At 38.9% G+C, this 72089-nt stretch overlaps 2 protein-coding genes and 2 pseudogenes across 2 annotated transcripts; 2 read left to right on the top strand and 2 right to left on the bottom strand.

Moving 5' to 3' along the window:
• Positions 1 to 1747: 1747 nt before the first annotated feature.
• On the bottom strand, positions 1748 to 2687 carry LOC129674947 (olfactory receptor 4C15-like; annotated as a pseudogene).
• An 11781-nt stretch (positions 2688 to 14468) lies between these two features.
• On the bottom strand, positions 14469 to 15398 carry LOC129674945 (olfactory receptor 4C12-like). The gene has a single exon (XM_055605017.1). It carries the CDS (start codon positions 15396 to 15398, stop codon positions 14469 to 14471), a length of 930 nt encoding a protein of 309 aa, XP_055460992.1.
• Positions 15399 to 52964: 37566 nt separating this feature from the next.
• LOC129674944 (AP-5 complex subunit zeta-1-like) lies at positions 52965 to 60091 on the top strand (annotated as a pseudogene).
• Positions 60092 to 60934: 843 nt separating this feature from the next.
• LOC129674946 (olfactory receptor 4A15-like) lies at positions 60935 to 61873 on the top strand. Its single transcript, XM_055605018.1, is given in 1 exon segment — positions 60935 to 61873. A coding segment is annotated over 1 exon segment (939 nt).
• The last annotated feature ends 10216 nt before the right edge of the window (positions 61874 to 72089 follow it).

The raw sequence follows: 72089 nt of genomic DNA, 5'->3' as shown, positions 1-72089 counted from the left end.
ATGAATAAACTGTAATTAATATAAAAAATAAAAATTTAATTTAAAAAGTAAATTAACTGAAACATAATAGTAGAAAAGATGTAAACAATGATGATAGCTAAACAAGAAAAACCAAAGCCAAGCGATATAGAAACAGCAGTGATGAAGTCCTATGACTACTCTACTGTCTGCATCTCCTAAGTCCTGATGGGTTTTCCAATCATTGGGATCAATGTGACATCAGCACTTCTTTTTAAATTAAGTTTTTTCTAGCTTTTCTTTTTTGTTATTTTTTTCCTGCAACTTATTTTTATCATACTCATTGTTTTTTTTTCTTAATTCTTCCCAGATTCTCCCCACCTCCCTACCCAATCAATGTCCTGTTCTTCCGTCTATCTTTCTCTCTCAAGGAAAAAAAAGGAAAATCAATAAGATAAAATTACCAAAACAAATTGAAATTATATAAAAAATATATCTGGAGTCCCGTTTTATGTCGATTAACTTCTGAGTATGAGATTTCCCTTTCATTTGGTCTACATGCTTAGTGTTACTCCATTAAAGAAAACTGATTTACCCTTTCCCAGAAGCTAACAATTGCAAATAGCTTCTTGGCTAGGGGTGGGACTTTGTGCCCACTTTCCCTGCTCTGTGCTGGGATTTATATTGTGGTGATTCTGTGTATGCTCTCTATAATCTGAGTTCATATATGTATCTGCCCTCTTGTGTCTGGAAATTTGTGTTTCCATAAATTCATCCATTAGTTCTAGTTAAGATCTGTCTCCTTGTCCAGATAGATATCTGAACCTTGAGGGGACAGGTGTGCTCCAAAGCATGTTACAGTCTGTACTTTGTCTAGTTGTGAGTGTTTCTGTTAATTACCATTTACTGTAAGAAAAGCTTTCCTGTTCAGGGTTAATTGAGACACTGATCTTTGATTCATTAAGAATCAGTTTATTGCTATGAACATGTAGGCCGATAATGGCATTTGTTTTTCTATATATCCCATGAATTATCTGGCCTCAGGTTACATGTATTGGTCCCATCTCTTGAAGTGAGCATGAATGGTCAGGTTGGTTAATTCTGAGGGGTTTCTAGAATTCTTCTGGGTTATTTTTCATTGGAGATACACATTGGTAAACACTAATGGGCACTTTTCACCTTCTTTCTCAGGGATGACTAGCATAAAGTTACAGTCAACCCAAGAAGAAAACATATACAGAAAGGAATGGACCAACCAAGTATTAACTCTCAAGATATCAAGAAGTGATTCAAAATCTATAGCAAATTGCAAAGGGCTCCAGGGAAATAATGGAGTCACAACAGACATGGACGAACAGTACTTAGGAGAACATTTTTCTTCTGTCTATCCCAACCTATGGCTGTTACTGAAGTCATCATCATAAATTGATGTTTCTTCTGCTTTATATAGGTTGAACAAAATTTTATACAAATGTCTATGACATTTTGAATTTCAGAATTTTTGGAAGCATGAATGGCCACTATTTCAACTGATAGTTTTAATTAGCTTTCTTTAGTTAATATATTCTAAGTATGGAATAATTTTTTAAATTTACACATATATTTTTTCCAATTCAGAGAACTTGCCTAATATAAAAGGGAAAACAACATTCTCTAAACCCAAAACTAATGCCAGTTCTAGAGACTTGCATTAGCTTATTATAGGTAATTAACACACTGTAGTAGTTGTCTGCAATAATTTTTAATTTTTTTACTCTTTATATTAATTTTGGTGAACTGTAACATACATTTACTTTTCTTTGGAAACTGTTATCAGTTGGTTCCACATTTTATATATGGCATTTTTCATATCCTTATTCCTAAAAGTGTAAATCATAGGATTAAGCAAAGGGGATAGCATGGTGTAAAATATTGCTACAATTTTGTCAAAGGAGAAGGCAGTAGGAGGCCTTGCATATATAAATATGCATGGGACAAAGAACAGGACACAACAGCAATGTGGGACCCACAAGTAGACAGAGCTTTCCATCACCCTTCAGAACTGTGGGATCTCAGAGAGACTAAGATAAAACAGTAGGAGACAAGCAACAAAAAAAAGATTATGATGCAGATCAATCCACTGTTGGCAACCACCAAAAGGCCAAAAAATGTGAGTATCAGTGCAAGCAAGCTCCAGTAATGGGAATAAGTCACACATGAAGTGATCAATGACATTGGGTCCACAAAAGGGCAGCTGCAAAGTGAAGATAATTTGTACAGTAGAATGTAAAAATTCTCCTGCCCAGGCTACCCCAACCAGAGTGCCACAGAGCCTCCGAGTCATGATGGAAGAATAGTGTAAGGGCTTACAAATGGGCACATAGTGGTCATAGGCCATGGCTGTCAGAACAATCATCTCAGCCCCACCAAAGAAGTGTTCAGCAAAAAAGTTGTATCATGCAGCCTTCAAAGGAGATAGTTTTTCTCTCATAGAGTGAATCCACCATCATCTTGGGTGTCATGGCAGAGGAGAAGCTTGCATCCAATAAAGCCAGGAAAGCCAGGAAGAAGTTCATGGGGGAGCCCTGCAGTGTAGGGCTACAGGCAATGGTCACCACAATCATCATGTTGTTCCAAATAGTTGCAATGTAAACAAGTAAACATATGATAAATATTAGCTTTTGAACATTTGGATTCTGTGAAAGTCCCAGGAAGACAAATTCAGTTATACAACTCTGATTTTGCATGTTTTCCAAGAAAAAGGTGGGTGCCCAGTAGAGAGTGTGTAATTTGTCAGTGGTGATAAACATTTGCTTCAGTCCAGTTTATAGTTTTGTAGTCACCAGTAATTTATTAAGGCTATTTCCAAAATTGTTTTCAGTGCTTTAATTTCATTGAGAATACAAAAAAAAAAAAAAAAAAAAAAAGAAAAAATTTCAGAGTGATAGTCAAAGATCAGTCAAACTGAGGCAGGGAAAACTTATGCAATATTTAAAACCAAGGGCTCTCTATACATGAAAAAGGAAACTGCTACATGTTGTGAAGAAGAATTGTCCAGATAAAATGTGTATGCTCGGCTCCTAAAATTATGATGCTATATCTGGCTTGAAATTCCAATGATATTTCCTATGGTAATTGTGCCATTATCAAACTTAGTTATTAAGTTAGTAAAATGCATTACCCAGTTTTTTCCATGCTTTTCAACTTGAACACACAGAAGAAAAGAATGGGCTATTTTTACACATATTACTGACATGTATCAGTCAAGAAGCACATATTAGTGAATACATGTACATGCTCATCCCTGTAAACAGCAGATACTATTCAAAATATTTAGAAATAACTCTAGCTTATTAATTCCATTTGCAGTTTCAGAAATTATCTAACTATGAAGAAAAACAACAAATATGTAAGTTGTACATTAGTTTTTCTCCTCAGATCTCAGATTCCTTTCTCCTAGTTGTCTATACTATAAGTTCCAAAACTACTTATGAAATATCACCAAGGAACAGGAGGACTAAACAAACTAAATGATCACGAATCAGCCACTAGCTATTAACCTTAGAAGAAAGTATGCCAATGGATGACTTATGGTCTGAATAGGGCTGCAGCAGGAAAAAAATGGAGTAAAATGTCAGAAATTTGGCTCCTGACTCTTGTAGACCTGCTCAATACAAGAGTGTCTATTTATTCTGTAGTTTGGAGCAGATGACTTAAGTTTCTAAAAACTCCCAAAACCTCATCTGATATTTCTGTGTACGAACATGATAAGAATATAGCTCAATGCAGCCACTTTTGATGAGAACTGATAGACTAAGATCAGAAAGAAGGAGAGGAGGACCTCCCCTATCAGTGGACTTGGGGAGTGGCATGCATGCAGAAAGGGGAGGGAGGGTGGGATCGGCAGGGGAGGAGGGAGGGGCTTATGGGGGATACAAAATGAATAAAGTGTAATTAATAAAAAAAGAATATAGCTCAATTGTTTCTTTTAAATTTCATTTTATTTATATATTTATTTATTACAATCTATTCACTTTGTATCCCTAATGTAGCCCCCTTACTCATCTCCTCCCATTCCCACCCACCCTCCCTCTTCTTTCCCTATGTTTTTTTCCTAGTCCCCTTCTATCTAGCCCTACCTTATCAGGATTCATGGCTGCACCATCTTCCTCTGTGGCATGGCAAGGCTGCACCTGCCAGGGAGAGATGATCAAAGAGCCAGCCACTGAGTTCATGTTTGAGTGAGGTAACCCAGAAGCAGAAAGACACATATGATATATACTCACTTATAATTGGATATTAGCCATATAATATAGGATAAACATACTAAAAGCTATAGTCCTAAAGAAGCTAAACAACAAGGAGGACCTAGGGAAGATGCTTAATCCTCACTCAGAAGTGCAAACAGGATAGACATTAAAAGTAGGAAGTGACAAGGAACAGAATAGGAACCTTCCACAGAGGATCTAGAAAAGATGCTACCCACCAGCATATCGAAGGAGATGCTGAGACCCATAGCCAAACTTTGAGCAGAGTGCTGGAATCATTATGGAAGAAGAGGGAGATAGAAAGACCTGGAGGGTATCCATTCCTTTGTTGAGGGACATCTGGTTTGTTTCCAGGTTCTGGCTATTACTATGAATATGGTTGAACAAATGTCTTTGTTGTGTACTTGAGCAAGCAGATCATGAGACTCATAACCAAACTTTGGGCAGAGTGCAGAGAGTCATATGAAAGAAGGAGCAGTTAGTAAGACCTGGAGAAGACAGAAGCTCCACGAGGACCAAATATATCTGGGCACAGGGGTCTTTTCTGAGACTGATTCTCCAGCTAAGTACCATACATGGTTATAACCTAGAACCCCTGCTTGGACGTAGCCCATGGCAGGTCAGTGTCCAAGTTGGTTTCCTAGAAAGGGGAACAGGGATTGTTTCTGACATGAACTCAGTGGCTGGCTCTTTGACCTCTCCACCCTTCGTGGGAGGAGCAGCCTAGCTAAGATACAGAAGACATTACAGCCAGTTCTGATGAGACCTGATAAGCTAGGGTCAGATGGAAGGGAAGGAGGAACTCACCTATCAGTGGATTTAGGGAGGGGCAGGGAAAAGATGAGAGAGGGAAGGTGGGATTGGGAGGGAAAGAAAGAGGGAACTACAGCTGGAATGCAAAGTAAATAGACTGTAATTAATATAAAAAACTAAAAAGTTAATTTAAAAAAAAAAGAAAGACCTGGAGGGAACAAGAACTCCATAAAGAGAACAACAGACTCAAAATACCTGGGGCAGTGGGGGCCTGCAGAGGCTGATACTCCAACTAAGGGCCATGCATTGAGAGGACCTAGACCCCCTGTTCAAAGGAAGACTATTATCTACAGTTTCCAAGTAGGTACCCTAGTAAGGGGCACAGAGGCTCAATTGTCTCTTAAGGGAATTAGAAAACATTATAGCATGAATTCATTCGGGATATCAGGAGAAGACAGTGTTGGGTAGTGAGAACATGCGCCACAATCAGAAGGATGACATTCCATTTCTAATTCCAGTTGTGCTAACAGTAATTAAAACTTAGCAGTCTTTGTATATGTTGAAAAAGATTAACAAAAGGATTTGGCCAATCACAGTAATAAAATACATATATTCTAAAATGTATTACACATTTATTTTTGAGATGTAACTTAATTACGACATTTCTCCCTTGCCTTTTCCTTCTAGACCCTCCTTAATACCACTTCTTACTATCTTTCAAATTCATTGACTCTATGATCATTCATTGTTATTTCATTCATATATATGAATATATATTCCTTATATAAATGTATACATACACATATATACATCTATACATGCATATGTCTGTGTATATATATATATATTTATATATATGTGTGTGTGTATGTATACATAACCTTTTCAGTCTGGGTAATTTTACATCTATATGTTTTCAGGGCTGAGAATTTAGTATTGGCTAATCAATTTTTATTGGATAACCAATTTGTATGTTCTTCCCTGGGGAAGACTATTTCTTCTACTCTTAACATTCTTTACTTTTCTGTAGTTCTTGTGTAGGGTTGAGACCTGGTAGACTTTTTCTTGTACACTTTGGCATGTCTATCATGTCATCTTCAGATTTAGGTAAATATGTTGAGAGACCTTATGGATGGAAATCAAAAAGTAGTAGGAAACACAACTCACAGCAAATGCTCTGATCCTCTGACTCTTACACTCCATTCACCCACTCTTCAGAAATGTTTCCTGAGCTCTAGGTGTGTGTTTTATAGATGAATTCATCTAGACTGGGCTCCACAGCTCTGCATTTTGATGATTTTGGGTTTCTGTAGTGGACTCTGTCTATTGTAAAGAAGAATTTTCTTGATAAGTGGCGAAGACCTCTTTACTAACCAAAGTAATCGCTAACAAAAATCTGAACATCTGCCCTTCACTGATATACAAATTTATGACACTGCTCTCAGACCTTTTGTTCCAAATAGCTTCATTGTATCAAAAAAAATCAAATCAACTGGGACAATGAGAGGAATACAAAACTTAAAAACTCATCACCTAGCCCCTTAACAAGTTTACTAAATTTAAACTTATTCTAAATAAAAGTTAATTTTAATAAATGTTTAGTTTCTACAATCAAATATCTAGCATTGCCAGCCTGTGCCATGCAGCAACCATCGTCAATGAACAAACTAAAGCACTTCATACCCTCTGACATAAAATAGAGACAGTAACACAGATCAAGCTCAGACCTGTAAAAGTCCACTAGGCAGTTATTGTAACCACATTATACAACAAATGTATGAATGATGATAGAAAATATAGATGTTAGCATTATCTTAAGCATCAAATACATAAAGAAGTATTTTATTAGCATAATAATATGTTCTTTAAAATTATCCTGAAAGGCAAAGAGGATGGACATCAGAAGAAAAAGAAAATAGGAAAAAACCTTGGAACCTGCTACAGAGGGCCTCTGAAAGCCAGAAGAAAACAGGAAACAACTTTGAAACCTGCCACAGAGGGCCTCTGAAAGCTTCTGCAGTATAGACTGTCAAAGCAGATGCTGAGCCTGATGGTCAACTGATGGGCAGAGTGAATGGAATGCTATGTAAGAAGTGGGAAATAGTAAGAGCTGGAGGGGACAGGAACTCCACAAGGAGAGCAACAGAACAAGATAATTTGAACACAGGGAACTTCCCAGAGACTCATACTCCAACAAAAAACTATTCGTGGAGATGACCTGGAACCCCTGCACAGGTGTAGCCCATGGCAGTTCAGTGTCCAAGTGGGTTACATAGTAATGGGAAGAGGGACTGCCTCTGACATAATCTGATTGGCCTGCTCGTTGATCACTTCCCCCTGAGGGGGGAGCAGCCTTACCAGGCCACAGTAGAGGACAATGCAGCCACTTTTGATGAGAACTGATAGACTAAGATCAGAAAGAAGAGGAGCACCTCCCCTATCAGTGGACTTGGGGAGTGGCATGCATGCAGAAAGGGGAGGAAGGGTGGGATCCGGAGGGGAGGAGGGAAGGGCTCATGGGGGGATACAAAATGAATAAAGTGTAATTAATAAAAAATTTAAAAAAAATTATGTGAATTTCAATTATAATTATTAAAATTTCAAAAAAAGTGGTTCATCATTTAGTTATTTTAAAAAGTATATTAGTAGATAATTCTGAAAGTTAAAATATGTTTAGAACCTTAATACTAATAAACTCAGCCATAAAAACTTATTATAAATATGAAATTAGGTAGGAAAATGATATAATAGAAGATGATACATTACAGATATTAGTGAGAGAGCTGCTTTATTTTAGCCATTTACTCATAGAAAGATGTTCAGATAAATGAAACATTTATTCCTCACTCATCTAGGTAAAAAAAATTCTTTTATATGACTATCTAGGAAACATATCCTCTTCAAATTTCAGTAACTTCTCTCAGCTTTTACAAATGCTCTGATGACTGCCCCAAATGCTTTTCATACTTTTACTATTTCTGAAACAGATGAGGGTGACATTTCTGTGTTTCCGCTGCTGCTCATTCAGGAGGATGCCTGATGCCTCTCCTGCTGTCTTGCTAAGTCATCTGTTTTAAGGGAGACACTAACCCTGACTAACACTAACACAATGCAGGGCTTCAGATGTTCAATGAATGTTTGTGAACATTCTAAGGCAGGAACGTAGCATTATTCACAAACATCAAACACAGTTAGGGAAAGTAAGTTAACATTTAACGTGCAATACTCCTCTCTGCGATGCATCACTTTCTCACCTTAATGTCCATTCTTGTGAAATTGCTTGGTGTGTGGTTGTGAAAATGGTAAAAATCCATGCTGTTCACTAGTAGATATAAAGAGAACAGAATTTCATAGTTCTTCATCAGGGTTCTGTAAACATTCTCTGAAAATTCATGTTTTATTCTTGAAAATGAGGAAGGGTTAAAGAGTGAAATATGTTTTAAAATATTTCTGTTGGGGAGGTAAAATAAAATATGTGATTGTAAAATTTTAACTTCTTTGTATTTAATTTATAAATAATATTTAATTATAGTGTTAATGTAATTAAACCTGTAAGAATGGCTGCTTTGCTCCCCATTTCATAATTCTGACTGCTTATAAGTGGCTTCAGTTTTTATTGGATTTTTTTTTATGTATTAAGCCCTTTCCTACAGGTTTCATATGTGTTGTTTTACCTGTTTTTCTCATCATTGATTATCAAGCAGTCACAGTTTAAACACTACACCCTAATTATAAATCTCCTTTGAAAATGAAACAAATGAATTACAAATTTCACTTGTGCCAATCAATTTCTTAACAATTCTAATGACGATATCCACCTGTTTTATATGAAGTAGGTCTACTCAGAGTCTGGTCAAACACGAAGGCTTTTTTTCATCTTGGAAAAAGAGGAAGAGCATCTTTAGCAAACTACTGCCCTTCACGTGCTGTGTACAGCATGATATAATGGAGAAACAAAAGAAGCATGTTTTCTTTTTGATGCACAACTCAATTTTAAAGAGTTTTTCATGGGATTTGAGAACATGTAGCCCCACTCACCCCTGGACTTGGAAACTTTCCATCATCATGATTTTCCAAGACATAATTTAGAATGGTTTTACTTCTTCACTTCCTTACACATTTCTATGTCCCCAAAGAAATAAAGATGTCTTTTTCTTTTCCTTTCTTTGAATTTGAAGATGCTACCAAATAGAAGAACTGAGTTATAAGGCTAGGTTATGTCCATCCAAAAGAAACACAACCTTCTTGGAGATTTGAATGCTTATCAGAAAATGTATACTTACATATGGAAATATTTACCATCTGGCCAAAATGTTATATTTTAATCCCATAAACTGATTTTGGAGGTTTCATTGACTTTAACACTAAATGTAAAATTTTGGTGGTTAATTTTCCTTCTTTCACATAGAGTGAGTACAGCTACTCAGTGTCGTTTTAGAGTAACATAGTGCTAAGTCTAGATCATAAAAGAAAACTTGTGCTTAGCTTACTGGAATCTTTCAGAAAAGACTATACAAGAAAAACAACCGGTTTGCTCATTTTTTTTTCTTTTGGTCATTTTTATTTTTATAATTTTTATCTATTTTTTAATTAATCACATGTTATTTACTTTGTATCCCAGCCATAGCCCCCTCCCTCATTCCCTCATAATCCCACCCTCGTTCCCTCATATCCTTCCTGCGTCTTTCCAAGTCCACTGATAGGGGAAGACCTCCTCCCCTTCCATCTGACCCTAGCTGATCAGGTATCTTTAAGACTGACTGCAATGCCCTCCTCTGTGGCCAGGCAAGGCTGCTCCTTTCTTGCGAAGGGGGAGGGGAGTCAAAGAGTCAGCCATTGAGTTCATGTCAGAAATAGTCCTTGAGAACCCACTTGGATACTGAGCTATCATGGGCTATATCCAAGCAAGGGTTCTAGGTTATATCCATACATGGTCCTTGGTTGGAGAATTAGTCTCATAAAAGACCCCTGTGCCCTGTTATATTTGGTCATTGTGGAGCTCCTTTCCTCTGCAGATCATATTAACTCCCTCTTCTTTCATATAATTCCCTGAACTCTGCCCAAGGTTTGGTTATGAGACTCAGCATCTGCTTTGATACACTATTAGGTAGACTTTTTCAGAGGCCCGCTGCAATAGGTTCCTGTCCTGTTACTTGTTTTCTCCTACTTCCAATGTCCGTCCCATTTGTCTTTCTAAGTGAGGAGTGATCATCTTATCCCAGGTCCTCTTTATTGTTTATCTTTTTAGGTGTACATATTTTAGTATGTTTAGCCTATCTTCCAGGTCTAGTACCCACTAGTGAGTATATATTGCGTGTCTTTCTGCTCTGGGGATACCTCACTCAGGATGATCTTTTGCATTTGCCTGCATTTGCCACCATTTGCCTGCAAATTTCATGATTTTCTTGTTTTTAATTACTGAGTAGTATTCCATTGTGTAAAAAGCACCACAATTTCTGTATCCATTCCACATGCTGAAAAGGATTGGAGAAAAAGGAACCCACCCTCCATTCCTGGTGGGAATGTAAACTTGTACAACCACTTTGCAACTCAATCTGGCACTTTCTCAGTCAATTAGAAATAGTGCTTCCTCAAGATCCAGCTATATCATTCCTAGGCATATATCCAAAAGAAGCTCAAGTACACAACAAGGACAGTTGCTCAACCATGTTTGTAGCAGCTTTATTCATAATAGCCAGAACCTGGAAACAACCCAGATGTCCATCAACGGAGGTTTGTTCATTTTTAAGAATTTTATTTTACCAGTGATGCACAGAAACATTATTACTTCAATAACCTAGAGGATTAAACTTATACTTTAATTTCACTGACATTAATAAACCATGCTAAAAATTAATTCCGTGAATATTAGAAAATATTTACAGCGTTTTCATTTCATTTTTTCTCTACTCCAGTTGAAGACAAATCACTATGTGAGGAAAAATCAAAATAGTCAACTATTAATAAATGTTAATATTTGATGTCAAATGAAATAAGTATATTTATAAGGAGTGTAGAAATTAAAATTTGAAGTTAACATTTAGGTGGATAACTGTGATTTTTAAAATTTTCATTACCAATCCATACTTTATTGACATATTGAAATAGTTTTCAGATAAAATGAGTTTTAATTATGAACCGTGTTACTATAATAGCACATCACAGCAGATAGTATTCACAGTACTTCAAATCAGTCATTTTCATACTAATTATTGAATTTTATTATCATGATGATTAAAATTATAAAATTCTGGAATTATGTTGAGTTGTAAAATTCACTTCAGCCATTTATATTAAATCTACAGAACAAAAGAAGGCATTGGTATTACCATACTACAATATGGAAAACTGAATCGGGTTATTAGAATATCATCTGTCAAGACAAAATAAAGGCAGAATATCCTGAATCCTGGGCCATTGCCCTTACGTTCAAGTATTTGTCATTGGTAGTGAATGTGTCATGGTAAATTTATGCCAAAAGTAGGCAAAAGAGTTAGAGACAGCCCCTCCCCATTAGAAGTCCCACAAAAAGACAAAGCCACACAACTATAACGTATATGTAATGGTCCTAGGTCAGACTCATGCAGATTCCTGATTGTTGGTTCTATTCCTGTGAGCAGGTTATGCTCCCATGTTAGTTGATTCTGTGGGGATTTTTGTGGTATCCTTGTCCCTTCTGACACTTGAATCCTTCTTCCCCTTCTTTTTCAGGATTTACTGAGCTCTGTCTAATGTCTGACAGTGGGTCTTTGCATCTGTTTCCATGAATCACTGAATGAAGCCTCTCTGATCATCATTATGCTAAGTTTCTATCTACAGGTATAGCAAAAGTGTTAGGAATCTCTTCATTTACTTTGGTTGGTTCCAGATTCTGGCTATTATGAATAAAGCTGCTACAAACTCTTTTATTTATGTTCTTATTTTTTTTCTCCCTACTCCACTCCAATCTCTTTCAATACACCAACACCAGGTAGGAGAGTGTTAGTGGGAGTTGGAGTGCAGTTCTTTCTTAGCTGCTTCCTGCTGGTTAAGGTCATTATGTTCCTTGGAGTTAGTCCAATCCTTGCTTCAGGAAATCTCCAACTTCTTGCCTCACAAAAGTAATAAGGAACAGGAAGGGGGAAGCAGGAACACTATTGTTCTTTCTGTTCCCCCACTCTCTAGGCTCTGACCTTTATTCTCTTTACAGAGTATTCAGATTCAAACTATCTGCAGCTGCCAAAGAGCTCCTCTCAGAGCCATCATGAGGCAAATAGTCTTGTGCTGTGGACCATCTGAATCAGTCCCATATCTCACACCTGGTACCAAAACAAAAACGTGTTTATATACACAAACCTACTGTACAAGGTTTCTACATTGCCCCAAATGCCCCCATCTCTAGTCAGTACTCTCTCACTCTATCAACCACTCCTCCCTGCTTCCTTCTCTTTCTATCCCCACTGGCCCCAGTCTGTCCACAATACCCATTCTATTTTCCCTTCTCAGGGAGATCCATATATCCCCACTGCTCAAGTTGGTTGATAGCAGCTTTATTCATAATAGCCAGAATCTGCAAAAAATCTTACTGTCCCTCAACCAAAGAATGCATAAAGAACTGTGGTACATTTGTAGAAAGGAAAATTACTCAGCTGTTAAAAACAAAAATATCATAAAGTTTTCAGGGAAATAGATGGAAATAGAAAAGATAGTGCTGAGTGAGTTAACCCAAACTCAGATAAATATGGTATGTACTCACTTATAAGTGGATATTCACTATCAAGCAAAGAACAAGCATGCTACAATCCACAGACCCACAGAGACTAAGTTTAAATTAGTTTTTTAGTATTAATTACAGTTTATTTACTTTGTATCCTAGCTATAGCCCCTTCCTCATTCCCTCCCAATCCCACCCACACTCCTTTATATCCTCCCATGCCCCTCTACAAGTCTCCTGATAGGGGAGGTCCTCCTCCCCCTCCATCTGACCCTAGCCTATCAGGTCTCATTAGGACTGGCTGCATTGTCTTCCTCTGTGGCCTGGTAATGCTACTCTCCTCTCAGGGGAAGGTGATCAATAGCCATCCACTGAGTTCATATCAGAGACAGTCCTTGTTCCCCTTTCTAGGGAACCCGCTTGGATACTGAGCTACCATGGGGTACATCTGTGCAGAGGTTCTAGGTTATCTCTTTACATGGTCCTTGAAATTGGTTTTAAATTGAATTCAGATATATTACATGTATTTTGATATATTTAAATACATCTTCTAAAATTAAAAATATTATTTTCTTGAGAAAATATGTTAAATATGAGTGATGTGTGGCAAGGTAAAGAAACAAAATGGTAACAAAATGGAGATATCATCACTAAACTTAATTTGATTAGATGTGAATATTTTACTCTCATCTAGTTATTTGAGAGAACTGAAACAAGTTTGAAGGAAGCTTTGACATTACCTAAAGAATTATATGAATGTGTATCTTACTGAGTTTCATCTGTTAAAACCCACATAAAGATGAAGCTGTCCATTGTGTATATATGTGTAGGGGGCCTAGATTCAGTCCATATATGGTCTTTGGTTGGTGTTTCAGTCTTCATAAGCCTTCCTGGGTCCAAGTTAGTTGGCTCTTTTGGTCTCCTTGTGGAGACTTTGTTCCTTCCAGGTCCTTCTATCCTTCCTCCCACTCTTTTACAAGGCTCCCTGAACTGTGCCCAATTTTTGGATGTGAGTCTCAACATCTGTTTAGATCCACTGCTGGGTGGAGTCTCTCAAAGAACAGCTATGCTAGGCTGCTGTATGCAAGCATAGCAGAATATAGTTAATAGTGTTGGGGTTGGTTCTCTCCCATGGTGTGGCCAGACCTTGGTTGCTCATTCCCTCAATCTCTGCATTATCTTTATCCCTGTATATCATGTAGACAGGGTAAATATTTTTGGGATGAAGTTTTTGTAGGTGGATTGGTGTTGCCCTCCCTCTACTTGGAGTCCTTCCTGATTAGAGAGTGGTCTCTTAGTCTCCATGTTCCACTCTAGTAGAGGTCTCCACTAGAGTCACCTCAAAATCCTCCCAGAAGCCTATGTTGTCATAGGTCTCCAGCCTGTCTCAGAGCTGCTCCAGGCCACAGTTTCTCTTTTCTCTGCATGTCCTCCATCCTCCTTCCCCCCTCTGTCATTCTCCCCACATCGGATCCCCACCCTCATTTGCCTCAGCACTCCACTTATCCTGTTTCTTCTAGTTAAGCACATCTGTTTTTTTTCTATTTCTCTTTGTCAGTGAGATTTGTGAATCCTCCCTTAGGCCCTCTTTGTTACTTAGCTTCTTTGGTTACCTTTTCTAGTTCCATCCATTTGCCTGCAATTTTCATGATTTTCTTGTTTTTAATAGCTGAATAATATTCCATTGTGTAAATGTACCAAGGTTTCTTTATCTGTTCATCAGTTGACTGATATATGGCTGTTTCTAGTTTCTGGCTATTCACCAAGAGGTAATATTGTGAGGAAATACAAAAATAAACTATTGATATTACAATAATTTATTGTCCAATATTGAATTCTTTTCTAAGTAACATTCTAATGGCATTTTTAACCTCCACATTCCTTACAGTATAGATAATTGGATTTAACATGGGAGTGACAAGGGTGTAAAACACTGCTATGGCTTTATCCATATGAAAAGTGGTTACTGGTCGCATATATGTATAAATACAGGGCACAAAGAACAAGACAACAACTGTAATATGAGAGCTACAGGTAGAAAGGGCCTTTTTTCTCCCTGCAGAGCTATGTGTCCTCAAAGAGAGCAAAATGATCACATAGGACATCAGCAGAATTGTGAACGTGATCACAGGGATTACACCACCATTGGCAGCAACTAGGAGACCAAGAAGGAAAGTGTCAGCACAGGCCAGTTGTAACAAAGGGAAAATGTCACAACAGAAATGGTCCATGACATTAGGGCCACAGAAAGGGATCCAGAGAGTAACAAGTATCTGTCCAAAAGAGTGGATAAAACCCATTATCCAACACATTCCCACTAGGAGACAGCAATTGCGGTGGTTCATCCTTGTCACATAGTGTAGAGGTCTACAGATGGCCACAAAGCGGTCATAGGCCATGACCACAAGGAGAACAATCTCTGAAGCTCCTAAGAAATGTTCAACAAAAAGTTGTATCATGCAGCCATTGAATGAGATGGTTTTTGTCTCTGATAGCAAATCTGCCAGCATCTTAGGGATGATAGAAGATGAATAGGATGCATCTATAAGAGATAAGAAAGCCAAGAAGAAGTACATTGGGGAGTTCAAAGTCTCGCTACAGACTATGGTCCCCACAATGAGCAGGTTTCCAGTGACAGTGAGGATGTAGGTGATGAGCAACGTCAAAAGCAGAACTCTCTGCAGCTGAAGGTTCTGTGTTAGTCCCATGAGGATGAATTCAGTCACATTCATTCTGTTTTCTTTCATTTGAAGGCTGGTGAGAAGTGCCAAGTTAGAATAGAAAAGAACTTTATTAGAAAAGTTGATGAGAAACTTATTTTCTTGGTTTTAGATAAGAAAAGGTCATTTTAATAATAAAAACTATTATGTTTCATGGTATTCAGAAGAAACAGGCTATCTCATCTCTTTTATAAAAAGCAATTAAAATAAATTTCAATATCTTATTGATGTTGCAATCTTCTGACACATGATCAGTAGTTTTTTTAAAAATATCGCACAAGTCACATGTTTTTCCTGTGTTCACCATGGGTTTTTCTGTCACTATACTGAGGATTTATTTTTATTTGAACTCAAACAGAAACATAATATGGTATTAAAAAAACATTAGATGAAACTGTCAATTTCAGACCTATCTAAAGTTAAATACTATAAGCCTAGCTATCAATGTCCTTAAAACTAATTTCAAATAAATCAGTGCAGCCATGGAACATAAATATATCAGTGTGTGTAAGTGCCAGTGTCTGTCTGCCTCTCTGTGTGTTTGTGAGTGTGTGTGTATTTGTGTGTGGTGTGTATTACGCAAGCAGAATATAGTTTTAAGATGTGCTTATCAACAGGATTTGTTTAAGAATTCACTTAAAAGGTTCTAATAAAATATTCATCATTTATTATGTGCATGTCACTCCATAACATAAAGATAAAGTCTACTTTCATATCTCATAGCAAGTGAACATGATGAGTCAAAAATAGAATTACATAGACTATTACAATGCAGCACCTGATGTGAAAATAACATAGCAAATACTTCTTTATGGAGTCTTAGGAAAACATTAGCTTCCTGTCAGGAAATAAAAGAAGTCTTCACTGAGTTGAAATACATATCTAAATCAAAGGTGAGTAAGGAAAAAGCTAAGAATACATGGACTACAAAGCTCCAGACAAATATCAGCAGGAGAAATCCCCACAGAAAGTACAGAGCTTGTATCAGTAACCAAAGGCACTTGAGTGAACAACACGAGTTCGTTGTGGCTCTTGAACGTTTTAAGAGCATATCCAAGATTGTGATTTTATTTTAGATGATGGGTTAGGCCTCTAGAACATTTTTCAAAGAAAAAAGATGTGATCTGACTTGGGTTTTGTTCTATTTAGATGGCTCTAAGCACTCTATGAAGAATAAGTTATAGAAGAATGAGGGAAGAAACAAGAAACTAGTTAGAGTGTGTAGGTCATGAGGCCGTGATGCTATTGACAGAGTGGTACAAGTAGAAATGTTTGTTTAGCATAATATATAAGAAAAAAGAATATAATAAAAAGTGCTCCAATGTTTTTTATTCATATCATCTCTACCAGGAAAGGATCCATTGCTATGTAGTGAGAAAAATCTCATGTGTACAGACCTCAGCTAAGACATGTAGCATTTTCTCAAGGGCATATCAGGAGATAGGCTCAATAGCCTTATATCAACAGTGAGTTGTATACTATTATTCTCATTTAATAAGTAAAATAAATGTGCTTTAGAAAATGTAAAGAATTTTAAATCTGTTTAATGTCACAAAAAAGACTATAATTGTAGTTTTACCCTGAAATGTAAATAAAATGGAATTGATCTCTTAGGCTCTTAAATATACTTTGTAAACTGAAGATACCTGATTTAGTAGCTGTGAAGATGCAAGGGAAAGATGCTCTCATGATCACATAGTTACATATGTGAAAAAGATGCCAGCATCAAGTACTTAATTTATATCAACATTTTAAGAATAACATGTCTGAGCAGGGGCTCTAGGTTGCATCCATACGTGGTCTTTGTTTGGAAAAATAGTCTCATAAGAGACCTCTGTGCCCAGATATATTTGGTCCTTGTGGAACTCCTGTCTTCTCTGGGTCGTATTAACTCCCCCCACCACCACCACCCTCCCTTCTTATTTTTATCCCATGCATTCTGCCAGAGGTTTGGTTATGAGTCTCAGCATCTGCTTTGATACACTGCTAGATAGAGTCTTTCAGAGGCCCTCTGTGGTAGGCTCCTGTCCTGTTACTTGTTTGCTTCTACATCCCATGTCCATCCCATTTGTCTTTCTAAGTGAGGATTGATCATTGTACCCTGGGTCCTCTTTCTTGTTTGTCTTCTTTAGGTGGATAGATTTCAGTATATTTATCCTATAGAGCCCCTGCTCAGATGTAGCCCTTGGTAGCTCAGTATCCAAATGCGTACCCTAATAATGGGAACAGGGACTGTTTTTGACATGAACTCGATGGTGGGCTCTTTGACACCAAACCCCACCCCAGGGAGGAGCAGCCTTGCTAGGCCACAGAGGAGGACTTTGCAGCCAGTCCTGAAGACACCTGATAAACCAGTATCAGATGTAAGGGGAGGAGGTTCTCCCTTATCAGTGGACTTGGAAAGAGGCAGGGAGATGAGGGTGGGAAGGTGGGATTGGGAGGGAAAGAGGGAGTGGGATACAGCAGGGATACAAAGTTAACAAACTGTAACTAATATAAAAAAATAAAAATTAAAAAAAAAGAATAACATGTCATCACTTACGAAAATGATGACATTGTTTGTCACACATAATTACATTTTTAACACAATTTCAAATACAAATTTCTAGCAGAAATAATGTGTATTTATAAGAGTTTTTACTCTGCTACTCTTCTCTTTAAAATTATATTTGTTCTACTTTATTGCTCAGCAGAGTTTCTCCTCCAAACCCACAGAGAAAATCTCTACTTGTTTGTTCTATCTTTCCTCCTCTAATTCCTCCAGGCTGTTTTTACATTAGAGACAGTCTGAGTAGGAAATAGTATTGTAACTGCCCAGTCTTGAAGGATTTACCTTAAGTTTTCCATTGTGTTGAAATATGAATCACTTACTAAGGTATTGGCTTTTGTCAAGAAAGAAAGTCCAATTTGGCTCCTCTCACACATAATTCTGAAAGCTGCAGCTTTGACCAATCATCATGTTTTCACTCACCTCTCACACAGCTACATGCATAGAACCACCTGAGCACTTTTCCAACAGACAGCCCTCCCTATAAGAAACAAATTCTATATATGTCAAAAAGGGATGGAGACCATAAGAAACACCTAATAGTACAAACACCAAGTCATCAAACCCACTTTTGAGAAAGTCATCCCTTTCTGCCTTCAGGAATTAAAAATCAAAATCTTTTAGTTTACAGACATAAGCTCATTGCTATGTTATTAAACATATTTGAAGAAAAATTTAATTATGTAGATTTTACATAGAAAATTTGTGAAAATGAATATACTAAAGAAACATGGCTAAGTTATCACCCCTCTTTAATATTGTTAATATATTAGTCCCACTGAAAAAAGACATTTTTGAAGAAATCACAATGCCTTTCTGAATGCCCCATTATAACTTTCTCATCTTTTGTGTGGTTGCAAAAATGCATGTTCTTGGAAATTTAAGAGCTAAAGAAATTTAGCACACTTACCTTTATAACCAATGCCAATAATTTTGTAAATTATAAAATCAGGCTTGAAACTTAGGCAAGTAAACATAAGTTAATGTTTCCTTTTTACCAATAAGAAAAATCCATCCTGGAGTCATTCAGCCTTGCCCTCCAGCACATTTACTGAAGAGCAGATCTCAAGACATAAATTCAAATCTCTTTAGTCTACATCTTGTTCTTAAATTGACTCCACAGAACCTTCTAAATATCAACTCACCTAAACAGTGTTAACCTTTCTTAGTACCACCGTTCAAATAAGCTCTTAAGGACAATGTTTCTGAATCTGAATCGTGGAGTTGGAAGAAACAGAAAAAGAATATTATTTCAGGAGCACTTGGGAATTTGAAATATGTTACCTTCTCAGACTCCTCTGAGAACATTTCACTACTATTATCAGGAGAATTAAGCACAAGCTTATTTATTTTGTTAAATCAATTAACAACATACTACTGGTCCTCTTCCACTTCTCATGTGCCCTAAATATACTATTTAAGAAAAATGTACACTGATTCATGATTTAAGCTACTTTCACATTAATTATACAATAAGCCATATTTGTAGCATTTACAGCTTTATTAAGGTTTATTTCACTTACTCAGGATTGTGTAAAGTAAGTTAGAGTTGTAATCCAATTTATTCTCTTTCATTGGTATTATGCAATCTGTATATTTTTGTTTCTTTTAAATTAATTAATATATTTATTTACTTTACATCCCAACTACAGCCTTTCCTTTTTTCTCTCCTCCCAGTTTCTCCCTCTCACCTCTCCTTCCTTTCTCCTTAGAAAAAGGGAGGGCTCCCATTAATATCAACTTGCCTTGGTATATCAAGTTGCAGTAAGACTAGGGCATCTCCTCCCACGGAGGCTAGAAAAGGCAGCTTAGCTAGGTGAAAGGGATCCAAAGGCAGGCAATGGAGTCAAAGGCAGCCCCTGGTCCTGATGTTAGGAGTCCCACATGAAGACCAGGCTTTACAACTGCTACATATGTGCAGAGAGCTTAGGTCCACTCCATCCATTCTCTCTGGTTGGCGATTTAGACTTTGTGAGTCCCTATGGGCCCAGGCTAGTTGATTCTTTAGGAATTTTTGTGGTGTCTTTGACCTCTCTGCTTCCTTCAATCCTTCCTCCCCCTCTTCCATAGGATTCTTCAAGTGCCATCTAATGTTTGGCTATGGGTCTCTGCATCTGTTTCCTTATTTGCTGGGTGAAGGCTCTGAGATGGCAGTTATGCTAGTTTCCTGTCTGCAAGTATAACAGAGTATTATAAACAATGTCAGGACTGATCTTTCTCTCATGGTGGGTCTCAAACTAAGCCACACATTGGTTGACCAGTCCCTCAGTTTCTGTGCCATCTTTACCCATGCATAAATATTGTATGCAGGACAATTTGTGGGTCAAAGGTTTTGTGCTTGGTTAATGTCCCAGTCCTTCCGTTGGAAGTCTGTCCTGGTTGCAGAAGATGGCTGTGTTAGGTTCCTTAAACCCCTTTGCTGGATTCTTAGCCTGGGTCACTCTCAGATTCTTGGGAGTTTCCATTGCCCTAGGTTGCTAGTTCTCCCCAGAGATGCTCCCCTCCTGTGATTCTAGTTGTCTCAGTACTCTCCTTCCATCTTCACCCCACTTGAACCCTCCTGTTCCCATCCCACCCCTTCCTTACCCAGTCTCATTGCTCCATCCATCTCACTATGAATATTCTATTTTTCCTTCTCAGTGATATTCAAGTGTCCCTCCTTAAAACTTCCTTGTTACTTAGCTTCTTTGGGTCTGTGGATTGTAGTATGGTTATCCTGTACTTCATGTCTAATATCACTTACAAGTGAGTACATACCATGCATGGTATTTATTAAGGGGGTTGGGTTACCTCACTCAGGATTGTTTTTTCTAGTTTCATCCATTTGACTACAGATTTCATAATGTCATTGTTTTTAATATTCCATTTTGTAAATGTGGCACATTTTCTTTATCTATTCTTTGGTTTAGGGACATCTAGGTTGTTTCAAGTTTCTGTGGCATGGTGGAGCATCCTTTTTAGTGGGGAAGGAGAGTGGTTAGATTTTGTTTACTTTTTCTGTCTTAATTTTTATTTATTCATATTACATCCCATTCATAGCCCCCCTCCTTTCTTTCCTTCCAGTCCCACCCTCCCTCCCTGTGTGCCCTGTACCTTCTCCCTTACTCCTCAGAGGTGAGCCCCCCTACCCACCCACACCAATATGTCAAGTTACATCAGGGCTGAGTACACCTTCCCCTGAAGCCTGGCAAGGCAGCCCTGCAGGGGAAAGTGATCAATAAGCAGGCAACAGAGTCAAACCCTATTCCCCTTACTAGGGTACCCATATGAGGACTGAGTTGCCCATTGGCTGCATCTGTGTAGGTTGCCTTAGTCCAGTTCATTCATGGTCCTTGGTTGGAGCTTCAGTCTCCACAGATCCTCTTGGGCCATGGTTTGTCTTGTAGAGCTCCTAACCTCTCTGGAATCTGCTATATTTCCTCTCTCTCTCTTCCATAAGGCTCACAGGGCTGCACCCAATGATTGGTTGTTGTGTTATACATCTGTTTCCATCATCCCCTGGGTGGAGCAACTCAGAGGAAAGATATGCTAGGCTCATATATGTAAACATAGCACAGTATCATTAATGATGTCAGGAATTCGATGTCACCCATAGGATGAGAAAGCCTCTGGATGGACCCATCATTTATTGGACATTCCTTCTCTTTTTTTGTCCCTGAACATCTTGTAGGAAATGTTGGTTTAAAGGTTTTGTGGGTGGGTTGGTACTCTCCTCCCTTCACTAGGAGTCATGAGTAGTTAGAGAGTGGCCTCTTCAGTCTCCATGACTCCTATTACTAGTAGTCTCAGCAAGAGTCATAGGAACTTAACCTGTTGTAGGTCTCCAGCTTGTCATGGAGAAGTCTTCACCCAAGGTTTCTCTTCTCCCTGCAAGCTGTCTGTCTTCACACCCCTCTCTCCCCAGGTCTGATATTGACCCTAATTTCTCTCCATGCTCCCTCTTTTATCTTGTTCCCTCTCTTCAACCACTTCCACTGTCTATTCTTTCTCTCCTTCTAAGTGGGAGTTAAGCACCCTACCTTGAGCCCTCATTACTTATCTTCTTTGGATATATAAGTTGAAATCTGATTGTCCTGTATGTATGGCTAGAATCCACTTTTAAATGAGTACATGCCATGTGTTTCTTTCTGGGTCTGGGTTACCTTACTTGGGATGATATTTTCTGGTTCCATCCATTTGTATGCAAATTTCATGATTTTCTTGTTTTTTTTTTTTTTTCACCAAACCTATTTAGGGTTCTTTTTAAATTTTTATTAATTACACTTTAGTCACTTTGTATCCCCCCTGTAGCTCCCTCCCTCTTCCTCTCCCAATCCCTCCCCCTTCTCCACGCATGCCCCTCTCCAAGTCCACTGAGTTCATGTCAGAGACAGTGGGTTACTAGGGAACCCACTTGAACACTGAGCTGCCATGGGCTACATCTGTGCAGGAGTTCTAGGTTATCTCCATGCATGGTCCTTGGGTGGAGTATCAGTCTCAGAAAAGACCCCTGTGCCCAGATTTTTTTGTTCTGTTGCTCTCCTTGTGGAACTCCTGTCCTCTTGAGGTTTTACTATTTCCCACTTCTTTCATAAGATTCCCTGCACTCTACCCAAAGGTTAGCCATAAGTTTCAGCATCTGCTTTGATACCCTGCAGGGAAGAGCCTTTCAGAGGTCCTCTGTGGCAGGCTCTTGACTTGTTCCCTTTTTTTTCCTTTTTCTGATGTCCATCCTTTTTGCCTTTCTGAGTGGGGACTGAGTATTTTAGCCAGAGTCCTCCTTCTTGATTAGTTTCTTTAGGTGTACAGATTTTAGTAGGTTTATCCTATGTTATAAGTCTAATATCCACTTATAAGTGAGTATATACCATGTGTGTCTTTCTGATTCTGGGATAGCTCACTCAGGATGATCTTTTCCAGTTCCCACTGTTTACCAGCAAATTTCATGATTTTCTTGTTTTCTTTATTGCTGAGTAATTAATATTCCATTATGTAGATGGACACTTGCTCAGCTATGTTCATAATACCTTTATTAGTAATAGTCATAAAAAACCTAGATATCCCTCAACTGAAGAATAAATACAAAAATTGTGCTACATTTATGCAATGGAATACTACTCAGCTCTTAAAAAGAAGGAAATCAAGAAATTTTCAGACAAGTGGATAGAACTAGAAAAAATTATCTTGAGTGAGGTATTCCAGAAGCAGAGATACATGCATTATATATACTCAATTGTAAGTGAATATTAGCCATATTATATAGAATTAACATACTAAAATGTACAGAACTAAAGAAGCTAAACAACAAAGAAGACCCTAGGGAAGATGCTTAATTTGTATTCATAAGGAAAAGCAGGAGAGACACTGGAAGCTGAGAGGTAGTAGGACTGGAGCTTACCACAGGTGTCCTCTAAAAGACTCCAACCATCAGGGGATTGAAGCAGATTCAGAGACTCACCCAAACTTTGGACAGAGCTCAGGGAGTCTTATTGAAGAAAGAGGATATAAAAAGACCAGGAGGAGACAGGTGCCACACAAGCCAAAACAAAAAACAAAAAAACAGGGCCCTTAAGGGAGGAGAGTGCATAGACTGATGCATCAGTCAAAGACCATAGACAGCTCAGTCTCCATGTGGGCTCCCTAGTAAGAGGAGAAGAGAGTTTCTGACATGAACTATGTTGCTTGCTCCTTGATCACTTCTCTCTGGTGGGGCGACCTAGCCAGCCTACAGAGGAAGAGAGCACAGGCAGTCCTGATTGGACCTGATAGGCTAGGTTCAGACAGTAGATGAGGAGAACTTCCCCTATAGTGGAGGGATTGGAGAAGAAGAGGGACAGATGATGGGACCAGGAGGAGATGAGGGAAGGGGCTACAACTGGGATACAAAGTGAAAAATTGTAAAGAATAATAATCCTAAGTATTTATCAGTGGTATGATGTACAAATTTTAGTTTCCCAAATTCTGCAAAATTCCTGCCAAATTGCATTGTCTTGGTTTTCCTTAGGGTTATTCCCTGCAGGCAATTGGATTTGATTATACAAAGAACAAATATAACTTTAAAAAAAATAATTTCTTTGGCTTGTTGCCAAGTAATGGAAAAATTCTCTTCAAAGCTTTACTGTTAACATGATGGTTATTATAAAATTCCAAAATTTCCAGCACATTTACTATTAATAATTGCTCAGTCTCTTCAATTTTTGTTCCCATAGACCAGCCAATCTTGTATGAGACTGAATATGAGTGATGTATAATAGATAATTTCTATTTCAAATTGTCTGTTTCAGTTATATAAATAATTATTAATACTTAATAATCAGAAATAAGTTCAGCAGTTTCTATATGTAATACAGTGCTCTCTGCAAATTCTGATTCATTAATTATGTTGTAGGTTCAGAAAAATCTAATAAAACCATAAAAATTGCAGATACCTCTGATTTTTTTAACTGAAGCATATGAGCTTGGAATCACTCTATTCATATTTCCTGATTTATAACCTGCCATTTCTGATTTATTTGCAGTGGTATAAAATGTAGACATTTCAGAAATTGATGTCCTTTTTACTATATTGAGAGATAATACAATTAGTTCTCTTTAGGAACTAATTGGACTTACTTGCTTTGGGGATATTTGTTATTAAGTCTCCCAAATAATTGCTACAGTCTATTTGACATTCTTCATTATTTATGCATAAAGAGGTAATTTCAGCATTATAAGGTACTATGATTTGTGCTGAGTCTGCCCCTGATAATTGCCGTATTTTATTTTTCTTTTTCCAATTAGACCAGAAAACCTTTGAGGATGAACTTTTCTAAGACTCTGTTCATGTGCTGAGAAGATCCATTCTAACATACTGTTTTCTTTCTGCATGAGTCCAGTAGGAGAATGAATAGAAGTCACTATAACTAGAATGTGGTTGTTTGGGATCTAGGTGTGCATCTTGCAATTTTTGCTCTCCCTGAGTCAATTCTTTCTCTGTTTTAGTGGGTAATTGTCTGGGGATGTTTAAGTTTGAATCACCTTGTAAAGTTTGAAGCAAATACTCAACTCTTGAATAATTAAGCCAAGAGTAGGCCATACCTAGTTAATATTTTCCAATAGTTTTTGAAAGGCATTAAGAGTTTGTAACTGAGGGGGCTGAGCCAAGATGGTGACTAGCACACACAGTTTCTGAGCTGTGGAAGAGCTAAACATCTGAGTTGGTGAGTGGAAGGACCTCTAACCCAGGAAAACAATGGTGAGGCTTTCTAAACAACAGGGAACATCGCAGAAGGTGAAAACTTTGGTCTCCAGTCACCTGGGGACTTGTTTGGGAAAGGTGAGAAACGATCCTTTGATCTCCTGGCACTCCCCTCCCCCAGACCTTCCTCCTCCTTGGCACAGCAGACTCATCTTTCTCAGCGCAGACCTAACTGCCTGGGGTCTACAGCTGCTGAGGCGGAGCTCCAAGACCTTTAGCGGCAAATGCCAGCAGTACCGATCTAGGAGTCCCAGATTCGCGCAGCAGCTGCACCATCCTTCCAGGGCCTGAGTCTCATGGACACCATACTGGCTCCAGAGGATCGCGATCACTGATGGTACGGCCTGCCCAACCCCACAGTGACAGAGAATATGCTATATACTCACCAAAACCAGGCAGAAATGGCAAACAAGCTAAGTACACCAGGCGCTGGGCCTCCCAAGCTTGGAGAGCACAGTGAAGAGACCCCAGGACTTCCCAGAAAGCATCTGGCCTAGCAACCCAGTCTCCAGTTACAGCGGGACTTTCTAAGATGGCGGCGGAGCAGCACTGAGCTGGAGGGGCACAGCAGCCCTCCAGTTTAAGACTAACCAGGGCCAAACCAGAACAGAGAGCCTGATTACCCCAATCCCTACTGACGTGACCACCTTGAAATCTCCAGCTGCAGCAGGACATCATAACCTGGCAGTGACAGCAGCACTGAGCTGACAGAGCACATCAAAGAAGCAGGGCCAAACTAGAGAACAGAGAGCCTGGATACCCTGATCTCTGCCAAGTGACCTACCTGAGAGTGAGTGCACCTTTGAGAATCTGCAGATCCCCAGATTCTGGGTCCTTCTAAAACAAAAGCCAGGCATCGAACCCCCTCCCACCCATATACCTACTTTGGGAAACAGAGGGGCACTTGAGACATTGAAGTTCCTGCTCTGTGGGTCTAATTGAGGAGTTAAGGCAGTTAATGCCAGAAATTGTGCTGCGATCATCACTAGCATCTGCGACATATACAGTGCAGAGCCCCTTCCACACATTCAAGGGTTCAACATTAGCCATCACTCTGTCCCTCAAGACACACGTCCACGCACACTTACACACACACACACACACACACACAAACATACACACACACACACACACAAAGGCGCACACATGCACGACTGCATTTGCCACGTTTGCGCCTGGGTACTTTTCTCCCACAGGTCAGCTAGTCCTCAGCACACACTAAGGACACGGGACCTCTCTCAGCTTCCTGAAGAACTCTCCAGACGCCAGAGAATGACAGTACCAGTCTGATCTTCAGAATCCAAAAACAAACAGGGAAGGTTTCAGATAAGCCAATGGCCAGGGGTAGGCAAAAGAACATTTCCAACATAAATCAGGACATCATGACTTCACCAGCAACTCCCAAAATTGATGAATACTCCAATTCATCAGAAGCACATTAAAATGAGTTTAAGGCCGTGCTTACACAATTATTTGAGGCTCATAAGGAGGAAATGAACAAATCTTTCAAAGAGTTGGCCAGTCAATTAGAGGTAAAGAAAGAAGAAATAGACAAAATCCTCAAAGAAACACAGGCAAACATAGCCAAACAAATAGAGGCATGAGTAGAGATAAAATTAGTGGCATACAAAAAGGAAATGAACAAAGAAATAGAGACCATTGTACAGAGACAAGAATCCAAATACAAACAGATGAAAGAAATGGTGAAAGGCATGAAAACAGAATTAGAATCAATAAAGAAAACACAAACAGAAAACCCTTGAGCTGGAGAACTTGGAGAAAAGATCAGGAACCACAAAAGTAAGCATCACCAACAGAATACAAGAGATGGAAGAGAGAATCTCTGGAGCTGAAGACACACTTGCAGAAATTGATACTTCTCTCAAAGAAAAAGTAAAATCAGAAAAGTTCCAATCACAAAATATCCAAGAAATCAAGGATGCTATGAAAAGACAAAATCTAAGAATGATAGGAATTGATAAAAAACAAAACTCCAGGCTCCAAGGTCCAGAAAATATTTTCAAGAAAATCATAGAAGAATATTTTTCCAACTTAAAGAAAGAGATGTCCATAAATATACAAGAGGCCTACAGAACACCAAATAGACTAGACCAGAAAAGAAACACATCATGTCACATCATAGTCAAAACACTAAATCTACAGAACAAAGAAAAAATTCTAAAAGCAGCAAGGGAAAAAGGCCAAGTAACATATGAAGGTAGACCTATCAGAATCACACCGGACTTCTCATCAGAAACTATGAAAGCCAGAAGGGCCTGGGCAAGTATCATGGAGCCTCTAAGAGATCACAAATGTCAACGCAGACTACGAAACCCTGCAAAGCTTCCAATCAACATACATGGAGAAAACAAAATATTCCAGGACAAAACTAAATTTACGCAACATCTACACAGCAAACTAACCCCACAGAAGATACTAGAAGGAAAACTCCAATCCAACGAAAATAACTTCACCCAAGAAAACAGGGCATACAGATAATATCCCAACAAAAATGAAAAGAAAACAAGCAATGAAACAGGGTAAGATCACCGACTCCATTACAAAAGGAACTAACATGCATTGGTCACTATTATCTATCAATATCAATGGACTCAACTCACCAATAAAAAGACACAGGCTAACAGAATGGGTGCAGAAACAGGATCCAACATTCTGTTGCATCTAAGAAACACACCTATGCAGCAAAGATAAACACTACCTCAGAGTAAAGGGCTGGAAAAATGTTTTTCAAGCAAATGGTTCCAGAAAACAAGCTGGAGTAGCCATTCTAATATCTAATAAAATAGACTTTCAACCCAAGTTAATCAAAAAAGATAAGGAGGGCCACTATATTCTCATCAAAGGAAAAATCCACCAAGAGGACATCACAATCTTGAATATCTATGCCCCAAATACAAGAGCACCTACATTCGTAAATGAAACATTATTAAAGCTTAAATCATACATTGATCTTAATACCTTAATAGTGGGAAACTTCAACACCCCACTCTCATCAAGGGTCAGATCATCCAGACAGACAACAAATAGGGAAATAAAAGCACTCACAGAATCCCTAAATCAAATGGACCTAATAGACGTCTACAGATCTTTTCACCCAAACTCAAAAGAGTACGCCTTCTTTTCAGCACCGAATGAAACCTTCCCCAAAATAGACCATATAATGGGTCACAAAGCAAGCCTCAACAGATACAAAAGGATTGAAATAATTCCTTGTATACTATCTGACCACCATGGACTAAAGCTGGACATCAACAACAACAGAAACAACAAAAAGCCGACACGCACATGGAAACTGAACAACTTACTACTCAATGACATCTGGGTTAAGGAAGAAAGAAAAAAAGAAATTAAAGACTTTCTACAATTCAATGAAAATGAAGGCACAACATACCTAAATTTATGGAACACATTGAAAGCAGTGCTCAGAGGAAAATTTATAGCACTAAGTGCCTACAAGAAGAAATTCGCAACATCACATACAAACAACTTAATGGCCTAACTGAAAACCCTAGAAAAAAAAAGAAGCAGATACAGCCAAGAGGAGCAGACGGCTGGAAATAATCAAACTCAGGGCTGAAATCAATCAATTAGAAACAAATAAAACTATTCAAAGAATCAATGAAACAAAAAGCTGGTTCTTTGAGAAAATCAACAAGATAGACAAACCCTTAGCCAAACAAACTAAAAAGCAGAGAGAAACTATCACCAAATCAGCAAAATCAGAAATAAAAATGGGGACATAACTACAGACACTGAGAAAATCCAAACAATTATTAGGTCATACTACAAAAGCCTATATGCCACAAAATTTGAATATCTAAATGAAATGGATAATTTTCTTGACATATTCCATCTACCAAAATTAAGTCAAACTCAGGTAGAAAGACTGAATAGCCCTATATCTCCCAAGAAAATTGAAGCAGTCATTAACAGTCTCCCCTCCAAAAGAAGCCCTGAGCCAGATGGCTTCAGCACAGAATTCTACAAGACCTTCAAAGAAGTACTAACACCAATTCTCCTCAAACTATTTCACAAAATAGAAACAGAAGGAACACTACCAAACTCATTCTATGAAGCCACAGTCACCCTGATACCTAAACCACACAAAGATCCAACAAAAAAAGAGAACTTCAGACCTATCTCTCTTATGAACATTGACTCAAAAATACTCAATAAAATATTGCAAACCAAATCCAAGAGCACATCAAAGATATCATCCACGATGACCAAGTAGACTTCATCCCAGGCATGCAAGGGTGGTTCAACACAGGGAAATCCATCAATGTAATCCACCACATAAACAAACTGAAGGATAAAAAACACATGATCATCTCCTTAGATGCCAAAAAAGCATTTGACAAAGTCCAACACACATTCATGTTTAAAGTCTTGGAGAGATCAAGGATAAGAATACAAGGCACATAACTAAAAATAGTAAAGGCAATATACAGCAAGCCTACAGCCAACATCAAACTCAATGGAGAGAAACTTAAATCAATCCCACTGAAATCAGGGACAAGACAAGGCTGCCCATTGTCTCCATATCTCTTCAACATAGTACTTGAAGTCCTAGCCAGAGCAAGAAGACAACCAAAGGAGATCAAGGGGATATAAATCAAAAAGGAAGAGGTCAAAGTGTCACTATTTACAGATGATATGATAGTATACATGAGTGACCCCAAAGATTCAACCAGAGAACTCCTTCAGCTGATAAACACCTTCAGCAAAGTGGCAGGATACAAAATCAACTAAAAAAAAAAAATCAGAAGCCCTCCTGTATACCAAAGAAAAAAAGGCTGAGAAAGAAATTAGGGAAACAACACCCTTCATAATAGCCACTAATAACATAAAGTGCCTTGGTGTGACTCTAACCAAGCAAGTGAAAGAACTGTTTGAGAAAAACTTCAAGTCTCTGAAGAAAGAAATCGAAGAAGATATCAGAAGATGGAAAGATGTCCCGTGCTCATGGATTGGTAGGATTAACATTGTGAAAATGGCCATCCTGCCAAAAGCAATCCACAAATTCAATGCAATTCCCATCAAAATACCAACTCAATTCTTTACAGACCTTGAAAAAAAGATTCTCAGCTTCATATGGAGAAACAAAAAACCCAGAATCTCCAAAACAATCCTGTACAACAACAGATCATCTGGAGGTATCTCCATCCCTGATCTCAAGCTGTACTACAGGGCAACAGTAATAAAAAACTGCATGGTAGTGGCATAGAAACAGAAAGGAAGATCAATGGAACTGCATAGAAGACCCAGAAATAAACCCACAGACCTATGAATACTCGATATTTTACAAAGAAGCCAAAACCATTCAATGGAAAAAAGACTGCATTTTCAACAAATGGTGCTGGTCCAACTGGATGTCTACATGCAGAAAAATGAAAATAGATCCATATTTATCATCTTGCACAAAACTAAAGTCCAAGTGGATCAAGGACCTCAACATAAAACCAGATACTCTAAATCAGTTGGAAAAAAAAGTGGGGAACAGCCTAGAACTCATTGTCACAGGAGACAACTTCCTGAACAGAACACCAACAGCACAGGCTCTAAGAGCAACAATCAATAAATGGAACCTCATGAAACTGAAAAGCTTCTGTAAAGCAAAAGACACCATCATCAAAACAAATAGACAGCCTACAGATTGGGAATGAATCTTCACTAACCCTTTATCTGACAGAGGACTAAAATCGAGTATATACAAAGAACTAAAGAAGCTGAAAAGCAACAAACCAAGTAATCCAATTAAAAAATGGAGAACGGAGCTAAACAGAGAATTCTCAAAAGAGGAACATCGAATGGCAGAGAAACACTTAAAGAAATGCTCAACCTCATTAGCCATTAGGGAAATGCAAATCAAAACGACCCTGATATTTCACTTTACCCATATCCAAATGGCCAAGATCAAAAACTCAAGGGACAACACATGCTGGAGAGGTTGTGGAGAAAGGAGAACCCTCCTCCATTGCTGGTGGGAATGGAAACTGGTACAACCACTTTGGAATTCAATCTGGAGCTTTCTCAGACAATTAGGAGTAGTGCTACCTCAAGACCCAGCTATACCACTTCTAGGTACATACCCAAAATTTGCTCAAGTACACAGCAAGGACATTTGTTCAACCATGTTTGTAGCAGCTTTATTTTATAGCCAGAACCTGTAAACAACCCAGATGTCCATCAAAGGAGGAATGGATATAGAAATTGTGGTATTTTTACACAATTGAATACTACTCAGCAATCAAAAAGAGGAAATCATTAAATATGCAGACAAATGGTGGGATCTAGAAAAGATCATTCTGAGTGAAGTATCTCAGAAGGAGAAAGACAAACATGGTATATACTCGCTTATATAGACCTACAAGATATGATAAACATAATGAAATTTACACACCTAAAGAAGAAATCAAGAAAGTAAACACGGGCGAAGATGATCAAACCTCATTTAGAAAGACAAATGGGATGTGCATTGAACATATGACAGGAGTCTACCTCAAAAGGCATCTGAAAGACTCTACCTAGAAGTGTTTCAAAGCAGATATTAAGACTCATAACCAAACCTTGGGCAGAGTGCAGGGAATCATATGAAATAAGGGGAGTTAGTATGATATGGAAAGGATAGGAGCTCTACAAAGACCAAATATATCTGGGCACAGGGTCTTTTCTGAGACTGACACTCAACCAAGGACCATCTATGGATATAACCTAGAACTTCTGCTCGGATGTGGCCCATGGTAGCTCAGTAACCAAGTAGTTTTCCAAAGTAAGGGGAACAGAGACTATTTCTGACAGTATCTCTAGGGCAGGCTTTTGGACCTCCTCCCCCCAAGGGAGGAGCAGTCCTGTTAGGACACAGAGAAGGACTTTGCAGCCAGCCCTGAAGATACCTGATAAAACAGGGTCAAATAAAAGGGGAGGACCCTCCATTGGACTTGGAAAGGGGCAGGGAGGAGACCAGGGAGGGAGTGTGGGGTTGGGGAGGGAATAAGGGTGAGGGATACAGCTGGGACACAGAGTTAACAAAATGTAACTAAAAAGAAAAATAAAATTAAAAAAAAAAGAGTTTGTAACTGATCTTTTCAAATATGCACCTTTTGTGGTAGAATCTTTTGTTTAATTGATTTAAATCCTAGATAGCTGATAGACTCACCTCTTCGTATTTTTAGGAGTAATCTGTAAACTCCAGCTAGGTGATATCCTTTTTTGATTCATTAAACATTCTCCCTAATGTATTTTCATCAGAAATGGCCAACATGACATCATCCATATAATGGCAAATTATGGATTGAGGAAGTTGTTTATGAATTATTTCTAACAGCTGTTGTATGAAATATTGACTTAGAGTTAGAATATTTAACATTCCTTGAGTAAGAAATTTCCACTATAATTTTCCTATAAAAGGAAAATTTCCTCTATCTTGTTCTTGTAGGGAAATACAAAAAAAAGCAGTCTTTAAAATCAATTATTATTATAAGCCACCCTTTCGCTAATAAAGAAGGTAAGGAGATTCCTGTTTGTAATGGGCCCATAAGTTGGATCAATTTACTTATAGCCCTTAGATCAGTCAATATCCTCCATTCACATGGGTTTGTCAGTTAACCATTTTAAAGGAAAAGTTGTTGGTTTCCCTATACCTCCAGAATTTCCTGTTTTATCTATTACAGCTGCTGTGCCCTTGATTGATGAGCTACATGTGTCTAAGGCCAGAGAAGTGTTGCCTTCTGTAATGTATGTTAGATCTACAATACCTAATTAAAAAATAACAGCAACAATAATAAAGAAATATTTTTATTTTTAATTTATTTTTATTTTTATTAATTACAGGTTATTCACTTTGTATCCCACATGTACCTACCTCCCTCCTCCCTTTCCAATCCCATCTTCCCTCTTCCCCACCCATGTCCCTCTCCCAGTCCACTGAAAAGGGAGGTCCTCCTCCCCTTTCCTCTAATCCTAGTTTATCAGGTCTCATCAGGAGCGGTTGCATTGTTTTCTTCTGTGGCCTGGTAAGGCTGCTCTATGCCTTGGGGGGAAGGTGATCAAAGAGCAAGTCAATCAGTTCATGTCAGAGACAGTCCCTGTTCCCATTGCTATGGAGGCCACTTGGATACTGAACTGCCATAGGCTACATCTGTGCAGGGGTTCCAGGCCATCTCCATGAGTGGTCCTTGGCTGGAGTATCAGTTTCAGAAAAGACCCCTGTGCCCATACTTTTAGGATCTGTCGCTGTCCTTGTGGAGCTCCTGTCCTCTCCAGATCTTACTATCTCCCACTTCTTTCATAAGATTCCCTGCACTCTGCCCAAAGTTGGTTATGAGTCTCAATGTTCAATGTCCTTAGTCATCAGGAAAATGCAAATCAAAATGACCCTGAGATTTCACTTTACATCCATCAGAATGGCTAAGATGAATTAACTCAAGTGACGACACATGCTGGAGAGGATGTGGAGAAAGGGGAACCTTCCTCCATTCCTGGTAGGAATGTAAACTTATACAACCGCTTTGGACAATAATATGGTGCTTTCTCAGACAATTAGGAATAGAGCTTCTTCAAGATCCAGCTATACCACTCCTAGGCATATATTCAAAAGATGCTCAAGTATACAACAAGAGCATCTGCTCAACCATGTTTGTAGCAGCTTTATTTGTAATAGTCAGAAGCTGGAAACAAGCCAGATGCCCCTGAGTTGAGGAAGGGATACAGAAATTGTGGTATATCTACACAATGGAATATTACTCCGTGATAAAATAAGGAAATCATGAATTTTGTAGGTAAATGATGGGAACTGGAAAAGATCACCCTGAGTGAGGTATTACAGGAGCAGAAGGACACACAGTGTATATACTGACTCATAAGTGGATACTAAACATATAATATAGGATAAACATACTAAAATATGTACTCCTGAGGAAGCTAATCAGGAAGGAGGACTCTGGCTAAGATGCTCAATCCCCATTCAGAAAGACAAAGAGAATGGACATTGAAGGAGGTAAAAAACAGGGAACAGGACAGGAGCCCACCAGAGGGCCTCTGAAAGGAGCTACCCTGCAGGGTATTGAGGCAGATGTTGAGACTCATAGGAATATGTTTCACTATGATATTTAATGTTTTCATTTCCCAAGAGATAGGTGTCACATGGAAAACACTTGAGCTAATTCAAGCAATAGTATAGGGAAAGGAGGAAAACAAACTGTATCTTTTGGCTTTATTTGTTTATAGAGCAGACACAGAATATAGAGCATTTGTTGATTAGGAATAAAAATGATGAGTAAAATAGAAAAAATAAATTCAGATTACCTGTACAGCTGTAGAATGGCTATAATCCACAGAAATATTTCTATATTTTAAACTATTCAAAAGCATTTTAATGATCTAAACCAAAAGAAATGATAAATATTTTTGATGATAGATGTGTCAATTATGCTTTTGTTTCCAAAGGTAATATTTTGCCAGTTAAAATCATTTTAAAGTAACCCATAACATTATCTTAAATAAAGAATAAATGTTAGGGGCAACTTAAGAACATGAACTGAGGTTTTGTGTGTCTGGTATTTATATCTATTACCCATATGGAATAGCTGATATGCTCACTAGAGTAAATCATATAAATGATACAGGTTTGGTTGCCTAAAAGAACTATATTGTTGCCTCAATTAGCTCCATTGTTTTCCAGGTGAAATCTTCCCTTTGGGAAATAAAAATGTTGAGTAAACACAATGAAGGAAATCCTTCAACTCTTACAATTTTCTCCACAAAGACATATCCAAATAATAATGATTAACAAAATAATGTGCTTTAAGTCCCAGATTAAGCCTGTCTATTCTTATTCTAAAGATAAACAAGTAAATTAAGTAAAGAAATATAATGGGAAAGCATCACTTCAAATTCTATTTTCCCTTTTTTGTTAAAATTAATTTATTTGACAGTTTCATACATTTATTTTGGAATTTCATACATGTACATAGTACATTCTGGGTGTTATTCAGCAAGCTCATCCAACTACATCTCAAATCTCCCTCCTACTATTATTTTTCTTTTTGATTAGTTTTGACCTATGTTTTGTCACCTATTGTTTTTAACCAAGTCACTTACAAGGGCATGGATGTGGAGCTATTCCCCTGGAGCACCAGTAGTTATTTCACCACACTATACTAATGAAGACAATGACCTCCCTCTCCCAGAAGCAATCAGCTAGCACGAACTTTCCAGGAAGAAGTGAGTTCCATAAGTAGTACCTCTTCCATTCATAACTGTATGTTAATGGGTTCAGTCTCGGGAAGACTTTGTGAAGGAAACCACATGACATTCCTAAAAGATAGTTTTTCATAGCTTTGATTCCATTTTCTGGTTCTTAAATTTTTCTCCTCTTCTTCTGTAATATTCCTTGAGCCTTGGAGCAGAAAATATGGAACTTGCTTTGAGGGACAAACATTTAACAGTGGCTTATTTCCGGTCCCTTGACAAGCCATAATCATGTCTTTGCATTAAGTCATGTGCCTAATACAAAAAAGCAGATCAAAGCTGAAGGCTGAAGGCTGAAGTTTACTGTTATAAATATTTAGGAAACAGTTTGGCAACATGGCCATTTATCAAAACAGAAGCAATGGCTTACTCCTAAGACCTATTACCTCCCAACCTATGCATCTTTGATCTTGTTAACAGCCATAAAATACTGCCTTTGGAACTTGGTATCAGACCTAATCAGAACACACTGTATTACCCCTATAACAGCAATGCCACTGTAGTACCAGTGGACACATCTTTCCTAGCATTTTGGTATTGTAACATAGGGTGTCCACAATGACATATTACAAAACTAACCACTTTTTTATTGAGTTGGAGGTCTGCTCCATAGAAGGTGTTACGTGTCTGGCAGTGTAACAGGAACAATTGTCCACGGCTAAAGAAGCATAGTCTCTGAGTTATGTGGGTTGGGGTTATAGCTACTGACATTGTTTAAATAAGTGGCTATATAATTAAACTTCCTTCTAAATATTTGTACTTATAATTTGTGCATGTCTCAAAGTTGCTTAGAGAAGATTCTTATTGCTATAGATAGTGGATAATGAAGAGTCTTATAACTGTTTATGTTGAGAGACTGGAAGTTAGACAAACTTCCTAAAAAGCAGACAGATAGAAAGGCCAAGATGAGTGATGAAGATGGTGAACTTCCCAGATGACTGCTTTGAGAAACAAACATTTAACAGTTATTTATTTTCTGTCCCCTGACTGGCTTATTTCTCACCCCCCTAATCCAAGACAAAATCCTGTCATCTTAAAACAAAAGTCATAGACCCCATGTCAATGGACAGGTTCAACAAGTTCAAGGCCAGATCAGGACAGGTTAACATGCTACAGGCCAAATAGGCATACTGTCTTTCTTTAAACTGACCCAGACTAAACTAGGGAGAGAAGAAACTTTAGAGACATCTAAAGCCTTCTAGCCCTCAAGAAAAAGCTAGGCTTGAGCTTCCTGAATCCTTCCTTACTTTGGAGTCTCATTTAGTGGCATGGTTTCCTCACTCTCAATAAAAACCTTTATTCAGCTGCTGATTATGTCTGATCCTGTTTACTGTGCCTGACATTTCTCTGCCGATACCTGTAGAGATGGAGATCTCTTTCCCTTCCATTTAATTCTTTAACTGAAAGGGAAAAAAAGGCTCATCAAGAATCCTAGATGGTGACAATATTGCTAAGAATAATTGACTGAGTGTTCAGTAATTCATAAGTCATCTATACCAAACTTCTCCTAACCAGGACTCGTAGTATATAATGATAAATGGGACAGGTAGAGTTTAGAAGCCAGATGATAGGGAGAAGAGCTATGAAGTGCTATATCTGAACATAACATTGCTTATACACACCATCAATTCACAGCATTGCTGAATACCTGCACAAGATCAAGCTAGTTAAAACTTTTATCAAATATTAGGGAGATGTTCTCAAGAGTTTATCTTTACCTGAAGAGCCCCCAGCCATTGATGGATGATAAAGATGAGTTAAATTTATTTGGGAATGTGGCTGCTGGTAGGTTGCTCACAACTTAATGAATGGTCACACACTCATTATCACAGGACCAACACTAACTGGACTCAGTGAGGTGGTAACAATAAAAAAGAGGAAGTGAAATCAGAAGTGCAACAAAATGGTAGACACAGGTAGGGGTATATGTGGAGCTGGAGGGATATAGAAGGGAATAAATATCATCAATGAGGAATATGTTCTGAGAATAAATAAAAATAAATTTAAAAACTTTAGTTAAAAATACATACATAAATATTCAACACATTTTTTTCTAAATGGGTTTAGCATACAGGTATGCTTGAGAGATTCTTACTCTAAGTAAAGCTTCTGTATCAAAGTCCTAAAGAAAAGCATATTTCAGCGGTTTGTGTAAGCCATTTTAGTCTCATAGGATAAACCTCATAGGATTAATAGAAGTCTCATAAAAGCTATAGGATTCACAGCACATCCAAACTAGGAAAGTTGAAAATAAATTGCAAGCAGGATTTTGTGCCTCAAAACATTTATAAGAAAGAGATTAAGAAAGCTATGCATATATTTTATTTCTTATGAAAAATAGTAGAGATTTCAAAAGACAAAGGGAAACCCAAGTATGGGGGAAAAGCGGTGGAAGTATGACTTCAGGGTAAATAGCAAAACTGAAACAATATAGACTATGCTACTCGGCACTTCATTGTCATAAAAAAAATAAGAGAAATGATTTTAAATAAAAGTGGGTCAGTTATGATTCATTGTTGCAGGGGTACTTAAGGCAATACAGAATATCATGACTACATAAAGCAAAGATATCCTGAGAGCAATATTATACTCAAAATAAAAGTCTCCTGTTAAACCTGCTTTTGTTATATCCCAGTTCTGGCCTTCCTAAACTCAGGGTAAAATTCCCTTCTAAGGTACTTTCCTACATGCCAAATAACTCTGGTAGTATTTTCTTAACATACCCATAAATGTGACTCACTACTCTCCTTAGCATTTCAAGCACAGTCATGAATTAGGATTAACTAATATGTTCACTTAAGCAGGTTACAACACTACTGAGGAGCAGTACATTCTTACTTTACATTCTACTTTACATTCTCACTTTCTCCTCAGATCATAAGCATCCCAGTTCAGTGGTGTAACAGTCAAGGAACAGTACCCAAGGAAAAATAGAAGCCTCAACCACAGAACTTCTAAAATTAGATGAATTTCTGGGCCTTGCATCTGAACTTGATGGGTTGTTGTTTTATCATGGTAGTTTTTTTAATTTTTATTCACCATATATCCTTAATGCAGCCCCATCCTTCCTCTGCTCCTGGTCCCACCCACCTTTTCTCTCCCTCTCAGAAAAGGGGAGCTCCCTTTCCCACCCAGCCTAGCTCATCAATTTGCATCAGAACTGAGCACATCCTTTTCTGCTGTGGCCTGGCAGGGTAGTCCAGTGAGGGAGAAGTGATGTAAAAGCTAGTGAGTCCCTGTCCAATGCAGTCCCCACTTCCCTTACTAGAGGACGCACCTGAGGCCTAAGGTGCTCATCTGCTACATCTTTGTAGGGGACCTACAGGGCCCTTGGTTGATGCTTCAGTCTCAGCAAGCCCCTCTGAGTCCTAGTTAGTTGGCTCTGTTGGTCTTGTAGACTTCCTGTCACCTCCAGGTCCTTATCTCTTTTCTCCCACTTTTCCATGAGACTCCTTAAACATAGTCCACTGTTTGACTGTGAGTCTTGGCATCTGTTTTGAGGTGCTGCTGGGTAGCACCTCTTATAGGACAATTCTATCAGGCTCCTGTCTGCAAGTTTAGCAGAGTACCATTCATAGCTTCTGGGGTTGGGAATTTCTGTAAAGTGGGTCTTTGGCTGGGCCAGGCATTATTTAGGCATTCCCTCAATCTCTGCTCTGTCTGCTCTGTCTTTATCCCTGCACATCTTGTAGGGTAAATTTTGGGTGGGTTCGTATTCCTCTCCCTCTGTTAGGAGACTACTCTAGTTAGTGGGTATTCTCTTCAGTCTCTATGGGCTCTGCTACTAAATCTTTACTTGATTCCCCCTCATATCCTCCCAGGAGCCTACCCTGAGTTAGGTCTCCAGCTTGTCACAAAAATACCCCCACCCCAGTTTCTCTTTCCTCTACAGGCTTTCTGTCCTCTTGCTCTCAGTCTTTCCAGATGCTGCTGGAAAGTGAAGAAGAGCCTCGAATTCAATGGCACAGGAGACAACTTCCTGAATAGAACACCAACAGATTAGGCTCTAAGATCAACAATTAATAAATGGGACCTCTTGAAACTGAAACCCTTCTGTAAGACAAAGAACAAAATAGACAATAGGACAAAATGACAGTTTACATATTAGGAAAAGATCTTCACTGATCCTACATCTGAAAAAAGGCTAATATCCAAAATATGTAATAAACTAAAAAAAAATCACCAATAAAAAAAAGACACCAATAAAAAAAGAATTCAAATTTAAAAATGTGGTAATGTGTAAGGTTTGGTGTAAGCCTACAGGAGAGTTGGCTTTAATTTCTAGAGTCTTTTCAAGCTCTGAGACAACATATAAAATGTTTATTATTCTGAAGCTCATATGTTTGATAGAACATTTGGAAAGACAACATTATGTGAAGAGTTGGTGTCCAAGGAGAACCATCTATTTTAGCCACACTTTTCAAGATATACTGTACATGTGTGTGAGAAAACTTATAGATGATCTGAAAGCCAGCAATTATGACTCAGCCTCATGAGATGAGAGCCTGTGACAGAAGTGCCCAGGTGAGTTATTCACAAATTCCTGACCCACAGAATTCATCTAACAGTGGGAGGATCCAAGATGGTGATGAGTGCGCACAGTTACAGAGTTACAGAGGAGCTGAACTGCCTGAGTTGGTGAGTGGAAGGACTACTGAAGCCAAGGAAGCTACGGTGACACTTTCTAAACGAGAGGGAACATTGCATGATGTGAGAACTTTGATCTCAGGTCACCTGTGGACTTGTTTGGGGAATGAGAGAAACAATCCTTTGATCTCTTGGCACTCCCCTTTTTCAGGTCTCCCTCCTCCTCGGCAGAGCTGGCTCACCGAGAGATTCTCAGCTCAGAGCTTACTGCCTGGGGACAATGGTGGCATAGGCAGAGCTCCTGGCCCCTCAGCCTCAACTGCCAGCCATACTGCACTGGAGTCCATGATCCGCAGCGCCATCCTCCCACAGTCCCAGCTATACCGACTCCCCAGAGTTTCTCAGCCACTGACTGTACAGCCCACCCAAACCCTTGGTGACAGACAATAGGGTATATAGCCACCAAAGTCCAGCAGACCTGCCAAACAAGCTAGGTACACCAGGCACCTGGCCTCCCAGGCCTGGATAGCACAGTGGAGGGCCCCCAGAACTTCCCAGATGGCATCTGGGCCAGCATCCCAGTCTCCAGCTGCAGCTGAACTTCCTAACCTGGTGGCTGCAGAGTGAGCTGGCAGAGTGCATCAGTCCTCCTGCATATGACTAAGCAGGGCCAAGAGAGTAGAGAGCCCAGATACCCACATCCTTACTGATGTGACCTGTTTGAGAATTAGTGGGCCCTTGAGTGTCTACAGAGCCCCAGATCCAGGGTCCTTCTAAACTAGAAGCCAGGCATCAGACCTTTCCCACCCACACACCCACTGTGGGTAACAGAGGGACACTTGGGACATTGAAGCCACTGTTTTGTGGGTCCAACTGTGGAGTTAAGGTGGATAACGCCAGGAGCTCAGACAGAGCCAACTACCAGGGTCTTATAGACCACTGAGGTATTCAGAGAACTTGCATAAGGAAATTGCACTGTCATTATCACCAGTGCCTGCCTCTTCTAAAGCACATGCACAAGTAACTCCTCAGATGCCTGCCGCCTTGCACCTCCCATACACTTAAGGATTCAACATTCCCTATCACTCTATCCCTCGAGGCACAATTTGATGAACATTTACACACACACACACACACACACACACACACACACACACACACACGCCTGCATTTGCCCTTCTGTGCCTGCAGAATTTCCTCCCACAGGTACAGCTAAAGCACCAATGCACAAGCTGAAGCCATGGGACCTTTCTCAGCTTCCCGATGAATTCTCTAGATACCAGAGAGAGAGAGAACCAGTCTGAACTGCAGATCGAGGGAAAAAAAGGGAAGGTTACAGATAAACCAATGGCCAGGGATCAGCAAAAGAACACATCCAACATAAATCAGGACATCATGGCTTCACCAGCAACCCCCAAAACTGATGGACACTCCAATTCAACAGAAGAAAAGAGAAGAGGAACCCTCCTCCATTCTTGGTGGGATTGCAAACATATACAACCACTTTATAAATTAATCTGGTGCTTTCTTGGACAATTAGGAATAGTGATTCTTCAAGATACACGTAGAACCACACCTAGGCATATATCCAAAAGATGCTCCATTACACAACAAGGACATTTGCTCAACCATGTTTATAGCAGCTTTGTTTGTAATAGCCAGAACCTGGAAACAACCCAGATGTCCTTCAGTTGAGAATGGGATACAGAAATTGTGGTACATTTACACAATGGAATACTACTCAGAAATTAAAAACAAGGAAATCATGAAATTTGCAGGCAAATGGTGAGACCTAGAAACGATCATCCTGAGTGAGGTATCCCAAAAGCACAAAGACACATACAATATATACTCACTTATATAGACCTATAAGAAAGGATGAACATACTGAAATATAAACACTTAAAGAAGATAAACAAGAGAGAGGACCCTGGGTAAAATGATCAATCCTCTCTTAGAAAGACAAATGGGATGAACATTGGATGTAGGAGCAAACAAGTAACATTACAGGAACCTACCACAGAGGACTGCTGAAAGACTCTACCTAGCAGTGTATCAAAGCAGGTTTTAAGACTCATAAACAAACCTTCAGCAGAGTGCAGGGAATCATATGAAATAAGGGGAAGTTAGTATGACCTGGAGAGGACAGGAGCTCCACAAGGACCAAATATATATGAGCACAGGGGTCTTTTATGAGACTGTTTCTCCAACCAAGGACCATGTATGGATATAACCTAGAACTTCTGCTCAGATGTAGCCCGTGATCGCTCAGTATCCAAGTGGGTACCCAGTAGGGGGAACAGGAACTATTTATGACATGAAATCAATAGCAAGCTCTTTGACCTCACCTCCCCTGGGAGGAGCAGCCTTTTTAGGCCACAAAGGAGGACTTTGCAGCCAGTCCTGAAAATACCTGAAAAACAGGTATCAGAGGAAAATGACTTCAAAACTATGCTTAGCCAATTCTTTGAGACAAATAAAGAGGAAACAAATCTCTCAGAGCAATAGCCATACAAATTCAGACAGTTAAACAGGAAATGAACAAATCTTTCAAAGATTTGGCCAATCAAGTGGAGGCAAAGAAAGAAGAAATGACAGTGTCCTTTGCTTTACTGAAGCTTTTCAGTTTCATGAGGTTCCATTGATTGATTGTTGCTCTTAGAGCCTGTGCTGTTGGTGTTCTGTTCAGGAAGTTGTCTCCTGTACCGATGAGTTCTAGGATCTACCCCACTTTTTCTTCTAACCGATTTAATGTCTTTGGTTTTATGTTGAGGTCTTTGATCCACTTGGACTTTAGTTTTGTGCAAGGTGATACATTTGGATCTATTTGCATTTTTCTACATGTAGATATCCAGTTGGAACAGCACCATTTGTTGAAGTTGCTATCTTATTTCAAATTGTATGATTTTTGCATCTTTGTCAAAGATCAGGTGTCCATAAGTGTGTGGGTTTATTTCTGGGTTTTCTGTTTGGTTCCATTGATCCACCATTCTGTTTCTATGCCAGTACCATGCAGTTTTTATTACTGTTGTTCTATAGTACAGCTTAAGATCAGGGATGGAGATACCTCCAGAAGACCTTTTCTTGTAGAGAATTGTTTAGCAATTCTGGGTTCCTTGTTGAAGTTGAGACTTTTTTATTTCAAGCTCTGTAAAGAATTTTATTGGTAATTTGATGGGAATTGCATTGAATCTGTAGATTGCTTTTGGTAAGATGGCCATTTTACTATGTTAATCCTGCCAAGCCATGAGCATGGGAGATCTTTTCCTCTTCTGATACCTTCTTCTTCTTCTTCTTCTTCTTCTTCTTCTTCTTCTTCTTCTTCTTCTTCTTCTTCTTCTAATTCTTTCTTCAGAGACTGGAAATTCTTTTCATACAAGTTTGGTTAGGGTTACAACAACGTACTTTATGTCATTGGTGGCTATTGTGAAGGGTGTTGTCTTCCTAATTTCCTTCTCAGCCCTTTTGTCTTTTGTATACAGGAGGGCTACTTTTTTTTAGTTAATGTTATATCCTGCCACTTTGCTGAAGGTGTTTATCAGCTGTAGGAGTTCCCTGGTAGAATTTTTGGGGTCACTCAGGTATACTATCATATCATCTGCAAATAGTGATACTTTGACTTCTTTCTTTCCAATTTGTATCCCCTTGATCTCCTTCAACTGTCTTATTGCTCTAGCAAGGACTTCCAGAACTATGTTAAAGAGATATGGAGAGAGTGGGCAGCCTTGTCTTGTCCCTGGTTTCAGTGGGATTGCTTTATGTTTCTCTCCATTCAATTTGATGTTGGCTATAGTCTTGCTGTATATCACCTTTACTTTGTTTAGATATGTGCCTTGTATCCCTGATCTCTCCAATACTTTAAACATGAACAGATATTGTATTTTGTCAAATGCTTTTTCGGCAACTAAGGATATTATCATGTGGTTTTTTTCTTTCAGTTTTTAAATATGGTGGATCACATTGATGGATTTCCATATATTGAACCACCCCTGCATAAAAAGGACACTGTCATCAAAACAAAATGAACCCTACAGATTGGGAAAGAATCTTCACCAACGCTTTATCTGACAGAGGGCTAATATCTAGTATATATAAAGAACTAAAGAAGCTGAAAAGCAACAAACCAAGTATTCCAATTAAAAAATGGGCTGGAGAGGACAGGGACTCCACAAGGAGAGCAACAGAACAAGATAATTTGAACACAGGGAACTTCCCAGAGACTCATATTCCAACCAAGGACTATCTGTGGAGATAACCTAGAACCCTGACAATGCAGCCACTTCTGATGAGAACTGATAGACTAAGATCAGAAAGAAGGAGAGGAGGACCTCCCCTATCAGGGGACTTGGGGAGGGGCATGCATGCAGAAAGGAGGAAGGGTGGGACCAGGAGGGGAAGAGGGAGGGGCTTATGAGGGAATACAAAATGAATAAAGTGTAATTAATAATAAAAACATGGAAAAATGGGGAACAGAGCTAAACAGAGAATTCTCAATAGAGGAATATCAAATGGCAGAGAAATACTTAAAGAAATGCTCACATTCATTAGCCAGCAGGGAAATGCAAATAAAATGACCCTGAGGTTTCACCTTACACCCATCAGAATGGCCAAGATCAAAAACTCAAGTGATAACACATGCTGGAGAGGTTGTGGAGAAAGGGGACCCCTCCTCCACTGCTGGTGGGAATGGAAACTTGTACAACCACTCTAGAAACCAATCTGGCACTTTCTCAGACAACTAGGAATAGTGCTTGCTCAAGATCCAGCCATACCCCTCCTAGGCATATATCCAAAAGAGGCTCGATTACACAATAAGGACATTTGCTCAACCAACTTTGTAGCAGCTTTATTTGTAATAGCCAGAAGCTGGAAACAACCCAGATGCCCCTCCACTGAAAAAATGATACAGAAATAGTAGTACATCTATACAATGGAATATTACTCAACAATGAAAAATAAGGAAATCATGAAATTTGCAGGGACCTGGAAAGGGTCATCATAAGTGAGCTGTCCCAAAAGCAGAAAGACACATATGGTATATACTCACTCATATAGATATGTAATATAGGATAAACCTACTAAAATCTGTACATCTAAAGAAACTCATCAAGAGGAAGGACCCTGACTAACTTGCTCAATAACCATCTTGAAAGGCAAAAAGAATGGACATCAGAAGAAGGAGAAAACAGGAAACAAGTTAGGAGCCTGCCACAGAGGGTCTCTGAAAGTCTCTGCCCTGCAGACTATCAAAGCAGATGCTGAAACTTATGTCCATCTGTTGGGCAGAGTGCAATGGAATCTTGTGAAAGAAGGGGGAAATATTAAGATCTGGATAGGGCAGGAACTCCACAAGGAGAGAAACAGAACTAGAAAATTTGAACACAGGGGTCTTCCCTGAGACTCATATTCCAACCAAGTACCATGCATGGAGATAACCTAGAACCCCTGCACAGATGTAGCTCATGGCAGTTCAGTGTCCAAGTGGGTTCATAGTAACAGGAAGAGGGACTGCCTCTGAAATAATCTGATTGGCCTGCTGTTTGATCACCTTCCCCTGAGGGGGGAAAAACCTTATCAGGCCACAGAAGATGACAATGCAGACAGTCCTGATGAGATCTGGTAGACTAAGATCAGATGGAAGGACAAGGGGACCTCACCTATCAGTGGACTTGGGGAGGGGCATGCGTGAAGAAGCAGGAGGGAAGGTGGAATTAGGAGGGAAGGAGGGATGGCTTTATGGGGGATACAAAAGTGAATATAGTGTAATTAATAAAAGTTAAAAAATAAAAAAGAAAGAGGAAATAAACAATATTCTCAAAGAAACACAGGCAAATATGACCAAATAAAAGAGGCACAAGTAGAGATACAATTAGTGGCATATAGAGAAGAAATGAACAAAAATTAGAGACTATCATAGAAAGACAGGAATCTACATTCAAACAGGTGAAGGAAATGGTCCAGAGCAGGAAAACAGGATTATAATCAATAAAGAAAGCACAAACTGAGAAAACCCTGTAGCTGGAGAACTTAAAGAAAAGATCAGAAACCACAAAGGTAAGCATCACCAACAGAATACAAGAGATGGAAGAAAGAATCTCTAGTGCTGAAGATACAGTCACAGAAATTGATACTTCTCTCAAAGAAAAAGTAAAATCAGAAAAGTCCCAAATACAAACTATCCAAGAAATCAAGGACGCCATGAAAATACAAAAATCTAAGAATGATAGGAATTGATGAAAAAGAAGACTCCAGGCTTCAAAGTTGAGAAAATATTTTCAAGAAAATCACATAAGAAAATTTTCCCAACCTAAAGAAAGAGATGTCCATAAATACGCAAGAGGCCTACAGAACACCAAATAGACTAGACCAGAAAAGAAACACATCCCGTCACATCATAGTCAAAACACTACAGAACAAAGAAAAGATATTAAAAGCAGCAAGGGAAAAGGCCAAGTAACTTATAAACATAGGCCTATCAGAATCACACCAGACTTCCCTTCAGAAACTATGAAAGCCAAAAGGGCCTGGGCAGGTGTCATGCAGACTTTAAGAGACCACAGATGCCAACCCAGACTACTATACCCTGCAAAGCTTTCAATCTATATAGATGGAGAAAACAGAATATTCCAGGCCAAAACTAAATTTAAGCAATATCTACACAGCAAATCAGCCCTATAGAAGATACTAGGAGGAAAACACCAATCTAATAAAAACAGCTACACCAAAGAAAACACAGCACACAGATAATATCTCAAAAAAATTGAAAGAAAACAAGCAATGAATCACAGTAAGACCACCAACTCCACAATAAAAGGAACTAACATTCATTGGTCACTGTTATCTATTGACATCAATGGACTCAGCTCTTCAATAAAAAGACACAGTCTAAGAGAATGGGTGAGGAAACAGGATCCAACATCTTGCTGTATCCAAGAAATGCACCTCTGCAACAAAAAGAAACACTACCTCAGAGTAAAGGGCTGGGAAAATGTTTTTCAAGCAAATGGAACCAGAAAACAAGCTGGGGTAGCTATCCTAATATGTAATAAAATGGACTTTCAACCAAAATTAATCAAAAAAGATGAGAAGGGACACTACATTCTCATCAAAGGAAAAATCCACCAAGAGGCCATCACAGTTCTGAACACCTATGCCCCAAATACAAGAACTCCTACATTCATAAATGAAACATTATTAAAACTTAAATCACACATCGATCGCAACACCTTAATAGTAGGAGACTTCAACACCCCACCTTCACCAAGGGACAGAAGCCAAATAGGAAAATAAAGGCACTTACAGAGGTTCTAATTCAAATGGACTTAACAGAGGTCTACAGTACTTTTCACCCAAACTCAAAAGAGTATACCATCTTTTCAGCACCTCATGGAACTTTCTCTAAAATAGACCATATAGTTGGTCACAAAGCAAGCCTCAGTAGATACAAGAAAATTGAAATAATCTCCTGTATTTTAACTGACAACCATGGACTAAAGCAATGAAATTATCAAAAAGCCTACAAGCACATGGAAACTGAACAACTTGAACAACTTGAACAACCCAGCAATTGATAGCTGGGTTAAGGAAGAAATAAAGAAATTAAAGACTTCCTAGAAAATGAAGATACAACATAACCAAACTTATGGAACACAATGAAAGCAATGCTGAGAGGAAAATTCATAGCACTAAGTGCCTTCAAGAAGAGATTTTTGACATCTCATAAAAGCAACTTAATGGCACAACTGAAATCCCTAGAAAAAAAGAAGCAAATACACCCAACAGGAGCAGATGGCTGGAAATAATCAAACTCAGGGCTGAAATCAATCAATTACAAATAAAACTTTTCAAAGAATCAATGAAACCAAAAGCTAGTTCTTTGAGAAAACAAATAAGATAGAAAAACCTTTAGCCAAACTAAAAGCCAGAGAGAAACTGCCCAAATCAGCAAAATCAGAAATAAAAAGGGAGACATAACTACAGACACTGAAGAAATCCAAATCATTAGGTTGTACTAAAAGCTTATATGCCACAAAATTTGAAAATCTAAAAGAAATGGACAATTTTCTTGATAGATTCCATTTACCAAAATTAACTCAAAATCAGGTAGAAAGATAGAATAGACCTATATCCTCTAAGGAAATACAAACAGTCATTAACAGTCTCTCTTCCAAAAAAAATTCCCTGGGCCAGATGGATTCAGGGCAGAATTCTACCAGACCTTCAAAGAAGTGCTAATTCCAATTCTGTTCAAATTATTCCACAAAAAGAAACAGAAAGAACATTACTAAACTCATTCTATGAAGCCACAGTCACCTTGATACCTAAATCACAGAAAGGTCCAAGGAAAAAAAAAAAAAGAAAACTTCAGACCTATCTCTCTTATGAACATTGATGCAAAAATACTAAATAAAATACTTACAAGTAAATCCAAGAATACATCAAAGATATCATCCACCATGACCAAGTAGGCTTCATCCCAGGCATGCAAGGGTGGTTCAACATATGGAAATCCATCAATGTAATCCACCATATAAACAACCTGAAGGAAAAAAAAAACAAACAAACACATGATCATCTACTTAGACCCCGAAAAAGAATTTGACAAAATCCAACACCCATTAATGTTTAAAGTCTTGGAAAGATCAGGGATACAAAGCACATAACTAAACATAGTAAAGACAATATACAGCAAGCCTATAGCTAACATCAAACTCAATGGAGAGAAACTTAAAGCAATCCCACTGAAATCAGGGACAAGACAAGGCTACCCACTCTCTCCATATCTTTTCAACATAGTACTTTAAGTCCTAGCTAAAGCAATAAGACAACTAAAGTTGATCAAGGGGGTACAAATCGGAAAGGAAAAGGTCAAAGTTTCACCATTCGCACATGATATGATAGTGTATATGAGCGACGCCAGAAATTCTACCAGAGAACTCCTTCAGCTGATAAACACCTTCAGCAAAGTGGCAGGATACAAAATCAACTAAAAAAAAAAAATCAGAAGCCCTCCTGTATACCAAAGACAAAAGGACCAAGAAAGAAATCAGGGAAACAATGCTCTTCACAATAGCCACAAAAAGACATATAGTACCTTGGGGTGACTCTAATCAAACAAGTAAAAGACCTGTTTGAAAAAACTTCAAATCTCTGAAGAAAGAAATCAAAGAAGATATTAGAAGAGAGAAAGATCTCCCATGCTCATGGATCAGTAGTATTTGTTATTATTAGTTACATTTTATTAACTCTGTATCCCAGCTGTATCTTGCTCCTTCATTCCCTCCCAATCCCTCCCTCACTTCCTCATCTCCTCCCTGCCCCTCTCCAAGTCCACTGCTAGAAGAGGCCCTCCTCCCCTTTCACCTGACTCTCTTTTCTCAGGTATCTTCAGGACTGGCTGCTAAGTCCTCCTCTGTGGCCTAGCCAGACTGCTCGTCCCTTGGTGGGTGGAGAGGTAAAAGAGCCTGCCATTGAGTTCCTGTCAGAAATAGTCCCTGTTCCCCTTACTATGGGAAACCAATTGGTTACTGTGCTACCACGGGCTACATCTGAGCAGAGGTACTAGCTTATATCTATACATGGCCCTTGCTGGAGTGTCAGTCTCAGAAAAGACCCCTGTCATGAAATTTGCAGGCAAATGGTCAGATCTAGAAAAGATTTTTCTGAGTGAGCTATCCCAGAAGGAGAAAGACACATATGGTATATCCTCACTCATATAGACCTATAAGATATGATAAACATAATGAAACCTATACACCTAAAGAAGATAAACAAGAAAGAGGACCCAGGGTAAGATGGTCAATCCTCACTTAGAAAGACAAATGGAATGTGCATTGGACCTAGGAAAGAACATTAACAGGATGGGAGCCTACCACAGAGGGCCTCTGAAAGACTCTACCTAGCAGTGTATCAAAGCAGATACTGGGACTAATGACCAAATTTTCGGCAGAGTGCAGGGAATCATGTGAAGGATGGGGGAGTTAGTGTGACATGGAGAGGATAGGAGCTCCACAAGGACCAAATATATCTGATCGGTAGGATTAACAGTGAAAATGGCCAACCTACCAAAAGCAATCTACAGATTCAATGCAATTCCCATCAAAGTACCAACACAATTCTTTACAGAGTTTGAAAGAAAAAATCTAAACTTCATATGGAATAACAAGAAACCTGGAATTGCTAAAACAATCCTCTACAATAAAAGGTCTTCTGGAGGTATCTCCATCCCTGACCTCAAGCTACACTAAAGAGAAATACTAATAAAAAAAACTGCATGGTATTGGCATAGAAAGAGAAAGGAAGATCAATGGAACCGAATAGAAGACTCAGAAATAAACCCAAATATCTATGAATACTTGATTTTTGACAAAGAAGCCAAAACCATTCAATAGAAAAAAGACAGCATCTCCAACAAATGGTGCTGGTCCAACTGGATGTCCACATGCAGAAAAATGAAAATAGATCCATATCTATCACCCTGCACTAAATTAAAGTCCAAGTGGCTCAAAGACCACAACATAAAACCAGATACTCTAAATCAGTTAGAATAAAATTGGGGAAGAGCCTAGAAGTTATTGTCACAAGAGACAACTTCCTGAACAGAACACCAACAGCACAGGCTCTAAGAGCAACAATCAATAAATGGAACCTCATGAAACTGAAAAGCTTCTGTAAAGCAAAAGACATTGTTGTCCAAACAAAACGACAGCCTACAGACTGGGAAAGGATCTTCACCAACCCTATATCTGACAGACCTAATATCCAGAATATATAAATAACTAAAGAAGTTAAAAAGGAACAAATCAAGTAATCTCATTAAAAAAATGGGGTACAGAGCTAAACAGAGAATTCTCTGTAGAGGAATGTAGAACAGCAGAGAAAAACTTAAAGAAATGCTCAAAGTCCTTAGCCATCAGGGAGATGCAAGTCAAAACGACCCTGAGATTTCTCCTGACACCCATCAGAATGGCTAAGATAAAAAACTCAAGTGACATCACATGCTGGAGAGCTTGTGAAGAAAGCGGAACGCTACTCCATTGCTGGCGGGAATGTAAACTTGTACAACCACTGTGGAAATCAATCTGGAGCTTTCTCAGACAATTAGGAATAGTTCTTTCTCTAGATCCGCTACACCACTCCCAGCCATATAGCCAAATGATGCTCAAGTACACAACAAGAACAATCATGTTTTTTTTTTCAACCATTTTCGTAGCAACTTTATTCACAATAGCCAGAACCTGGAAACAACCCAGATGCCCCTCAACTGAGGAATGGATACAGAAAGTGTGATACATTTACACAATGGAATACTACTCAGCAATTAAAAATAAAGAAATCATGAAATTTGCAGGTGAATAGTGGGAACTGGGAAAGATCATCCTGTGTGAGGTATCCCAGAAGCAGAAAGACTCACACGGTGTATATTCACTTTTAAGTGGATATTAGACCTATAAGATAGGATAAACATGCTAAAGAAGCTAAACAAGAAGGAGGACCCAGGGTAAAATGATTAATCCTTACTTAGAAAGACAAATGGGATGAACATTGGAAGTCATAGAAAAGAAGAAGCAGGACAGGAGCCTACCATAGAGGGCCTCTGAAAGACTCTACCTAGCAGTGTATCAAAGCAGATGCTGAAACACATGGCCAAACTTTGGGCAGAGTGCAGGGAATTATATGAAAGAAGGGGGAGTTAGTATGACCAGGAGAGGAAAGGAGCTCCACAAGGACCAAATATATCTGGGCACAGGGGTCTTATATGAGACTGTTTCTCCAACGAAGGACCATGTATGGATAAACCTACAACCCCTGCTCGAATGTAGCCCATGGTAGCTCAGTATCCAAGTGGGTAACCTAGTAAGGGGAACAGGGACTACTTCTGACATGAACTCAATGGTTAGCTCTTTGACCTCCCACATTCCCTGAGGGAGGAACAGCCTTGCTAGGCCACAGAGGAGGACATTGTTGCCAGTCCTGAAGAAATCTCATAAGCTAGAATCAGATGGAAGAGGAGGAAGACCTCCCCTATCAGTAGACTTGGAAAGGGGCAGGAGATGAGGGAGGGAGGGTAGGACTGAGAGGGAATGAGGGAGTGGGCTACAGCTGGGATACAAAGTAAATAATCTGTGATTAATATTTAAAAAATAAAAAATTAATTAAATAAAAGAAAATAACCCATTAACATTCTTAGCTTAGAAGTCTGATTCCAAAGTATTTTAATGTCTGTATCATTAGGAGCCCATGGCCCATTGAAAAAGAACAGTTTCTGCCTTCCTTATATAAAAATAACATAGTCCATAGTCCATTTGATATAGTAATACAGTTCAGAGTTTTAACAGTAGGAGTTTTAGAAAATAGGAAATCTGTTAGGAAAATACAGTCTAGAGAAATAAAGTGGTGGATTTGTTCAGATTTTTCCCAGTACCATGCTATACTCTCAGATTCTGTGGATACTGTATCCCTGTGGATACTGTTCCCACAGAACTGTAGCCTAATCCTCCTGTCCCAAGTAATGGACTGCTAAATACTGCCATGGACATCCTCATGGCTCACTAATAGGAAGTCCAGTCCTATTTTTTGTGTAATAGGAATAATTCAAAGTAGTTGGAATGCAGCAGTGAATGAAAGAAGCCACCCATCTCCCAACAATCATGTACTTTACATTGTTATAACCAGATAGCAAACATCAGTTTTTCTAACTGAATACTACTGAGAGTAACTTTCAGGAGTAGGTTACTTGTGGAGTGGGTTATAAATCAAATCAGACAGTTAATCAAACAACATTTGTGCTAAGATTGTAGAAGCATATCATATTGGTAGGTCACTGCTATAGATTATATTTAGAGGTTGCAACTAATTTGCTGGCTATCTTTCTCCTCTGGTAGCATACAGAGTATCTTCTAGTACCATGAACACTAGTCAATTGTGGTAAAGCCTCTAGTTAGGTACCAGCTCTACAGCTCCGTGTGCAATGAGATATGTAAGAATTGTCTTCAATAATAGGGCATTACCTTTGTGGAGAGTCTTGTGGCCTCTGTGTTCTTGCCCCAGCATCCTGTCCTGCTTTGAAGTGAGACAGAAAAAGAGAGAACAGATCCTCGAGAACCAGCAGCCTAAGGGGTCCAGTGTTAGACACTTCTCTGTCCTGCCCAAGGTCATTGGCCTCGTCCCAGGTACCCTCATGGAAGACCAAAACAATCTGCTCAGCAAAAGGTAGGTAGTCTGGCTGTACTATGCCAGTATCCATCAAGGGCTTCAGAACTCAGGGGTTTCTTCTCTACACTCAAGACACAGCAGCCAGATCCCATTAGTGAGGTGGATGGAGCAATGGCTTCTGACCTCTTCACAGTACTTTCCACCAGCCAGCACTTCACAGAGGACCAGTGGCTGAACATGCAGGCCTTCTCCATACTATGAAAATGGCTGTTTCACGGTGACCCCGAGGAACCAAGCAGTCCAGATGCAGATGACAAGTCAGAGCTGGAGGATTCCACCCTGTCTATGCTCTCTGCTTCTTCCACACCCAACCAACTTCTTCTTTCTCAGGAGCAACTGAGTGAGATGGCCTTCGAGTACTGCCAGCACCTATTGGAGCAGAACAACTGGAGAGCATTGAGGAAGTGGGGTGCTCACCTACAAAAAGCTTGCCTGATGAAACTGATGCTGAGACTCACAGCCAAACACTGTTCAGAGTGCAAAGAGACTTGTGGAAGAATCAGAGGACATATAGAAGGGAGAGAGGACAGGAGGGACACAAGAAGACAAACAGAGCCAACTAAACAGTGCTGGGGCAGGGGTGTGTAGATGACAGGACCTGCAGAGATTGAAGCACCAATGAAAGACCATGCATACGCTAGGACCTAGGCTCCCTACACAGATGTAACCAATGGGCAGTTCTGGCTTCATGTGAGTTACCTAGTAAGGGGAGCAGTTAAGGACTGGATACAGAAATTGTGGTATTTTTACACAATGGAATATTACTCAGTAATTAAAAACAAGGAAATCATCAAATTTGCAGACAAATGGTAGGATCTGGAAAAGATCATCCTGAGTGAGGTATCCCCAGAGCAGAAAGACACACGTGGTATATACTCACTTACTTAGATATATAAGATAAGGTAAACATACTAAAATATGTGCACCTAAAGAAGATAAACAAGAAAGAGAACCCAGGGTAAGACGATCAAGCCTCACTTAGAAAGACAAGTGGGACGAGCATTGGATGTAGGAGAAAAAAAGAAACAGGACAGGAGCCTACCACAGAGGGTCTCTGAAAGACTCTACCTAGCAGTGTATCAAAGCAGATACTGAGACTCATAACCAAACCTTCAGCAGAGTTCAGGGAATCATATGGAAGAAGGGGGAGTTAATATGTCCTGGAGAGTATAGGAGTTCCACAAGGACCAAATATCTGGCACAGGGGTCTTTTATGAGACTGATTCTTCAACCAAGGACCATGTATGGATATAACGTAGAACCTCTGCTCACATGTAGTCCGTGATAGCTCAGTATCCAAGTGGGTACCCAGTAAGGGAAACAGGGACTATTTCTGACATGAACTCAATGGCAGGCTCTTTGACCTCCCCACTCCCCAAGAGAGGAACAGCCTTGCTAGGCCACAGAAGAGGACTTTGCAGATAGTCCTGAGGATTCCTGATAAACCAGGGTCAGATGAAAGGGGAGGAGGACCTCTTTGAGCAGTGGACTTAGAAAGGAGCAGGGAGGAGATGAGGAAGGGAAGGGGGGTTGGTAGAAAATGAGGGAGCAGGATACAGCTGGGATACAGAGTTAATAAAATGTAATTAATAATAAAAATAAATTTAAAACTTAAAACAATAAAGAAATGCATGCTATAAAACGAAAAGAAAATGCCTTTGTAAAATTGGTCTATTGGAGTATGAGTCTTTGGGAAGTTCCCTGTTGCTCTGTTGTTCTGTTGCTCTCCTTGTGGAGTTCCTGTCCTCTCCAGCTCTTACTATTTCCCACTTCTTACATAAAATTCCATTCTCTCTGCCTCTCATACTCCAACCAAGGACTATCCGTGGAGATAACCTAGAACCCTGACAATGCAGCCACTTCTGATGAGAACTGATAGACTAAGATCAGAAAGAAGGAGAGGAGGGCCTTCCCTATCAGTGGACTTGGGAAGGGGCATGCATGCAGAAAGGGGGGAAGGTGGGACAGGGAGGGAAGGAGGGAGGGCCTTATGGGGGGATACAAAATGAATAAAGTGTAATTAATAAAAGTTAAATAAAAATTAAAAAATGAAAAAAATGAAAAAGAAAGGTCTATTGGCAAGTCTGTAAAGGCATTTTCTTAATTAGTAATTTATGGGAGAGGGTCCAGTTCTTGTGGATAGTGACATCCCTGGGCTTGTAATCATTGATTTCATAATGAGAAAGCAAGCATGGTAAGCCATGAAGACTAAGCCAGTAACCTGCCTGTAACCTCCATGGCCTTGCCATCAGCTCCTGCCTCCAGGTTCCTGTCCTGTTTGAGTTACTGCCCTGATTACCCACAGAGATAAAATATTATGTGGAAATGTAAGTTGAAATAAACACTTTCTTGCCCAAGTAACTTTGGTCATGGTGTTTCTTTAGAGCAATATTAACCTTAAGACAGAATGTTGTCAAACTGCCTTCTAATATTTATGTTCATGCCCATTGATTAGTGCTGCTTCCAGCCTTGATCAGAGAAGCTTCCTATTATTTTGGGTGGTTGTTAGTGCAAAGAATAATAACTGGTCAATGTGCTGAGAATAAGTTACAGTGAGTGCTCATTAGAAGATGGATTATCTATATCAACATCACCAAGAATCAAAACACATCATGGAAAATTGCACAGAAAGAATGTAAGACCCTGAAGATAAAGAAGAGTGCTGTGACATAGCCATATCACATTAAATTAATGAACATATGAATCCATGGAAGCTATGGTTACTTTTAGAAAGTGTTCAAAGATAAGACCAATGACAAAATCCCAGTATTAAAAGGAACAACAAATAGTTGGCTGTATCTCTTCATGCATGAGTAGGATCTTTTAAGATTTTTTCCATTTACATTGGAATGTCAACTAATGCTGCTGTATAGATCTTCTTAAGGTGGCCGCATGGTTAATATTTCACGAGTATGAGTGTAGCTCTCTATCTTAAATAGAAGACACTGTCTTAAAGCAGACATTCTGGTTCCTTGGTTCTTGAAGCAAGTCAAAGGAATGAAATAAAGGCATACAAATAGGAAAGGAAGCAGAATATTTCTTTCTTTCTTTTTTCTTTTATTTTTTTTTTTTTGGCAGATAACGCGATACATATGTTAGACCCTGAAGACTCTACCAGAAAATTATTAGATATTAAGTAATTTCTTTTTTAATTATTTTATTTTTATTATAGTTTATTCACTTTGTAAACCCCCCGTACTTCCTTCCCTCCTCCCCTCCCAGTCCTATCCTCTCTCTTCACCACCCGTGTCCCTCTCCCAGGCCACTGAAAAGGGAGGTCCTCCTCCCTTTCCCTCTGACCCTAGTCTATCAGGTCTCATGAGGTGTGGCTGCATTGTTTTCTTCTGGGGCCTGGTGAGGCTGCTCCCACTTCAGGGGAAGGTGATCAAAGAGCAGGCCAATCAGTTCATGTCAGAGACAATCCCTGTTCCCATTACTATAGAGGCCACTTGGATACTGAACTGCCATAGGCTACCTCTGTGCATGGGTTCCAGGCCATCTCCATGAGTGGTCCTTGGCTGGAGTATCAGTTTCAGAAAAGACCCCTGTGCCCATACTTTTAGGATCTGTCACTGTCCTTGTGGAGCTCCTGTCCTCTCCACGTCACATTTCTTTCATAAGATTCCCTGCACTCTGCCCAAAGTTTGGCTATTAGTCTCAACATCTGCTTCGATATCATGGAGGATAGAGCCTTTCAGAGGCCCTCTGTGGTAGGCTCCAGACTGTCCCCTGTTTTCTCCCTCCTCTGATGTCCATCCTCTTTGCCTTTCTGAATGGGGGTTGAGCATCTTAGCCAGAGTATTCCTTCCTGTACAGATTTTAGTATGTTTATCCTATAGTATATGTCTAGTATCCACTTATGAGTGAGTATATACCCTGTGTGTCTCTCTGCTTCTGGGATACTTCACTCAGGATGATCTTTTTCAGTTTCCACCATTTACCTGCAAATTTCATGATTTCCTTGTTTGTTTGTTTGTTTGTTTGTTTTTTATCACTGCACTTTCTCAGACAATTAGGAATAGTGCTTCATCAAGATCCAGCTATACCACTGTTAGGCATATATCCAAAAGACACTCAAGTATACAACAAGGACATCTGCTCAACCATGCTTGTAGCAGCTTTATTTGTAATAGCCAGAAGCTGGAAACAGCCCAGATGCCCCTCAGTTGAGGAAGGAATACAGAAATTGTGGTACATCTACACAATGGAATATTACTCAGCAATAAAAAACAAGGAAATCATGAAACATTAAGTAATTTCAACAGAAGAGCAGGTATAGAGTCACTATTCTATCCTAGCTGAAGAGTTGTTGGTAGGTGGCTTCTGGGGGAGAGAAAGTCCCTCAAATGTGTGATTTTGCACTGGAAGCTAGTCTGTGCTCCAGTGAATGTCCTTACACCATACACATATAACTAGCACTAGTTGGACTCAACGGGATAAAGAAATAATTTTAATGGAAAGGCATTAAGTAGAAAGAGATTTTGTCATGTCATTGGATGGACATGATAACTACACATTGTGCAGATACATGAAATTTACAAAGAATAAATTAAGTTTAAAAAATAGGAATCTCAGATCTCCATCTTTGGTGATTAAAATTAGCATGACTATGCTTTTGTAGGTGTTTCTGGCAATACTCCATCTCCCCTTGGATTTTGACTCATTTCTTGTATGGCTTCTTCTAGCTTCTACAGCTTTCTTTCCTAGGTGATGCTTTTTTTCTGGAAGTAGTTAGAATTCTGCCAATGACTTTATTGTCTTTAATGCATACAATGCATTTTAGGTTTATTATAAACTTGATTTCTTGTATTGTATAGGTTTTAGTGTATATAGAGACACATTTAGATTACGAAGCTTCCATGTAATTTAAATGGTATCTGAAGATTAAGTACTTCTGAATTTATTTTTTAATTAAATTTTTATTTTTTAATATTAGTTACAGTTTCTTAACTTTGTATCTCATCTCTAGTCCATTCCCTCATTCCCTCCCAATCCCACCCTCCCTTCCTCATCACCTCCCTGCCCCTTTCCAAGTCCACTGATAGGGAAGGTCCTCCTTCCCTTCCATCTGACCCTAGCTTATCAGGTTTCTTCAGGACTGCCTGCAAAGTCCTCCTCTGTGGCCTAGCAAGGCTGCTCCTCCCTCATAGTGGGGGGTTGTCAAAAAGCCAGCCATTGAGTTCATGTCAGAAATAGTCTCTGTTCCCCTTGCTAGGGTAACACACTTGGATACTGAGCTACCACGGGCTATATCTGAGCAGACATTCTAGATTATATCCATACATGATCCTTGGTTGGAGAAAAAGTCTCATAAAAGACCTCTGTGCCCAGATATATTTGGTCCTTGTGGAGCTCCTGTCCTCTCTAGATCATACTAACTCCCCCTTCTTCCATATGATTCCCTGAACTCTGCTGAAGGTATGGTTATGAGTCTCAGTATCTGTTTTGATACACTGCTAGGTAGAGTCTTTCAGAGGCCCTCTGTGGTAGGCTCCTGTCCTGTTATTGTTTCCTCCTACTTCCAATGTCCATCCTATTTGTCTTTCTAAGTGAGGGTTGATCATTTTACCCCAGGTCTTCTTTCTTATTTATCTTCATCAGGTGTAGACATTTTAGTATGTTTATCCTATCTTATAGGTCTAGTATCCACTTATAAGTGAGTATATATCGTGTGTGTCTTTCTGCTTCTGGGATACCTCACTCAGGATGATCTTTTCTAGATCCCACCATTTGCCTGCAAATTTCATGATTTCCTTTTTTTTTTTAATTGTTGAGCTGAATTTATTTTATGATATCATTTTCAGTAAAGTTGGATTGGACATGTGAGGATTATGTCATCTAAATTGTATCAAAACCTTTAGTACATTAATAAGCAATGACTTATGATATATATTATTTTTTGCATATCTGTCCTATATGAAGCATTGAGCTTTTCTTTCATGACAGTACCTTCTGGATTTAAATTTAAAATCCATGTTGATTGGAAATTAACCCTTATACAATGTTTTATACAATATTTTTGCTTTTGGTAGATAATTTGATATTTACTGTTAGTTTTCTGTTTTATTCTACTTGATTATGCTGATTTGACTGCCCAGGTACAATGCTGAACATACAAACTTCATTGGAAGGAGTATGTAGATGATATCAGTTCTCTTTGGCATGAATCCTTGGTTAACTTAATTTGAAGCAAGCACTTTGGGGAGTGTTTGAAGCATTCCCTTTGGGAATTAATGTTGCCTCAAGGTATAAAATAAAAGCTATTTCTTACTAGACATGAAGCACATTGATGCAGATATATAACTGGCACAGTAATGAAAAACAAGTTATTCAGTACTACACATATCTAACTAAATGTATTATAAAATTTTTATTTTTAAGTAAATGAGTAAAGCTTTAGAGTTGCTTGCCCTTAACATATTCTCAACAAGAATTTTCACATGAGACGACACATCAAGTACTCAGCCTCATTTTTGAAGTCAAATGTAGGTAAATCCATAATTTAAACTAAAATGCATTTAAAATGGAAAGAATACAGATATTCAGTGCAAGCTAAAGGAGCACAATATTTGTGTGATTAAGATTTAAAGTCTCAGCAAGTATGTGTGCTCTCATCCTGTTCTTGCCATTATGCATGGATTGATATGGTCATAATATTATCTTATCTTCATCAAACTAAGTTATGATTTTCAGGGTTCAAAAACAAAGTCGTAGACATCCAGATTTTAAACAAGTGGCCAAAAGGAAAGCAAACTGAGCTAACATATTTATGGGAAATCTGCTTATTTTGAACAAGTTGTACCTCCCTTAATTATGCCTTCAGTTATATCAGAAAATTTTTACGCCGTGGCCAAGAATAAGAAAGCGTATACATGCATTTAATTTTATTGATTAGTGCTAGAAAAAACACAATTAAAATAATATCTTCAAATATTGTTTCATGTTTTGGAATGTGTTGTAAGATGGAGAAAAGCTATGGTAAAGCATAAAAAGTACCATAACTTATATATTTTACAGAGCTATTTCATAATATAAAGTATATCTTTAATTTCAGTTGGAGAATATAACTGTTAATAAACTGTCACTTTAATGTGCTATTTTAAAATGTCCAAGTGCTCATTATTTCTGATTTTCATAAAATATACAACATACACTGCTAAGCAACCATCACTGATTTTGTGAGTATGCAGATAATTTTTAATTGTTTTTTCTGTATTTCCATGGATAGAATAAAATTTAAAGTTTATTTTTTGCTCATTTACATCTCCAGGGGGGTTGATATTGAAATAATAATTTGAGTGTCTGGGGCAATTGCTGTTACTTACAGATGCTAGGAACTCTTACTGTGTAACCAGAAAGGCTGTCTTTAAACTTTGTCACAAAATGTTATGATGTATGTTCTAGATATGATTTCATATAAATACATACATATAGTCTTCATGTGATTGTATTTTTCCTAGATCTTTTCACAGATAAATCACCCAAGTATCTGCCAGATCCCTGAAGATTCACTACTATGGTTATAGAAAGGAGTTTTTGAAAATGAGTGGAGCAAGAAATTCAAACTAACTATGAAACCAAGATGGAGAATTGATGAGAAAATGGCTACATTGTAACATAAAACTTATCATTTCAAATTCATTTCAAAAGTATCATTTTAAAATTCATCTGCTTTTGTCTGCAACCTCTGACATCTGAGTGAATTCAACAACCTCTGAATAACATATGGAAAGGAGGAACAATGTGACTGAGTTTATCCTCCTGGGCCTCACCCAGAACCCAGAGGGCCAAAAGGTTCTGTATGTCATATTTTTGCACACCTACATTGTGACAGTGATGGGCAATCTGCTCATCATGGTGACCATCATGGCCAGCCAGTCCCTGTGTTCCCCTATGTACTTTTTTCTTGCTTATTTGTCATTTATAGATACTGTCTATTCTACTGCCATTGCTCCTAAAATGATCATTGACCTGCTCTATGAAACAAAGACCATTTCCTTCCAGGCTTGAATGACTCAAGTCTTTATAGATCATCTATTTGCTGGGGCTGAGGTCATTCTTCTGGTGGTGATGGCCTATGATCGTTATGTAGCCTTCTGTAAACCTCTTCATTATTTGACAATCATGAATCGACGGATATGTGTTTTCATGCTGTTGGGGGCCTGGATTGGAGGCTTTCTTCACTCACTAATTCAGTTCATCTTCATTTATCAGCTCCCTTTCTGTGGCCCAAACATCATTGACAGCTTCGTGTGTGATATGTATCCTTTGCTAAAGCTAGCTTGCACCAATATTTACGTCATTGGGCTTTGTATGATCGCTAATGGAGGGGAAATTTGCACTGTCACCTTTATAATTCTCCTAGTTTCCTATGCTGTCATTTTTCATTCCCTTAAATCACATAGTCTGGAAGGGAAGCACAAAGCTTTGTACACATGTGCGGCCCACATCACTGCAGTTGTTTTAGTCTGTGTTTTCTGCGTCTTCCTGTATGCCAGGCCTACTTCCACATTTCCCACTGGTAAGTCTGTGACTGCGGCTGTAACTTTTATAACTCCAGTGCTGAACCCCTTGATCTACTCACTGAGGAATGCAGAAGTGAAAAATGCCATGAGAAGACTTTGGAGCAAAAAAATCAATCTCATTTTTGAGAGGTCTATATAACTCTTGAAAAAAGAAAGCTGGGACTTTTATTATTTAACGGAGACAAAAATTTTATTGCGTTACAGAAGCTTTTCCATTTCATGAGGTCTCATTTATTGATGGGACCTGTGCTGTTGGTGTTTTGTTCAGGAAGTTGTCTCCTGTGCCAATGAGTTCAAGGGTCTTCTCCACTTTTTCTTCTAACAGGTTTAATATGTCTGGTTTTATGTTGAAATCATTGATCTACTTGTACTTTAGTTTTGTTCAGGGTGATAAATATGGATCTATCAACATTTTTCTACATGTAGATTCAGTTAGACCAGCACCATTTGTTGAAGATGCTATCTTTTTCCAATTACGGCATTGAAGCAAATGCTGAGACTCATAGCCAAACTTTGGGCAGAGTGCAGGGAATCTTATGGAAGAAGAGGGAGATAGAAATACCTGGAGGGGACAGGAGCTCCACAAGGAAAACAACAAGGCCAAAAGTTCTGGGCCCGGGGGGGAGGGGGACTGCAGAGACTGATGTTCCAACCAAGGACCATGCATGTAGAGGACCTAGTCCACCTGCTCAGATATAGCCCAGGCAGCTCAGTCTCCATGTGGGTTCCCCAGTAAAGGGAGCAGAGGCTGTCTCTGACATGGACTCAGTGGCTGGCTCTTTGACCACTTACCGCCTGAGGGGTGCAGCCTTGCCAGGCCACAGAGAAAGATGATGTAGTCAGTCCTGATGAGACCTGATAAGATAGGGTGAGACAATAGAGGAAGAGGACCTCCACTATCAGTGGGCTAGGGGAGGGGTATAGAAGGATAAGAGGGAAGGAAGGTGGGATTGAGAGGAGACAAAGGAGGGGGCTACAGCCGGTATACAAAGTGAATAAATTGTAACAAAAAATAAATAAATAAAAATGAAAAAAGAGTTTCATTATTGTTCTCTTTTGCTACTTTAGTCTCTTATTCAAAAGCAGGCATTTAAATTAACATTTAAGTACATAATCTTTGTTCTCTAGAGATAGTCACCCTATCTTAATATTTATTTCAATACCGTTCAATTTTATTTCCTTAATTTGGAGTTTCAGATATATTTTAACATATAAGCATTATTTTCTCATTCATCCTTTTTGAATTTATATATGATTTTCTCAGTGTAGTTGGCAAGATTAATACTTCTAGGTATTCATTGACATGTGTGAATAATAAGCACCTTTATCAGAAATTAAACAGATATTAACTATAATCTGTTCATGAAATGTTCACTCAATGGTGGAGAAAACAGAAGTAATATAGATAATTGATTCCTGAGATAGGAGTCAAACATGGACAATTAAGTTCATAAATATTAGAATCAGAGAGTCTAGCTAGCATCTGCATAATATTATGAATATTCCAGGAATCAGGGTTTCTTCATTAATGCTGTCACAGAGATAGAGAAGCTAAATTCCTGAAGAAAATTTTCTATTTCTATATATCAAGTTGTATATAGAAACAATATAAAAAGTTTAAATGTGTGCATTCCAAATTACATTCTGTAATTCTGATACCAAATGTCACCTTTTAGTTACTCTGAGAGATGAAAGTACAGCTTGATTTCTCACTATAACAGTGATTTTTCTCAATTCCATGTATCAAATGACTATGCTATAAACCATCCATTCACAACATCTTTTTTTATATATTAATTATTTTAAATATTAATCACAGGTTATTTACTTTTTATCCCAGCCATAGCACCCTCCCTTATTTCCTTCTAATCCCACCCTCCTTTTCTCATCTCCTCCCTGTCCCTATCCAAGTCTACTGCTTGGAGAGGTCCTCCTTCCCTTCAATCTGACCCTAGCTTATCAGGTTTAATCAGGGCTGGCTGCATTGTCCTCCTCTGTGGCCTAGCGAGGCTGTTCCTCCCTCGAGGGGTGGAAGGAGGTAAAGGAGCCAGGAATTGAGTTCCTGTCAGAAATAGTCCCTGTTCCCTTTACTAGGTTACCCACTTGGATACTGAGCTACCATGGGCTACATCCAATCAGGGGTTCTAGATTATATCCATACACGGTCCTTGGTTAGAGAAACAGTGCCCAGATATGTGTGATCCTTGCGGAGCTCCTGTCCTCTCTAGGTCATACTAACTTTCCCTTTAATCATATAATTCCTTGCCTCTACTGAAGGTTTGGTTATGAGTCTCAGCATCTGCTACGATACACTGCTAGGTAGTCTTTCAGAGGCCTTCTGTGGTAAGCTCCTGTCCTGTTTCTTTTTTTTCTCCTACATCCAATGCCCGTCCCACTTTGCCTTTCTAAGTGAAGATTGATAATCTTACCCTGGGTCCTCTTTCTTGTTTATCTTCTTTAGGTGTACATATTTTAGTATGTTTATCCTATCTTATAGGTCTAAATAAGTGAGAATATACCATGTGTGTCTTTCTGCTTCTGGGATACCTCACTCAGGATGATCTTTTCTAGATCCCACTGTTTGCCTGCAAATTTGATGATTTCCTTGTTTTTAATTGCTGAGTAGTATTCCATTGTGTAAAAGTACCACAATTTCTGTATCCATTCTTCCATTGATGGACATCTGGGTAGTTTCCAGTTTCTGGCTATTACAAATAAAGCTGCCGCAAACACGGTTGAGCAAATGTCCTTGTTCATTCAAAACATCTTTACAACATTCATTATACTCAGACTCTGAATTACTGCACAGTGTCAGATACTCCTGGGCTATGTTAGATTTACTCAAAATTTAGTGATCTGAAATGCTGGATAGAACTTATTATTTTATTAGATGAATTCTTTCTTTTTATTTATTTTTATTATTAGTTACATTTTATTAAATCTGTATCCCAGCTGTATCCTGCTCTCTCATTCCCTCCAAATCCTACCCTCACTCCCTCATCTCCTCCTTGCCCACATCAAGGTCCATCAAGGGACCTCCTCCCCTTACATCTGACCCTGTATCATCAGGTATCTTCAGGACTGGCTGCAAAGTCCTCCTCTGTGGCCCAGCAGGGCTGCTCCTCCCATGGAGGGTAGGGAGGTCAAAGACCACCATTGAGTTCATGTCAGAAATAGTCCCTGTTCCCCTTACTATGGTACCAACTGGGATACTGAGCTACCTTGGGCTACATCTGAGCAGAGGTTCTACATTATATCCATACATGGTTCTTGATTGGAGAAACAATCTCGTATAAGACCCCTGTGCCCAGATATATTTGGTCCTTGTGGAGCTCCTATCCTCTCCAGGACATATTCACTCCCCCCTTCTTTCATATGATTCCCTGAAATCTGCTGAAGGTTTGGTTATGAGTATCAGTATCTGCTTTGGTACACTGCTAGAAAGAGTCTTTCAGAGGTCCTTTGTGTAAGGCCTGTTACTTGTTTTCTCCTACATCCAATGCCCATCCCATTTGTCTTTCTAAGTGAAAGACAAATCTTTCTTGTTTATCTTCTTTAGGTGTGTAGATTTCATTATGTTTATCATATCTTATAGGTCTAAATAAGTGAGTATATACCATGTGTGTCTTTCTCCTTCTGGGACACCTCATTCAGAATGATTTTTTTCCAAATCCCACCATTTGCCTACAAATTTCATGATTTCCTCATTTTTAATTGCTGAGTAGTATTCCATTGTGTAGAAATACCACAGTTTCTGAATCCATTCCTCCCATAATGGACACCTAGGTTGTTTCCAGGTTCTGGCTATTACAAATAAAGCTGCTACAAACATGTCCTTGTTGTGTACTTGAGCAACTTTTTGATATATGCCAAGGAGTGATATAGCTGGATCTTGAGGAAGCACTACCCCTAATTGTCTAAGAAAGCCCCAGATTGATTTCCAAAATGGTTGTACCAGTTTACATTCCCACCAGCAGTGGAGAAGGGGTCCCCTTTCTCCACAACCTCTCCAGCATGTGTTGTCATTTGAAATTTTTATTTTAGCCATTTTGATGGGTGTGAGATGACATCTAAGGGTCATTTTGATTTGCATCTCTCAGATGGCTAAGAACATTGAGCATCTCTTTAAGTGTTTCTCTGCCATTCTATATTTGTCTACAGAGAATTCTCTGTTTCACTCCACAACCCATTTTTTTTAATTTTATTTTTTTCTTATCAGTTACATTTTATTAACTCGGTATCCCAGAGGTGTCCCAATCCCTCATTCCTTCCCAGTCCCTCCCTCCCTCCCTCATCTCCACCATGCCCCTTTCCAAGTCCACTGATAGGGGGGACCTCTTCCCCATTCATCTGATCCTGTTTTATCAGGTATCTTCAGGACTGGCTACAAAGCTCTCCTCTGTGGCCTAACAGGACTGCTCCTCCCTTGGGGGGTGGGGAGGCCAAAAAGACAGTCATTGAGTTCGAGTGAGAAACAGTCCTTGTTCCCCTCACTATGGGAAACCAGTTGGTTACTGAGCTACCACAGGCTACATCTGAGCTGAGGACTCCGTTATATCCATACATGGTCCTTGGTTGAATGTCAGTCTCAGAAAAGACCCTGTGCCCAGATATATTTGGTCCTTGTGGAGCTCCTATCCTTACCCCATCAGACTAACTCCCCTTCTTTCTTATGATTCCCTGTACTCTGCCAAAGGTTTGGTCATGAGTCTTTGCTTTGAAAACACTGCTAGTTAGAGTCTTTCAAACACACTCAGTAGACTCCTGTCATACGTTGAATGAACATCCCATCTGTCTTTCTAAACGAGGATTGATCATCTTACCCCATGTCTGCTCTCTTGATTATCTTCTTTAGGTGTACAGATTTCATTATGTTTATCACATCTTATAGGTCTATATAAGTGAGTATATACCGTGTTTGTCTTTCTCCTTCTGGGATATTTCACTCAGGATGATCTTTTCTAGATCCCACCATTTGCCTACAAATTTCATGATTTCCTCCTTTTTGATTGCTTAGTAGTATTTCATTGTGTAAAAATACCACAATTTCTGTACCCATTCCTTCGTTGATGGACATCTGGGTTGTTTCCAGGTTCTGGCTATTACAAATAAAGCTGCTATAAACATGATTGAGCAAATATCCCTTTTGTGTACTTGAGCAAACTTTGGGTATATACCTAGCAGTGGTATAGCTGGGTCTTGAGGAAGCACTATTCCTAATTGTCTTAGAAAGCACCAGATAGATTTCCAGAGTGGTTGTACCAGTTTACATTCCCACCAGCAGTGAAGGAGGGTTCCCCTTTCTCCACAACCTCTCCAGCATGTGTTGTCCCTTGAGTTTTTTATCTTGGCCATTCTGAAGGGTGTAAGGTGAAATCTCAGGATCGTTTTGATTTGCATTTCCCTGATGGCTAATGAGGATGAGCATTTCTTTAAGTGTTTCTCTGCCATTTGATGTTCCTCTGTCGAGAATTCTCTGTTTAGCTCTGTTCCCCATTTTTTAATTGGATTACTTGGCTTGCTGCTTTTCAGCTTCTTTAGTTCTTTGTATATACTGGATATTAGTGCTCTGTCAGATAAAGGTTTAGTGAAGATTCTTTCCCAATCTGTAGGCAGTCGTTTTGTTTTGATGACAGAGTCATTTGCTTTACAGAAGCTTTTCAGTTTCATGAGGTCCCATTTATTGATTGTTGCTCTTAGAGCCTGTGCTGTTGGTGTTCTGTTCAGGAAGTTGTCTCCTGTGCCAATGAGTTCTAGGCTGTTCCCCATTTTTTCTTCTAACAGATTTAGAGTATCTGGTTTTATGTTGAGGTCTTTGATCCACTTGGACTTTAGTTTTGTGCAGGGTGATAAATATAGATCTATTTTCATTTTTCTGCATGTGGACATCCAGTTGGACCAGCACCATTTGTTGAAGATGCTGTCTTTTTTCCATTGAATGGTTTTGGCTTCTTTGTCAAAAATTGAGTATTCATAGGTGTGTGGGTTTATTTCTGAGTCTTCAATGTGGTTCCATTGATCCTCCTTTCTGTTTCTATGCCAATACTATGCAGTTTTTATTACTATTGTTCTGTAGTACAACTTGAGATCAGGGATGGAGATACCTCCAGATGATCTGTTGTTGTACAGGATTGTTTTGGAGATTCTGGGTTTTTTGTTTCTCCATATGAAGCTGAGAATCTTTTTTTCAAGGTCTGTAAAGAATTGAGTTGGTATTTTGATGGGAATTGCATTGAATCTGTAGATTGCTTTTGGCAGGATGGCCATTTTCACAATGTTAATCCTACCAATCCATGAACACGGGAGATCTTTCCATCTTCTGATATCTTCTTCAATTTCTTTCTTCAGAGACTTGAAGTTTTTCTCAAACAGGTCTTTCACTTGCTTGGTTAGTGTCACCCCAAGGTACTTTATGTTATTAGTGGTTATTGTGAAGGGTGTTGTTTCCCTAATTTCTTTCTCGGCCATTTTGTCTTTGGTATACAGGAGGGCTTTTGATTTTTTTGAGTTGATTGTATATCCTGCCACTTTGCTGAAGATCTTTATCAGCTGGAGGAGTTCTCTGGTTGAATTTTTGGGGTTGCTCATATATATACTATCATATCATCTGCGAATAGTGACACTTTGACCTCTTCCTTTCCGATTTGTTTCCCCTTGATCTCCTTTAGTTGTCTTATTGCTCTGGCTAAGACTTCAAGCACTATGTTGAAGAGGTATGGAGATAGTGTACATCCTTGTCTTGTCCCTGATTTCAGTGGGATTGATTTAAGTTTCTCTCCATTGAGTTTTATGTTGGTTATAGGCTTGCTGTATATTGCCTTTACTATGTTTAGATATGTGCCATGTATTCCTGATCTCTCCAATACTTTAAACATGAATGGGTGTTGGACTTTGTCAAATGCTTTTTCAGCATCTAAGGAGATGATCATGTGGTTTTTTTCCTTCTTTTTGTTTATGTGGTGGATTACATTGATGGATTTCCATATGTTGAACCACCCTTGCATACCTGGGATGAAGCCTACTTGGTCGTGGTGGATGATATCTTTGATGTGTTCTTGAATTCGTTTTGCAAGTATATTATTGAGTATTTTTGCGTCAATGTTCGTAAGAGAGATAGGTCTGAAGTTTCCTCTTTTTGTTGGGTCTTTGTGTGGTTTAGGTATCAGGGTGACTGTTGCTTCATAGAATGAGTTTGGTAATGTACCTTCTGTTTCTATTTTGTGGAATAGTTTGAGGAGAATTGGTGTAAGCACTTCTTTGAAGGTCTGGTAGAATTCTGCGCTGAAACCTTCTGGCCCAGGGCTTTTTTTGGAGGGAGACTGTGAATGACTGCTACAATTTCCTTGGGGGATATAGGGCTATTCAGCCTTTCTACCTGATCTTGACTTAATGTTGGAAGATGGAACCTATCAAGAAAATTGTCCATTTCATTTAGGTTTTCAAATTTTGTGGCATATAGGCTTTTGTAGTATGACCTAATGATTATTTGAATTTCCTCAGTGTCTGTAGTTATGTCACATTTTTCATCTCTGATTTTGTTGATTTAGATAGAGTCTCTCTGCTTTTTAGTTAGTTTGGCTAAGGGTTTGTCTACTTTGTTGATTTTCTCAAAGAACCAGCTTTTTGTTTCATTGATTCTTTGAATAGTTTTACTTGTTTCTAATTGATTGATTTTAGCCCTGAGTTTGATTATTTCCAGCCGTCTGCTCCTCTTGGGTGTATCTGCTTCTTTTTTTTTTCTAGGTTTTTCAGTTGGGCCAATAAGTTGTTTGTATATGATGTTACGAATTTCTTCTTGCAGGCACTTAGTGCTATAAATTTTCCCCTGAGCACTGCTTTCAATGTGTGCCATAAATTTGGGTATGTTGTGCCTTCATTTTCATTGAATTCTAGGAAGTCTTTAATTTCTTTCTTTATTTCTTCCTTAACCCAGCTGTAATTGAGTAACAAGTTGTTCAGTTTCTATGTGCGTGTAGGCTGTTTGTTATTTCTGTTGTTGTTGAGGTCCGGCTTAAGTCCATGGCGGTCAGATAGAATACAAGGGATTATTTCAATCTTTCTGTATCTGTTGAGGCTTGCTTTATGACCAACTATATGGTCTATTTTGGAGGAGATTCCATGCGGTGCTGAAAAGAAGGTATACTTTTTTGAGTTTGGATGAAAAGATCTGAAGATGTCTATTAGGTCCATTTGATTTAGGGTCTCTGTAAGTGTTTTTATTTCCCTATTTGTTTTCTGTCTAGTTGATCTGTCCCTTGGTGAGAGTGGAGTGTTGAAGTCTCCCACTATTAGGGTTTTAAGATCAACGTGTGATTTAAGCTTTAATATTGTTTCATTTACGAATGTAGGTGCTCTTGTATTTGGGGCATAGATATTCAAAATTGTGATGTCCTCTTGGTGGATTTTTCTTTGATGAGAATATAGTGGCCCTCCTTATCTTTTTTGATTAACTTGGGTTGAAAGTCTATTTTATTAGATATTAGGATGGCTACTCCCGCTTGTTTTCTGGAACCATTTGCTTAAAAGACATTTTTCCAGCCCTTTACTCTGAGGTAGTGTTTATCTTTGTTGCAGAGGTGTGTTTCTTGGATGCAACAGAATGTTGGATCCTGTTTCCACAACCATTCTGTTAGTCTGTGTCTTTTAATTGGGGAGTTGAGTCCGTTGATGTTGATAGAAACTAGTGACCAACAATTGTTACTTATTTTAGATGTTGGGTTGGTGGTGTCCCTGAGTTTCATTGCTTGTATTCTTTTGGGGTTTTTTTTGTTGTGTAGTTATCTATTTCCTCTGTTTCCTTAGATGTAATGGTTTTCTTTGGTTTGGAGTTTCCTTTCTAGTAACTTCTGTAGCGCTGGGTTACTATGTAGTTGTTTAAATTTGGTTTTGTCTTGGAATATTTTGAATTCTCCGTCTTTGTTGATTGAAAATTTTGCTGACTATAGTAGTCTGGGTTGGAATCTGTGGTCCCTTAAGGACTGTATGATTTTTGTCCAGGCCCTTCTGGCTTTCATAGCTTCTGTTGAGAAATCTGGTGTGATTCTGATAGGTCTACCTTCATATGTTGCTTGGCCTTTTTCCCAAAAAAAAAAAAAAAAAGAATTTTTTCTTTGTTTTGTAGGTTCAGTGTTTTGACTATGATGTGAAGTGAAGAATTTCTTTTCTGGTCTAGTCTACTTGGTGTTCTGTAGGCCTCTTGTATGTTTATGGCCATCTCATTCTTTAAGTTGGGAAAGTTTTCTTCTATAATTTTCTTGAAAATATTTTCTGGACCTTTGAGCCTGATGTCTTCTTTTTCTTCTACTCCTATTATTCTTAGGTTTTGTCTTTTCATGGTGTCCTTGATTTCTTGGATGTTTGGAACTTTTCTGATTTTATTTTTTCTTTGAGAGACATGTCAATTTCCACAAGTGTATCTTCGGCTCCTGTGATTCTTTCTTCCATCTCTTGTATTCTGTTGGTGATGCTTACCCTTGTAGTTCCCGATCTTTTCTCTATGTTCTCCAGCTCCTGGTTTTTCTCTATTTGTGTTTTCTTTATTGATTATAATTCTTTTTTCATGTCTTGCACCATTTCCTTCATCTGTTTGAATGTGGACACCTGCTTTTCAATGATAGCTTCTATTTTTTTGTCTGTTTCCTCTCTATGTATCACTAATTGTGCCTCTACTTCTTTGGGTATAATTGCCTGTATTTCTGTGAGAGCTTTGTTTATTTCTTCTTTATTTGCCTTATTTTGTGTGGACATTTCCTTGAGAGCTTTGTGCATTTCGTCTCTGTTTGCCTCAATTTTCGTGGTCATTTCTCTGAGAGAACGATTTGTTTCCTCTTGGTTAGTCTCGATTTCTTTGGCTATTTCTCTGAGGGCTTTGTTCATTTCATCTTTATGGGCCTCTAATAGCTGGAGAAACTTAGTTCTGAGGTCGTTTTCTTGTATATCTAGTGAATTGAAGTGTCCATTGTTTTGTGGGGTTGCTGGTGAGGTCATTATGTCCTGTTTTTTGTTGGGAGTGTTCTTATGTCTGCCTCTAGCCATCTGGTTATTTATAATCCTCACTGTTTGTTCCTCGAGATTGTAGTTCGGCTATGATCCTCTCTTTCTGTTTTCTGGACTGTTTTTTCAGGAAGATGACAGAGGTTCACTGGTTTGGGAGTGTGCACTGTTGTTTCAGTTTTGCCTAAGTAAGGAATGTGACGCTGGCACTATTCGCGTGCGCTTTTAACGGATGCAGTGTGTATGTGCGGATTCTCTGACTATTGCAGTGGCCACTATTACGCAGTTCTGACTGAGATCCAGGGATTGTTTGCCTGGATTACACTAGTGGACCCGCAAGGCAGAGGCTTCAATGTTGGGGT

Source organism: Psammomys obesus, unplaced genomic scaffold (genome assembly GCF_907164565.1).
Source record: "Psammomys obesus unplaced genomic scaffold, mPsaObe1.curated_primary_1811, whole genome shotgun sequence".
Classification (NCBI taxonomy): domain Eukaryota; kingdom Metazoa; phylum Chordata; class Mammalia; order Rodentia; family Muridae; genus Psammomys; species Psammomys obesus.
The sequence above is the reverse complement of the archived record's forward strand: the minus strand, read 5'-3'. Positions and strand labels throughout refer to the sequence as shown.

Coding starts and splice junctions, on each gene's coding strand:
- LOC129674945 (XM_055605017.1), bottom strand. CDS start 15,398: ATGAAAGAAAACAGAATGAATGTGACTGAATTCATCCTCATGGGACTA.